The following is a 72,089-nucleotide window of genomic DNA, read 5'->3' as shown; positions in this document are numbered from 1 at the left end:
CTGTAAGGGGAGATAGACACTAAACAAATTTCAAATGGCAATAATGTGCTATAAAGAAAACAAATGTGCCAGAGGTAAGAAGGAAAGATACTCACAGGTGGCATCATTTGAACAAAACCCAGAAATATAAACAGAAACCAGCTATGTGGAGAAAAAAGGATCAAAAAACAAGTCAGATCACAAGGTTCTGGGAAAATAACAGGCAGAGCAGATATTATATTCTTCTGAGCTAGAAAGTCAATGAGTCTAGACAAGGAGAAGGGAGAGATCAGAAAGGTGTATGGGGATCAAATCACAAAGAGAACAATAGTAGGAAGTTTGTCTACTATTCTAAGTATGATGGGAAGCTCTTTGAGCATTCTAAGCAGAGAAGTAACATGCATTTACATTCTTAAAACTTCATGCTGATTGCTGTGTGGACAGTAGATTGTGGGATGAAGCAAGAAGGAAGAGGGGAGACTAGTTGCAATAGAATAGCTGAGATGATGGTGGCATGGACTAGGTCGGTAGCAATAAAAATGAGAAAATTTTGAAGAGAAAACTGGTAGGACTTGCTGATGGATTATACATAGAAGAGCAGAGAAAGAGGAATGAAGAATGACACCTAATATTTTAGTCTGACCAAGTGGATAGATGATGATACTTCTTATAGTTACTTGGGTGAAGAAAAATGGGTACAGTATAGTTTGATGAAAGAGAATTCAGGAGTTCTGTTTTGGTCATGTTAAGTTTTAAATAGCTATAAACATCTTGAAATGCCAAAGAGACAGCTAGATTATATCCATATTTCCAAATTCAGTGGTCATTTCAATTGCTTGATACCTTGGCAGCATTTAGCATTTAGTTAACCTTTTCCCTCCTCTTGGCTTCTATGACACCATATTTTCCTGGATTTCCTCTTACCTCACTGGCCACTACTTCTGGGTCTGCTTGGCTGGCTCTGTCTCCTCTCCTGGAATTCTAAAGGTTGAAATGACTCCACAGTTCTACCCATTGTGTCTTTCCTTTTGTATCTAAGCATTCTTCCCTAGAGAGTTTCAGTCTAGTCCTTTGATATGCCATCTGTATGCCAGTAGGTCTGGCTATAGTAAATCCAGTGACAGTGAGTGACAATCAGGAGATTCAGAAGAATAGATAATATGGATCTAACACAAGAGGAAAACAAAACCCTAGTCATTATCAAATAGGAAGTAGGTCTAGATAGTCAGGATCTCAGCATGGCCAGATAACCAGTCATTGACAGTTTGCATGCATCCAATCATAGACAGATGCATCCAATCATAGAAAGTGAGGAAAGAGTGCCAGACATTCAGAATCAACTCATAGCCAGTCATTACCTACAGAATCTGGAGTCAGTAAAGTGGACAAAGGTGACCAGGTATAGTCAATCTAATGATAGTGAATGACAATCCTAAAATTCACATAGACAGCATCAACCATGAACAGCCTCGGTGTGGTCATAAACAACAGAAATCTGATAAAAAAAAAAAAAAAAAAAAAAAAAAAACAAGGCTGTACCCAAAGACAATCACAAGATAGTGATAAATACTGGGGACAGACATCTACCTATGGACAGTCTAGGTCCTCACATGGAGAATCTAGGCCCAATATAATAAGACATAGATCCAGCCATAGTCGGTCAGGAGAGAGCTCTGGACATTCATCATCTTCTCACAGACAATCATTACCTGTGCAGTCTAGATCTAGTATAAACAGATAGCAGAGATCTAATTTTACTCAGTCCAGTGATGAAGCACAATGAAGAGATTGAGATAGACAGTCACCCTTCTCCTGTGGTCAAGTTCTGTGTGGGCACAAGAACTTGCCCACACAGTTCTTGTGCTTCCCTGTGTAGGAAGCACAAGAAAAAGAGATGGCTCTAGTCTTAGATAGTCAAAAGCTAGGCCAGGAACTCATCAAGGATAAGCATCTACTCACAGGCAATCTGAGTCTTCCAATGGAGAATCTGTATTCAACACAAAGAAAAGAAATGGGTTCACTTATAGATAATCAAAAGACTTTCAGGATCAATTCACAGACAAGTATTATTAACATATTCTGGACCTGCTGTAAGCAGACATCAAAGATGATGTAAAAATCAGGCAAGTGATAATAAAATACAATCTGGAGACACAGAGAAGGAGTCAGAATCAACCCATGGACAGTCTGAATGGAAAAAGACAGTAGGATCTAGCACAAGAGAAAAAAAAATATCCAGTTGTAGAAACTTAAGAGATAGTTCTATAAATTCTAAACTCCAGGTTTTGTCACAGACATCTAGTAATGGTTAGTCTGACTCTAAACATAGACCATTGGGATCCAACAATAAAAACAGGCAGCCAGCCATGAACAGATAGGAGACACCTCTAGACAATCTGTGTCTTATAAATTACATAAATTCACAGACAGTTGGGTCTAGTCATGAAGAAGCTGAGTAAAACAGGAAGAAATACATCTACCATGAACACTTGGAAGATAACCCTGAATGCTTGGAGTCTACTCATAAACAATCATGACCAACACAGTTATAGTCAGGCTGATGAAGGATAATCAGAAGACTCAGATAGAGAATCAGCATTAATCCATGAAAAGCCTGAGTCCAGCAGAAAAGAGAGACAAGAATGTAGCTATAGATAGTCCGGACACAGCACTGGACATTCAGGTAACATCCACACAGTATGTTATCAGTATAAGCAGAAAACAAGCATCCAGTTATAGTCAATCTACTAATATTAAAGGATAATCAGGAGCTTGAGATATACAGTCAGCTTTCACCCATGGTCAGTCTTAGTATGGTCATAAGCAATCATGGTTTAGCATAGGAGAAAGACAGGGTTCCAGCCATAGGGAGTCAGAAGACCGCTCTAGATATTCAGGATGTCAACATGGCCAGATAGCAATTTATGGACACTCTGGGTCCATTAAAGGGGAATCTGGATCCAGTATAACAAGAAGACACGTATCTGGCTATGGATAACCAGGAAATCACTCTAGGTGTTCCAGATCTGGTCACAGACAATCTGCATCTACAAAGCCTGGTTCAAGTATAATCAGACATTGAGGTTCCAATTATAGTAGTGATAGTGACAAACATCAAGAGGCTTGTGTAGAAAGCCATTATCAATCCATGGACAGTCTGAGTATGATTATGGACATCTGAGACATCAGAAGAAAGGTCTAGATATTCGGAGTACTATCAAGAACAGACACATACAATCTGGACCTACCCATGGACAGCCAAGATCCAGCACCAATTATACAATTTACAATTTAACCACAGACAAACAAAAGACAGCTGTGGACACTCAGGATTTATTCACACACAATCATCATTTACTCAGTCTGGTTCCAGTATAAGGAAATAAGGGGGATTCAGTTACAGTCAGTCCAGTGACAGTGAAGGACAATCAGGAGACAGGAAAAGAGGTCTTTTCCTTCCCATGATGATAAGGATTCTGGCCTAGCACAAGAAGAAAAGATGACTCCAGCCATGGGAAATTGGGATACAGTCCAGAGTTCTATCGAGCATGGATATCTACTCATAGGCAAGCTGGGTCTACCCATGAAGAATATAGGTCCAACATAAAAGAAAGGCATGAGTCTATTTATAAACAATCTGGGTCATGTCACGGGCAATCATCTTCTATATATATTGGAGCCACAGCAAGAAAACATCAGAGATCCCCTATAGATCAAGCCAATGATTGTGAAGGACAATCAGAAGGCTTAAAGAGACAGTCAGAATCAACCCATGGATAGTCTGAATCCAATTCAGAAACCAATATGAATCTATTTATGGCTAGTCAGTAGGTCAGTCCCAGACATTCAGGGTCTCATCAAGGCCAGAGAGCCACTAATAGACAACTGGAGTTCACCTATGGGCACTGAGGTTCCAGCACAGGAGAAAATCAAGGGTTCTGCCATGGGGAGTCAAGACACAGCTCTGACACTCAGGAGCTTATGGAGGTCAGATGACCATTATGGTCTAGCACCAGAAGAATACAAAAACATCATACCACATACCCAGAATCTCACTTGGGACAGACAGCCACTCATAGACAGTCAGGATTCAGCACAACAGACAGACAAGCCTATAACTCAGGCTGACAGGAGACTGTACTAGATATTCAGGGTTTTATCACAGCCAGACATCCACTAATGGACATTCTGGGTTTACTTATGGGGAATCTGGGACTAGCACATGGGAAGATAAATATTGAGCCACTAGCAATCAGAAAATAGCTCCATACACCTATAGTCATCTTACAGACAAACTTCATCCACACAATCTGATTCTAGTAAAAGCAAACAATGCAGATCCATTTATGGTCAGTTTAGAGGTGGTTAAGGAGATTCAAATAGAATCAGCATCAGCTCACAGATAGTCTGAGTGTGGCCATGGACAATGAAAAACAAATAAAATAAGCCAAAAAATATGTATCATGAACATTCTGAAGACAATGTTAGAAATTCAGAGTCTATTCATAAACAGATGATACCTACCCATGAACAGTCAGGATCCAAAACCAAAAGAATAATGGATAGAGCTAGTTCCCTCCAGGAACAAGCAAGTTATAGTCATAAGCAGGCAGGAGATAGATAATACATTCAGAAGCTAGACAAGTAAAACACACGTCAATTTGGGTCTAACCATACAGACTGATAGTATGGGAGACAAAGGCAAGTAACAGGTTATGGTTGTAAATATGGCAGCTATGGAAGTGCTGGATATGATTATATGTGGTCTAAAAATAAAAGAGTGGTCAGATTTGATTTCAGTCCACTAAAATCTGGGGATAGAAGCACAAATAAGCCCAGCCTCGAGTAGTCAGGATCTCCTTCGGATCATTCAGGACCCAGATCAATACACATAAGACAGAAAGGCAAGGATTTAATCTTTGATACTCAGGAATAAGCCATAAACGATCACTTGATACTACTGTGTTTCCCCGAAAATAAGACATGGTCTTATATTTATTTTTCCTCAAGAAGGTACCCTAGGGCTTATTTTCAGGGGATGTGTATTTTCCCCTCAAAGCCTCAGCTTGCAGCACGCACAGGATGGCTGGGACCTGACAGGGGGAGCTGACCTTGTTGGTGGGACTGCCCGCACATTTCCAGTCACCTCTGGGATAGTAGCTGTCACGATGGGGCAAATGAGAAGGGCTGCTCATCTTCTTTACTGCTCTGGGACAAAATGCATGGGTTATGCAGATACGCTGCATGGCCACGCCCATCACTAGGTCTTATTTTCAGGGTAGGGCTTATATTGCGCAAATGCTTAGAAATCCTACGAGGGCTTATTTTATGGATAGGTTTTATTTTGGGGGAAACATGATATTAAAGCAAAAAATTATAGTAACACTTGTTAAAATGGTAAGGCAGACTTCATGCAGGACTACTCTGACGGGTATAGAGACTACAATGGGATTTTGCAGTAGGGAGAGAGATGGGGCTCAACTCTAAATATTTTTTTTATTTTTTTAATTTTTTTTATTTTTAAAAGAAATTCATACTTCCCAATAGTAGTGTTCATCAACTCTAAATTTAACAAAGAAAATTGAGGATTTATTTATAGCCAAGGAGCAGAGTAGGGAAGGTCAGTAGATGGGATATTACTGAGAAGGTAGAGTAATTCTTGCTAAGCTGATCCAACAGGATTCTTTCTTAGTGAAGGCCGGCCAGGCTGATCAGATGTTACCCAGAAGATAGTGAAAAATGACGAATTTGGTCAGATATTGAAAGTGATCAGGTATCAAGGGTGAGAGATTCCAGCTAAACTGATTTAGCAGGATTCTTGCTAAAACTGGGCTCTTGTGGACACCCTCAAGGATGGGCTCTATTTGGGTTCAGAAGAGCTTGCCTAGAATTAGGTTAAGGAGAGAGTCTTTGTCAGTATACACAGTCAGTCTGGATCTAGCAGACATGGAAGACTGTCAACTACTTAAAGCCAGTCCCGAAACTTACTTCACCTATAAAGACACAAATAGACTAAAAATGAAGGAACAGGAAAAGATACTTCATGCAAGTGGAAACCAAAAAAGAGCAGGAGTAGCTACACTTTTACCATATAAAATAAATTTTAAGTCAAGAAGGATTTTTTAAAAGACAAAGGCCATTATTTAATGATAAAGGGGTTAATACAGGAAGAGGATATAACAATTATAAATATATGTGTACCTAACACCAGAGCACCCAAAAACATAAACCTAATGTTAATAAGCCTATAGGGAGAGATTAGCTGCAATACAATAATAGTACTCTAAACTAAATTGACCTAACAGACAGGTACAGAATATGCCATCCAACAAGTGAAAATACCCATTTTTCTCAATCGTACATGGAACAGTCTCCAGAATAGATCATATGATAGGTCACAAAACAAGTCTTAATAACTTTTAAAATATCAAAATCATATCATGTATCTTTTCTGACCACAATGGAATAAACCTAGAAATCAATAAAAGAAGGAACATTAGAAATTATACAAATTCATGGAAATTAAACAACATGCTCTGTTCTCAACAATGAATGGATCAATGAAGAAAGTAAAAAGGAAATAAATTAAAAGATTCCTTAAACAAAAAAAAACCCCACAATGTACTAAAACCAATAAGATACAGTAAAAGCAGTTCTAAGAGGAAAGTGCATAGCAATAAACATCTACATCAAAAAAGTAGAAAGACTTTAAACAAACAACCTGATGATGCATCTCAAGGAACTAAAAATGCAAAAACAAACCAAACCCTAAATTAGTAGAAGAAAAAAAAATAATAAAGATCAGAGCACAAATACATGAAATTGAGACTAAAAGCAATATGAAAGATTAATGAAATTAAAAAGTTGGTTTTTGGAAAATAAAATGAAAATCAACAAATCTTTAGCTAGATTAACTAATAAAAAAAGAGAAAAGACCCAAATAAATAAAATTAGGGATGAAAAAACAGACATTACAACTGATAGCACAGAAATACAAAGTATCTTTAGAGATTACTGTGAACAACTATACAGCAACAAATTGGAAAACCTAGAAGAAATGGATATATTCCTGGACACATACTACCTACAAAGATTAAACCAGAAAGAAATAGAAAAGCTGAACAAATAATGAGTAATGAAATTGAAGCAATAATAAAAACTCTACCATCAAAGAAAAGCCCAGGATCTGACAGCTTTACTGCTGAATTCTACCAGAATTTAAAGAACTAATACCAATTCTAGTGAAACTATTCAAAAAATAAAAAATAAAGAAAAGGGAATATTTCCAAACTCATTGTATGAGGCCAACATTAACCTGATAGCAAAACCAGACAAGAGCACAACAAACAAAACCAGGACAATATTCCTGATGAACACAAATCCAAAAATCTTCAACAAAATACTAGTGGATCAAATTTAACAACACATTAAAAAGATCATTCATCACCATGATCAAGTAGGATTCATCCCAGGGACGGAAGGATGCTTCAACATATGCAAATCCAAAAACATGATACATCACATTAACAAAATCTAGAACAAAAGCCACAAGATCATTTCAATAGATGCTAAAAAAAAAAAAAAAGCACTCAATGAAATTCAATATCCCTTCATGATGAATACTCTCAATGACTGGGTATAGAAGAAACACTTCAAAACAGTAAAGGCCATATGTGACAAATCCTCAGCTAACATCATTCTGAACAGGGAAAAACTAAAAATCTTTCCTCTAAGATCTAGAAAAAAGAAGGATGGCTACTTTCACCACTCCTATTCAACATAGTACTGGAAGTCCTACTCAAAGCAATTAGGTAAAAGAAAGAGAAAGAAAGAGAAAGGAAGGAAGGAAGGAAGGAAGGAAGGAAGGAAGGAAGGAAGGAAGGAAGGAAGGAAGGAAGGAAGGAAGGAAGGAAGGGAGAGAGGGAGTGTAGGGAGGAAGGAGGGCATCCAAATTGGAAAGGAAGAAGTTAAATGATCCTTGTTTGCAGATGCCATAATCTCATATTTAGAAAAACACAAAAGAGCCCACCAAAAAACTCTTAGAACTAATAAACAAATTTAGTTCTAAGTTGCAGGATACAAAATCTACATAAAAATTCAATATCATTTATATACACCAATAGCAAAAATTTGAAAAAGAAATCAAAAATGCAATCCCATCTACAATAGCTATAAAAAATTAAATACCTAGGAATAAATGTAATCAAGGAAATGAAAGATCTCTACAAAGAAAACTAGGAAACATTGGTGAGAGAAATTGAAGAGAACACAAAAAAATGGAAAGATATACCATGGTCATGGATTGCAAGAATTAATATTGTTAAAATGCCCATACTACTCAAAGCAATCTACACATTCAATGCAATCCCTTTCAAAATACCTATGACATTCTCCACAGAAATAGAAAAAACAATCCTAAAATCCATTTGGAACCACAAAAGGCCCAGAATAGACAAAGCAATCCTGAGCAAAAAGAACAAAGCTGGAGGCATCACACTATCTGATTTCATATATACCACAAACCTATAGTGACCAATAAACACACCATGGTACTGGCATAAAAATAGACACACAGACCAATGTAACAGGATAGAGAACCCATAGATATATCCATGTATTTATAACCAACTCATTTTCAACAAAGGCACCAAGAACATACATTAGAGAAGGGACACTTTCTTTAATAAATGGTACTGGGAAGACTGAATATTTGTATGCAGAAGAATGAAACTAGACCCTTCTCTATATATATAAAAATCAACTCAAAATGGATTAAATACTTAAATGTAATACCTGAAACTAGAAGAAAACTTTGGAGAAAGACTTCAGGACATTGATCTGAGCAAAGAATTTTTGGATAAGACCTCAAAAGTACAGGCAACAAAAACAAAAATATACAAACAGGATTACATCAAGCTAAGAAGCTTCTGCACAGCTAAGGAAACAATCAATAAACTAGAGACAACTACAGAATGGGAGAAAATATTTGCAAACTACTCATCTGACATTGGATTCATAACAATTACATATAAAGAAAAATTCATTAAAGAGCAAGCAAAAACAAAAATCCCAATAAAAATGGGCAAATGAGCTGAATAGACATTTCACAAAAGAAGTACAAATGGCCAAGAGGTATATGAAAAAATGCTCACATCACTAATTATTGGGAAAATGCAAATCAAAACTATAATAAGATATCATCTCACCCCAGTTAAAGTGGATATTATCAAAAAGATGAAAAATAACAAATGCTGGCAAGGATGTGGAGAAAGGGTAATTAATGTGAGTATACTATTGATAGGAATATAAGTTATTACAGCCACTATGTAAAACAGTATGGAGGTTCCTCAAAAAACTAAACATAGAACTGCCATATGATCCAGCAATTCTACTACTGAGTATACACTCAAAAGGAAGGAAATCAAAATATCAAAGAGACATCTTCATTCCCATGTTTACTGCAGCACTATTCACAATAGCCAAAATATGCAATCAACATGAATACCCATCGATGGATGAATGGATAAAGAAAATGTGGTATATATATATATATATATATATATATATATATATATATATATATACATACAATGGGATATTATTCAGCCATTAAAAAAGAATGAATTTCTATCATTTGCAGCAACATGAATGGAACTGGAGGACATTATGTTAAGTGAAACAAGCCAAGCACAGAAAGGCAACTACTGAATTTTGTCATTCATATGTGGGAGCTAAAAAAGTTATCTCATGGATAGAGAGTAGAATGATGTTTACCAGAGACTGGGAAGGATAGACAGGAGTGGGAATGAAGAGAGATTGGTTAATGGATACAAAAAGACACCTAGATAGAAGCAATAAGTTCTAGTGTTTGATAACATAGTAGAGTGACTATTGTTAATAATTTATTGTTTATTTTAAAGTAGCTAGAAGAGAACATTTGGAATGTCCCCAGCCCAAAGAAATGATAAAAATTTGAGATGATGAATATAATAATTACCTTGATTTTATTATTACACATTGTGTGCATATGTGAAAATATCACATGTACCCCATAAAAAAGGAAAAGCTAAATGGACCTAGAACAGAGCCTTGCAGAACTCCGAACTGTGAGAAGTGAGCAAAGACAATTGGAGTGAACATTTTTACTAACTGAATATTAACTCGATAGTTGTATTATATAACTTAGTAAATTATAACTATACAGCACATTATCATTAATTATCATAGTTTTATAAGATGTCATTACACATAATTATATAATTGCATATAATATAATACTGTTGATTCAGACTAATATGCTGCATGTGTTAAATATTCTTGCCATGTAATTGTTCCTTTAGGAGTTAATAGCCTTTTCATTATGTTAAGTGAAATAAGCCAAGCACGGAAAGGCAAATGCCAAATGTTGTCACTCATATGTGAGGGCTAAAAAAAGTGGATCTCATAAAAATAGAAAATAGATTGGTGGATACCAGAGGCTGGGAAGGAGAGGAAGAAAGGGGAGAGTAAAAGCAAAAAGAATATAAATGTATTTACTATCACTGATCTGTAAACCTAAAAATGGCAAAGATGGTAAATTATATATGTATATTTTACCTCATTTTAAAAATGTTTTAAAAAAGAGTTAAAAGCCTTTTAAGAGTTAAGTAAGAGTTCTGATTTAGAATCAGAAACTTGAGTTCAAATTCCACCTGTCACTTAGTATCTATGTGATGTCACAAGTTAATTTCTTTTTTTTTTTTTTTTTTTTTTTTTTTTTTGAGACAGAGTCTCGCTTTCTTGCCTAGGCTAGAGTGAGTGCCGTGGCGTCAGCCTAGCTCACAGCAACCTCAAACTCCTGGGCTCAAGCGATCCTCCTGCCTCAGCCTCCCGAGTAGCTGGGACTACAGGCACAAGCCACCATGCCCGGCTGATTTTTATATATATATATTAGTTGGCCAATTAATTTCTTTCTATTTTTATGGTAGAGACGGGGTCTCGCTCAGGCTGGTTTTGAACTCCTGACCTTGAGCAATCCGCCCGCCTCGGCCTCCCAGAGTGCTAGGATTACAGGCGTGAGCCACCGCGCCCGGCCACAAGTTAATTTCTTTAAACCTTTTTCACTGTATGTAAAATAGACATACTAACACTTTATCTAAGGATTCAAGGACCTAACGCCAAATATCTATAAATCACATTGACGGGTACAGAGAAAGTACTTAATAAATGGTTTAACTATTTCTTTAAATGGCAGCTCTGTAACAAGGAACAATGGAAGCAAGCAAAAACATGTTTTTACTATTTTTTTGCAACACTCCACTGTATAAATATATCCACAAGCAATGGAATCATTACCATTAATTACACCAATACGAGAGGAACTAACTCAAAAACTAATTAAAGACATGGGAAGAAAAACATAAAGTACAGGAATTTATTATAACAAGTTTTTTTTTCTTTTGAGGACAGTTATCTGTCTCTATCCTTTTCTTCAAAAACATAATTCTACTTTAATCCTTCTACCTAAATGTTGATCTTCTTTTAAAAGATAGTATGTACTAGCCCCCCTCAGCATACATAAGTGATATAAGTTTAAACTTTAATGTTATAGAAAAATTTTGTTATTGGTTGCAATTAGAGTGTTGAAAATGAAAGCTCAAGTTTTGAAGTCTCTGCCAAATTTTATATTATACATGATTCTTATGGAGATGTATTAAGTCTTACAGAATCATCAGATCACTGTGACTGACTGCAATACCCTTGAGTTTATAGACAGAGCTTCTAATGCTCTGGTTTCAGACACTCTAATTGCAAAAAATATTGCCTATAAAATTTTTGAATAAAAAAATGTGTCTTGTCTCTTTTCTGCTCCATTACTCTATTTTTTAAATGGTAAGACTGGAAACTGACCCAAACAGGTGGAGAATCAAGGATGGAGCTTTGGAAAACAAAAACATTTCAGCACAAGCAATGGAAGAGGAGCCTTCACAAAAGCCTGAAAAGGGGTGTGAAAATCAGATTGTAAAGGGTTGACGAGTAAGTGGAAAATAAGGAACTCAGAGATAAGGAGTACTGACTGCTCTTTTAAGAAGTTAGGTTATAAAGGGATGGGAGTAGATGATAAGAATAAATTAGATGACAATAATTCATCATTATTCTCCCCATCTCAAGCCTTCTCTCTCTCATTTATTGCTTTTCTTAATGAATGATACCACCATGCATGCTGTCATCCAAGCCAGAAGCCTTGATTTTTTCCATTCCATCTGTCATCTGACTGATCTTTCTTACTCTACCTCATCCCCTCAGTCTATTATCAACATAGCATTATCAACATGTCACTATTCTGCTCATAACCTTACTGAATAAATAAGCCAACTATATAGTATGTTAGAAGTATGTATCAAATAGAGCAGTCAGGGTGGACTTTATTAAGGCTTTATTTGAGCAAAGACTTGAAGGAGATAAGGAATATAACCAAATGGCTATCTTGAAGAAGGACATTCCTGGCAAAAATTTTTAAAGGAGTATTCTGGGAGGTTTTAGAAAATAATAAGGAAGCCAGTACGGCTTCAGTAGAGTGTATGAGAAGAAGAGTAGTAGGAGAGGAGTCAGAGAGGAAACAGAGGCCTGATCAGTATGATCGTCATTATATTCATACTAAACAGCATCTCTCTCTCTCTCTCTCTCTCTCTCTCTCTCTCTCTCTCACACACACACACACACACACACACACACACACACACACACATACACACACACACACACACAGAGAGAGACAAATGTTGTTCTGTATTTGATTTCCAACAACTAAGGTCCTTATATCTTGGTTTTTCCCTTCCCATAACTGCAGTTCTGAAGTCCCCTCTGATGTCTCCCTTGCTATCAGAGTTTTTTGGTACCACCCCAAAACACATAAAAGAATCCACCAGCATCACTTCCAGTCACTCTCCTTCATCTTCCCACTTTGATGGACCAGGCCTACAAGCTGAAAGCCTCAGGTAGTAGAAACTAAGGGATACAGGATAGTAATGGCCATACCAGTAAGAGCATCAAACATCAAGATAAGACAGAGATATACTAGAGAAAGATATTGACAGAATAAATAAAAGGATACAAGTAAGAATGAGCTCTGGATTCCCAGCATCTATGGTATTTTGGGGGGTCTTGGAGGAGAAAAGAGAGAATATTAAGAGAAGTGAAGAAACAACTTAATAGGAAGATCAGCCCTGAAGGGGAGTATATTCCAGAGCCCAGGTCTGAAGCTGAAAGATATGTCACCATGCCTGTCTCATGCCCAAGAGAATAATTTTACACACTAAGCTGTAAAATTATATCAGATCCATTTTTTATTTTTTTGAGATAAGAGAAAAAAGGACTCACGTACCTAGGAAGGAGGATAGTGAGGAAAGCATTTGTTGACCAGCTTCATATTATAGCTAACTTCTTTTGATTCCATTTACCCCGAAATCATGACCATCAACATTTGCTGATAAATATCCCTAATTTGTACATAGTCTCCTCATTCGTAGAAACTAAGCTACACAGAACTGTCAGAAATTACATGGGAGAAGTAAGGGGAAAGGACCAAAAGGCAAGGAGGAAAGGATTTTCTCAGAATTCCCTTATGATCCAACAGGTGGTGCTATAGGCACATTACTCTGCCTTCCAGACAGGCAGGAAAAGGTGAGTATGAGATGGTATGAGAACTTCACTGTTTATCCTCCCCGGTTAGTTTGTTTGGTTTGCATTTATTGTTGTTGTTGTTGCTGCTGCTGCTGTTTTCCCCTCGGTGAAACACTCCATTCCTCAAGAATTATCTCAAAAATTCTACCTTTTCCAAGATATGAATAGTCCCTTTATTCCCTGGCTAAGTAGATTTGAGTTTAAATCTTGTCTTCTCCACTTAATAGCTAAGTGACTTGAAACAAGTTACATATTTTCTCTGAGCCTCAGTTTTCCTATCTACAAAATGGAGGCTTGATACCTACGTTGTACGGTTGCTGTAAGGATTAATGAAATAATCCTCACAGAATACTGTACTTGGCATAAAAGAAAATGTAATTTCCTTTCTTCTGCCAACACAAAGAGAGAGACACTCAGAAACCTAGAACATGTCACATATCACATAAGAAAGATTTGTTCCTGAAGGCTATCGTCTCCAAGGGGGAAAACCACTAAGTAAAAACCTATGATGGAGGAATCTTGATGCCCAACCCTGTTACTGTGGCACACACACTCTGGAAAAATCAAGAATCTCAGTTTTGGAAAGGACTTTTGTGATAATCTAGTCCAACTCTTACATAATTAATTCTCATGGGAAATGAAGAGGCCAAAATGCATATTCAATATAACTCTTATTTTCATGATACAAACCAGGAAATAAAGCTCAACAAAATCATAGTTGGTGAGCATATTCAGAAAATAGAGCACTGAAAAGATTGTTTTTAAAAAATAGCAAAAAACTGTTTACACAATACATGGAAATCCCCATACATCACTTGACAATAAATTCAATTACTTCAAAAAGTCCTCATTGTATTTGCAGTCAATGCAGATGTTAAAAATTTCCTCCTTACATCAAATCAAAATTTATCTCCCTTTTACGAGCACCCAAGTTCCCTTGTTTTTTTTCCTTTCCCTACCACCCTACATATGTCAACATTCACAAACACATGTACTTTTCCCTCTTACAAGATTTAGTGGTTCTGATGTCCCACACTTTTCAGCTCTTCTTCTCTCTCTCAGATTCTCTTCTTCTGGAAAATCTTCCTGACAACGAAATGCAGAAGAGGAGCAGGGAGTGATAAACTACAGCCCACAGGCCTAACTCATCACCAATTTTTATATGGCTTACAAACTAAGAAAGTTTTCTATATTTGTAAGTGTTCGAAAAACATTATGAGATGTGAAGTTACATGAAATTCAAAGACCAAGATAGATAAGTAAGTTTTACTGAAACATAATCATGCTCTTTATATATCATCTATAACTGTTTTCCTGCTATGACAGCAGAGTTGAGTAGTTGCAACAAAGACCATCTGGCCTGCAAAGCCTATAATGATTACTGTCTGGGCCTTTACATATAAAGTTTGCTGACCCCTAGTTTAGGAAAACACTGGCCTCAAGAGCATATTCACTAGAATACTCTTCACCTCCCTTTACTCCCTTTGTGACAACAGGCTCCTGCAGGAAATTGGTCTTCACTCAGCAAATTCCACCTCCCCTTTACTCCCACATCTGTCACACTTTTAAAAGGGTCATTGCTTTGATGAAGCATGAAAACCTGGCCCAATCAAGCATCCACCATGAATGAATACTGACTCTGCAGCCCTCTGGGCAGTTCTTAGAAGAAAACACATAGCCCAACAATAGTTGAATTTGGAATCATGCAATTTATCATTTGCCAATAGTTGCTACCACACCTTCTGAAATCCTGATGACCATATTGCACAAGTTTTAAGTCTATGTCACTTCACACACCTTCAATGAATCTTGTGTTAGACATTCAAAATGGATGAAATGCAGAGCAAGGTCCTCAGGAATAAGCAGAAAGCTACTCATTGACTCCTAATACTAAGATTCAGTTTATATTTGTATAAAATCATGTCTTCTGAGGTGAAGATGGCAAGAGAGAAGGCAGACCTTAATCCTACTATAAAAAAGTAGAAGTTGGACAATGCAGAGGACTACAATCTTGACCTTTGCTCCTCTTTCAATTCAGTTCAAACTGACAAACATTTACTGGAGACCTTTATGCAATATACTGGGTCTCCAAATGACATAGGGATAAATAATACCCATTCTGTATTCTCAAGCAGTTCATAGTCTAGAAATGATATAAGCACACAAACATATATGTGTGTGCATGTGTATATGTGTGAAAGGAAATGATATATACCAAATAAATAACAGTAGCTATTTCTAGCTAGTGAGTTTACAGGTATTTGATTTTCTTTTCTTAGATTATCAATATTTTCTAATTTTTATGTTACAGTAAACATTAATTGCATAGTAAAACAATTTTTAAAGATTACAATAAATTGTGGTTGATAATAAATATGAACAAGGTACACAATTACAACTCTCTTGAGTAATTCAGGAAAGATTTCCTATGGGAAGGCTAAAGTGGATTTTGAAGAATAAATAGGAGTTCACTAGACAGATAATGAGGAAAGATATTTGAAGAAAATTTGAAATAGCATGGTATATTTAAGAAGCCTCAAGCAGTCAATTACTGGTAGAGCACAAAGGGGAATACAGAGAGAAGAAATGGAGCTGGAGAAAAGCCACAGCCCAGATCACAAGGAACCCTGGATACTACGCTAAAGAGTATATATTTCTTCCTAAGGTTATAAGATGGTTGAAATGAAAGCTTCATTGATGAATGGCCACTAACATCTGGTAAATTGAGTTAGGTAAAGAGATAAAAAGAGGGCCTTTAAAGCCACTATCCATTCCAAAAGGTAATGATAATATCACAGATGACACCTTGACTGGAATCCCATTTAATAAAATTTAGCTTAGAATGGAAAAGTTTGACTAGATGACTTTTAAGGTACCTTTTAAACATCAATTTCCATGATTCTTTGACATTTGGGCCCTGATGTCCCCACACACACTATTCAGCTTCTATTAAAGTCCACACAATTTGTTGTCGATGCACTGTACTAGAGAGGTTGGTGAATCCACAAAGAGAGTTTTCTGCAGTGTCCTGAGGTTTTTCAGGTGGGGCTGATACTAGCCCAGATTTGAGAACTGCTAATGCAATCTCAGGGGAACATGTAAGGAAGTGAGAAAGAAGGTAAACACCTGGGAGGTGGCGATGAAGGTGGAGATAGGCTTGTTCAGGAGTGATTTAGGAAATCGTAAAGAGAGCAGCTCCTCCCTAAGATGGACTATTATTCCCTCTATAAAAAGGCCACTAGTCCCAACTACCAGCACCCTGTAAGCTGCTTCAGTCTCCATCCTACTTGTTCCTCTGGTGAACTAGGTAAGTGAGCAGTTCAGCTCCGCTCATGAGTTAAACTTAGCGCCATAAATTATGAAAGTCCAGGATGTGCTCTACAGCAAAGAGGCACTGGATACCAGGCTTCTTTTTAGTCTACTCTGGAGAATTCTGGTATAAGTTTAATTGTATTGAAAAATAAAATGAAGCAATGACTGGGACTATATATATAGTTATTATACATATATTAATAATAATATATAAAATAATATAATAATAATATTAATAATAATTAATAATAATAAAATATAATGATATATAATATATAATATAATATATATAATATATATATTATCTCCTTTATTTGGGGTCATTTCCTTAAGATCATGGGGAATCTAATTATCCATAGGCAGGTTGCCTTCTTTACTGCTGAGCTTTTTCTCTGTTATATAACTAGCAAGGCCTGAGGGTCAGTTCCTGCTTGGATAATGAAACCAGAAGCTAAATCTGATAGCAGTTGTCCCCAGCTTCATACCACCTAGGCCTATTATTGGTGTTGTTCCCTGTGTCTAATTTCTCTGACCTAGAAGTCTTGAGGTTCCAGTTTAGCCATTGATGCTCCTTATGTGGAGTCAGGCATGCCATTTAGGTAATGAGCTTGGTCCCCACAGTGTAATGGTTGGGACCTAGAGAGAAACAGGAAACAAATGGATTGGCACACTTAGGACTTCTATAGGTCCAGAACAAAGCTCGTAAGATTATCCCCAGGAGAAGCAGAGAGCCCTAAACAGAAAGTCATTGGTCCTACATTCATTGAGGAATAGAAATGACATATATGGATTCTGTTCCTAATTTCATCACTCTCTTACTACATGGCTTGAACAAGTCATTCAACTCTGGATTGGTTCTTGATTACAAGAGAATGAATTTAATCATGCCTGACTAATTCTGAACAATTATTATAAATAATTGGACCTGGTTATGTGTTTAAGCAAGCAAAAGGAATAATAAGAGGTGGGTCTCTCTCTTTTCCCCCTGTAGGTTAACTTAAACTTACAAAAAAGATGCCTCAACTCCTACAAAGCATCATAACTGTCAACGATGTTTTCTACCAATATGCCATCCAGCATAGGGAGTGTGATATGTTGAACAACGCAGAGCTAAAAGAACTTTTGGACAATGAGTTTCATCAACTTCTAAAGGTAAGAACTCCATGCCAGAACTTAATTTGGTAGCAATTCTCTTCTTCACCTTCCTACCTCTTTGTTTACATATGTCAAACATCCTAGGGGAATCTCCCTACTTGGTGATAGAGAATGGGGTTTGGGAAAGGTTTGAGATAAGGTCCAAAAGTTGAGCCATAATGCTTTCCATAACATAACCAAGGGAGGTGATCCTACTAAACAACAGACAAAACCCATAGATTAAATAATGTCCTATCTATGTGAGTAATTCTTATGGAACAGAAAATGAGATGGTCCTCACAAAAACTGCAAAGTAGATGAAATTAATTTTCTTTCCTTTCTTTCTCTTTCTTCAGTCTAAAATGTCTTGACCATTGCCCATTTCTAAGATTCTATAAAGGCCTCTGAGTTCAGGAAATTAGCACTTACCCTAAATCACCTTAACATTGTCAGTTCTAGAAATAAATTGGGACGTTAGATTAGATGCTTCAGCTTCAATTCCCAAAATTCAACTGCCTACTAAATATTGTTATTTGGATTTCTAAGGATGTCTTAAATTTGGTGTGTCAGATATGAATCTCATCATTTTCCCCTCTAAATTCATTCTTTCTTCATTTTGCCCAAGGCAGAAACCTTGTACCATTCTTGATTTTCTCCCTCTCAGCAGGCGCCACCATTTCCAATCTCTGTCTAACTCATCAATAGTTTCTCATAATAGCCCGTTTTTCTTCATCACTATTGTTAGTCCTCTGGTTCAGGCTATCTCCTACTTCTAATGTCAGCATTAGATGAAAATCTAATTACTTCACTCCTCATCTCAAAATCCTTCAACAGCTCCCAAATGCTCTTAAAATACAAAGTTCCTTTACATGACTTAAAAGTCATAATCGAGTTCCTATATATCTCTCTAGCTACACTTCTTGATTCCTCAAACACTAAATCTAGCAATCCTGACTTTCTTTCAGTTCCCTGAATGTTCTATGCTTTCTCTCACCTCTAGCCCTTGATTCATATCATTCCCTCTGCCTGGAATAATCTTTTGCTCCTTCTCCTTCGCTTCTCACCCCTTCATTTGGCTAATTCTAACCCACCCTTCAAAAGGCATCACCTCCTCTCATTAACAATTCTTGGACCCCACAAGAGTTCCTCTCTGATGTACTCTCACAGAAACCTTATCAAAATAAATCATAATTTTAAGTTTATATATATGATCCACTAAACTTTAAATTTTCATTTTTTCAAGAACTAATCTTATTCACTGTTTATACTCTCATATAACAGAGTAGGCAGACAGTAACATAATAAATCTTTGTGGAATGAGTAAATTAATTACCTTATTTACAAAACTGGACAAATAAAGTCATATAAAATTAATGTAGATATCCAAAATTAGTATTTATAAATTAGCTAATAATTCATATTTGACCCATTTTTTACCAGAAACAATCACTCCTCTTGTTCCCTTTCATCTTCCAGTTGCATCCCCTTCCTGCTATTTCTTACATTATTCATCACATATTCCTTTCTCTTTTTATGTTCAGTATAGTGCAATCCAGTCTAAACAACTATGTAGTTGAGCTCCACATAAATAAGCCGAACATTCACATTTCCACAGCTTTCCTTCAATTGGTTAGCTGGGTATATGGTCCATACTAACAGAGCTACTCTTTGTACCTTTTTCCTATACAGAATTCAGATGATCGAGACACTGTGGATATCATCATGCAAAGTCTGGATAGAGACCACAACAAGAAAGTGGATTTTACTGAGTATCTTCTGATGATATTCAAGCTGGCTCAGACTTGTAATAAAATCATTGGCAAAGATTACTGCCAAGCTTCAGGGTCAAAGCAGAAAGATCACAGTCACCAGCACCAAGAGGAACAAAGTGAAACAGAAGAGGAGGAAAAAGGGCAAGGATCCTCTTCCAGTCATTCAAGTTGGAGTACAGGAGAGAATGAAGCCTACTCTGGGGACTCCAGAGGAAGCATTAAACACAGGCCTAAAAGACTGCATCATCAAGGAGAATTATCGAGTTCTGGGCACAGGCAAAGCTCAGGGGAAAGAACAAAGTCAACTTTAACCCATCTCAAGGGTAGTAAGAAAAACAAACATGATTCTCACCAGCAAGAAAGGTCTGGCAAAGAAGAACATGGTTATGATCATTCAAATAATTACAGAGAAAGATCATACTCAGAAAATTGGTCAGATGGTTGTGGAGAACAAGTGGACATAAGCCACTCAGAGGATCAGTCTTTCCGTTCTGACCAATACTGGCCTGACACAAATGAATCCTTAGCTAATAGACGACATAAGAAGAAATCATACCAGTACCCTACTAAGCAGCATCATATATTCAACTCTAGGAGTTATGGAGGAGAAGAACACTGCTCAAATTCCAAGGAACTCAGTGGCTCTGCTCATAAGTCTGACTCAGGTCAGCCCTCTCAAAAGAGAGGGTATGAACCAAATGTTAGAACTCAATCAGAAAACTATGAAGAAGTATATTATTCTAGTTCAAGTGACTCCTCCAATTACGGAAAACATAGGGCAAATACAGACCACTCCTATCATCAAAAGCCACATAGATCCAGCTCAAGGGGTCAGACAGGGAGTTGGGAAAAAGAACAACATGTCTCTGGCTCAAGCAGATCCTCACATTTACAACAATATGGGTCGTGTTTGCCTAAGTCATCACAACAGAGAAAACAAGAACCCAGCACTACTCATTCTTACAGACACAGGCAACAAAGATCCAGCCCAAGGAGACAACCAAGATATAATCGAGGACAAAAACATGATTATGAACAAAAATGGTACTCAAGTGATGAAGACTATGGGTCTGAATCAGGCCAGGACACAAGAAATGTCAAAAAACAATCAAATTCCTATCCATCATCTACCAACAGAAAAAATACCAGGAGTTCTACTCATCATTCAGAAAGTCAGGAAGAAACTGAATTACAGCAATTCTCAAACTATGGACGGGATGAACCTGATACAAATATAAATACTAATGAAGACGAGCATTATTCAAAAACAGGACAGTCATCAAACTGTGGTAAATATACATTAGGCTCAAGACACTCCTCCACAACTAAAAACCACAATGCCTCTTCTGAAAAACCCTCTCGCCATGAAACACAAAAATCTGGGTCAAGCAAATCTAAAACACGCAAGAGGTCTGGATCTTCTTCCACTCAGTCTTCTACATACGATCACAGTGAGTCTGCCTCACATAACCATTCCAGCCACACACAAAATAACTCTGGTTCAAGCAAAACCACTGCCCATGGCCAACATGAGTCTGCCTCAGAAGAGTCTTCTGGCTCAAGTCACCATGAATCTACCCAACAACGATCCTCCAGCCATGGTCAGTGTGGGTCTACTTCACGACAGTCCTCAAGCAGTGCCCAGCATGCATCTAGCTCAGGTCATTCTTCCAGCTCTGGTGAGCATGGCTCCGGCTCAAGCAAGTCTTCTGGCTATGACCAACACGGGTTTAGGTCAGGCCAGTCTACTGGACACTGCCGACACGAGTCTGGTTCAGGTCAGTCCTCCAGCTATGGCCAGCATGGGTCCACCTCAGGTCATTCTTCTGGCTTTGGCCAGCATGAGTCTGGCTCCGAGGAGTCTTCCGGCTCCAGTCACCATCAGTCTGGCAGAGGCCAATCCTCTAGCTCCGGTCAACATGGTTCTACATCAGGACAGTCATCCAGAGGTGGCCAACACGGATCCAGCTCTAGTCAGTCTTCCGGCTCCGGGCAGCACGGTGCTGCTGGTTGCAGTCAGTCTTCCGGCTCCGGCAGACACGGCTCTGGGACAGGACAGTCCACTGGCCGCGGCCGACATGGCTCTGGCTCAGGTCAGTCTTCCGGCTATGGTCAGCATGAGTCCGGCTCAGGGCAGTCTTCTTCGGGCTATGGCCAACATGGGTCCGGGTCAGGCCAGTCTTCTAGCCGCGGCCGACATGGGTCCGGTTCAGGTCAGTCTTCCAGCTACGGGCAGGGTCAGTCCGGCTCAGGCTCAGGTCACTCTTCCGGCCACGGGCAACAGGGCTCTGGCTCAGGCCAGTCTTCCGGTTTTGGCCAACATGAGTCTGGCTCACAGGAGTCCTCCGGCTTAGGTCACCGTGGATCTGGCCAACACCGATCCTCCAGCCATGGTCGACATGGGTCTACGTCAGGCCAGTCCTCAAGCCGCGGCCAGCATGCCTCTAGCTCAGGTCATTCCTCCAGCTCTGGTCAGCATGGCTCCGGCTCAAGTCAGTCCTCTAGCTATGGCCAACACGGGTCTACGTCAGGCCAGTCTACTAGCCGCGGCCGACATGGCTCTGGCTCAGGTCAGTCTTCCAGCTATGGTCAGCATGAGTCCGGCTCAGGGCAGTCTTCTTCGGGCTATGGCCAACATGGGTCCGGGTCAGGCCAGTCTTCTAGCCGCGGCCGACATGGGTCCGGTTCAGGTCAGTCTTCCAGCTACGGGCAGGGTCAGTCCGGCTCAGGCTCAGGTCACTCTTCCGGCCACGGGCAACAGGGCTCTGGCTCAGGCCAGTCTTCCGGCTTTGGCCAACATGAGTCTGGCTCAGAAGAGTCCTCTGGCTCCAGTCACCATGAATCTAGCCAACACCGATCCTCCAGCCATGGTCAGCGTGGGTCTACCTCACGACAGTCCTCAAGCAGTGGCCAGCACGCATCTAGCTCAGGTCATTCTTCCAGCTCTGGTCAGCATGGCTCCGGCTCAAGCAAGTCTTCTGGCCGCGGCCGACACGGGTCTGGGTCAGGTCAGTCCTCCAGCTGTGGTCAGCATGAGTCGGGCTCAAGTCAGTCTTCGGGCCATGGCCGACACGGTTCTGGGTCAGGCCAGTCCACTAGCCGCGGCCGACATGGGTCAGGGTCAGGTCAGTCTTCCAGCTATGGCCAGCATGGGTCGGCCTCAGGCCAGTCTTCTGGCTTTGGCCAGCATGAGTCTGGCTCCGAGGAGTCTTCCGGCTCCAGTCACCATCAGTCTGGCAGAGGCCAATCCGCTAGCTCCGGTCAACATGGTTCTACATCAGGGCAGTCATCCAGAGGTGGCCAACACGGATCCAGCTCTAGTCAGTCTTCCGGCTCCGGGCAGCACGGTGCTGCTGGTTGCAGTCAGTCTTCCGGCTCCGGCAGACACGGCTCTGGGACAGGACAGTCCACTGGCCGCGGCCGACATGGCTCTGGCTCAGGTCAGTCTTCCGGCTATGGTCAGCATGAGTCCGGCTCAGGGCAGTCTTCTTCGGGCTATGGCCAACATGGGTCCGGGTCAGGCCAGTCTTCTAGCCGCGGCCGACATGGGTCCGGTTCAGGTCAGTCTTCCAGCTACGGGCAGGGTCAGTCCGGCTCAGGCTCAGGTCACTCTTCCGGCCACGGGCAACAGGGCTCTGGCTCAGGCCAGTCTTCCGGCTTTGGCCAACATGAGTCTGGCTCACAGGAGTCCTCCGGCTTAGGTCACCGTGGATCTGGCCAACACCGATCCTCCAGCCATGGTCGACATGGGTCTACGTCAGGCCAGTCCTCAAGCCGCGGCCAGCATGCCTCTAGCTCAGGTCATTCCTCCAGCTCTGGTCAGCATGGCTCCGGCTCAAGTCAGTCCTCTAGCTATGGCCAACACGGGTCTACGTCAGGCCAGTCTACTAGCCGCGGCCGACATGGCTCTGGCTCAGGTCAGTCTTCCAGCTATGGTCAGCATGAGTCCGGCTCAGGGCAGTCTTCTTCGGGCTATGGCCAACATGGGTCCGGGTCAGGCCAGTCTTCTAGCCGCGGCCGACATGGGTCCGGTTCAGGTCAGTCTTCCAGCTACGGGCAGGGTCAGTCCGGCTCAGGCTCAGGTCACTCTTCCGGCCACGGGCAACAGGGCTCTGGCTCAGGCCAGTCTTCCGGCTTTGGCCAACATGAGTCTGGCTCAGAAGAGTCCTCTGGCTCCAGTCACCATGAATCTAGCCAACACCGATCCTCCAGCCATGGTCAGCGTGGGTCTACCTCACGACAGTCCTCAAGCAGTGGCCAGCACGCATCTAGCTCAGGTCATTCTTCCAGCTCTGGTCAGCATGGCTCCGGCTCAAGCAAGTCTTCTGGCCGCGGCCGACACGGGTCTGGGTCAGGTCAGTCCTCCAGCTATGGTCAGCATGAGTCGGGCTCAAGTCAGTCTTCGGGCCATGGCCGACACGGTTCTGGGTCAGGCCAGTCCACTAGCCGCGGCCGACATGGGTCAGGGTCAGGTCAGTCTTCCAGCTATGGCCAGCATGGGTCGGCCTCAGGCCAGTCTTCTGGCTTTGGCCAGCATGAGTCTGGCTCCGAGGAGTCTTCCGGCTCCAGTCACCATCAGTCTGGCAGAGGCCAATCCGCTAGCTCCGGTCAACATGGTTCTACATCAGGGCAGTCATCCAGAGGTGGCCAACACGGATCCAGCTCTAGTCAGTCTTCCGGCTCCGGGCAGCACGGTGCTGCTGGTTGCAGTCAGTCTTCCGGCTCCGGCAGACACGGCTCTGGGACAGGACAGTCCACTGGCCGCGGCCGACATGGCTCTGGCTCAGGTCAGTCTTCCGGCTATGGTCAGCATGAGTCCGGCTCAGGGCAGTCTTCTTCGGGCTATGGCCAACATGGGTCCGGGTCAGGCCAGTCTTCTAGCCGCGGCCGACATGGGTCCGGTTCAGGTCAGTCTTCCAGCTACGGGCAGGGTCAGTCCGGCTCAGGCTCAGGTCACTCTTCCGGCCACGGGCAACAGGGCTCTGGCTCAGGCCAGTCTTCCGGCTTTGGCCAACATGAGTCTGGCTCACAGGAGTCCTCCGGCTTAGGTCACCGTGGATCTGGCCAACACCGATCCTCCAGCCATGGTCGACATGGGTCTACGTCAGGCCAGTCCTCAAGCCGCGGCCAGCATGCCTCTAGCTCAGGTCATTCCTCCAGCTCTGGTCAGCATGGCTCCGGCTCAAGTCAGTCCTCTAGCTATGGCCAACACGGGTCTACGTCAGGCCAGTCTACTAGCCGCGGCCGACATGGCTCTGGCTCAGGTCAGTCTTCCAGCTATGGTCAGCATGAGTCCGGCTCAGGGCAGTCTTCTTCGGGCTATGGCCAACATGGGTCCGGGTCAGGCCAGTCTTCTAGCCGCGGCCGACATGGGTCCGGTTCAGGTCAGTCTTCCAGCTACGGGCAGGGTCAGTCCGGCTCAGGCTCAGGTCACTCTTCCGGCCACGGGCAACAGGGCTCTGGCTCAGGCCAGTCTTCCGGCTTTGGCCAACATGAGTCTGGCTCAGAAGAGTCCTCTGGCTCCAGTCACCATGAATCTAGCCAACACCGATCCTCCAGCCATGGTCAGCGTGGGTCTACCTCACGACAGTCCTCAAGCAGTGGCCAGCACGCATCTAGCTCAGGTCATTCTTCCAGCTCTGGTCAGCATGGCTCCGGCTCAAGCAAGTCTTCTGGCCGCGGCCGACACGGGTCTGGGTCAGGTCAGTCCTCCAGCTATGGTCAGCATGAGTCGGGCTCAAGTCAGTCTTCGGGCCATGGCCGACACGGTTCTGGGTCAGGCCAGTCCACTAGCCGCGGCCGACATGGGTCAGGGTCAGGTCAGTCTTCCAGCTATGGCCAGCATGGGTCGGCCTCAGGCCAGTCTTCTGGCTTTGGCCAGCATGAGTCTGGCTCCGAGGAGTCTTCCGGCTCCAGTCACCATCAGTCTGGCAGAGGCCAATCCGCTAGCTCCGGTCAACATGGTTCTACATCAGGGCAGTCATCCAGAGGTGGCCAACACGGATCCAGCTCTAGTCAGTCTTCCGGCTCCGGGCAGCACGGTGCTGCTGGTTGCAGTCAGTCTTCCGGCTCCGGCAGACACGGCTCTGGGACAGGACAGTCCACTGGCCGCGGCCGACATGGCTCTGGCTCAGGTCAGTCTTCCGGCTATGGTCAGCATGAGTCCGGCTCAGGGCAGTCTTCTTCGGGCTATGGCCAACATGGGTCCGGGTCAGGCCAGTCTTCTAGCCGCGGCCGACATGGGTCCGGTTCAGGTCAGTCTTCCAGCTACGGGCAGGGTCAGTCCGGCTCAGGCTCAGGTCACTCTTCCGGCCACGGGCAACAGGGCTCTGGCTCAGGCCAGTCTTCCGGCTTTGGCCAACATGAGTCTGGCTCACAGGAGTCCTCCGGCTTAGGTCACCGTGGATCTGGCCAACACCGATCCTCCAGCCATGGTCGACATGGGTCTACGTCAGGCCAGTCCTCAAGCCGCGGCCAGCATGCCTCTAGCTCAGGTCATTCCTCCAGCTCTGGTCAGCATGGCTCCGGCTCAAGTCAGTCCTCTAGCTATGGCCAACACGGGTCTACGTCAGGCCAGTCTACTAGCCGCGGCCGACATGGCTCTGGCTCAGGTCAGTCTTCCAGCTATGGTCAGCATGAGTCCGGCTCAGGGCAGTCTTCTTCGGGCTATGGCCAACATGGGTCCGGGTCAGGCCAGTCTTCTAGCCGCGGCCGACATGGGTCCGGTTCAGGTCAGTCTTCCAGCTACGGGCAGGGTCAGTCCGGCTCAGGCTCAGGTCACTCTTCCGGCCACGGGCAACAGGGCTCTGGCTCAGGCCAGTCTTCCGGCTTTGGCCAACATGAGTCTGGCTCAGAAGAGTCCTCTGGCTCCAGTCACCATGAATCTAGCCAACACCGATCCTCCAGCCATGGTCAGCGTGGGTCTACCTCACGACAGTCCTCAAGCAGTGGCCAGCACGCATCTAGCTCAGGTCATTCTTCCAGCTCTGGTCAGCATGGCTCCGGCTCAAGCAAGTCTTCTGGCCGCGGCCGACACGGGTCTGGGTCAGGTCAGTCCTCCAGCTATGGTCAGCATGAGTCGGGCTCAAGTCAGTCTTCGGGCCATGGCCGACACGGTTCTGGGTCAGGCCAGTCCACTAGCCGCGGCCGACATGGGTCAGGGTCAGGTCAGTCTTCCAGCTATGGCCAGCATGGGTCGGCCTCAGGCCAGTCTTCTGGCTTTGGCCAGCATGAGTCTGGCTCCGAGGAGTCTTCCGGCTCCAGTCACCATCAGTCTGGCAGAGGCCAATCCGCTAGCTCCGGTCAACATGGTTCTACATCAGGGCAGTCATCCAGAGGTGGCCAACACGGATCCAGCTCTAGTCAGTCTTCCGGCTCCGGGCAGCACGGTGCTGCTGGTTGCAGTCAGTCTTCCGGCTCCGGCAGACACGGCTCTGGGACAGGACAGTCCACTGGCCGCGGCCGACATGGCTCTGGCTCAGGTCAGTCTTCCGGCTATGGTCAGCATGAGTCCGGCTCAGGGCAGTCTTCTTCGGGCTATGGCCAACATGGGTCCGGGTCAGGCCAGTCTTCTAGCCGCGGCCGACATGGGTCCGGTTCAGGTCAGTCTTCCAGCTACGGGCAGGGTCAGTCCGGCTCAGGCTCAGGTCACTCTTCCGGCCACGGGCAACAGGGCTCTGGCTCAGGCCAGTCTTCCGGCTTTGGCCAACATGAGTCTGGCTCACAGGAGTCCTCCGGCTTAGGTCACCGTGGATCTGGCCAACACCGATCCTCCAGCCATGGTCGACATGGGTCTACGTCAGGCCAGTCCTCAAGCCGCGGCCAGCATGCCTCTAGCTCAGGTCATTCCTCCAGCTCTGGTCAGCATGGCTCCGGCTCAAGTCAGTCCTCTAGCTATGGCCAACACGGGTCTACGTCAGGCCAGTCTACTAGCCGCGGCCGACATGGCTCTGGCTCAGGTCAGTCTTCCAGCTATGGTCAGCATGAGTCCGGCTCAGGGCAGTCTTCTTCGGGCTATGGCCAACATGGGTCCGGGTCAGGCCAGTCTTCTAGCCGCGGCCGACATGGGTCCGGTTCAGGTCAGTCTTCCAGCTACGGGCAGGGTCAGTCCGGCTCAGGCTCAGGTCACTCTTCCGGCCACGGGCAACAGGGCTCTGGCTCAGGCCAGTCTTCCGGCTTTGGCCAACATGAGTCTGGCTCAGAAGAGTCCTCTGGCTCCAGTCACCATGAATCTAGCCAACACCGATCCTCCAGCCATGGTCAGCGTGGGTCTACCTCACGACAGTCCTCAAGCAGTGGCCAGCACGCATCTAGCTCAGGTCATTCTTCCAGCTCTGGTCAGCATGGCTCCGGCTCAAGCAAGTCTTCTGGCCGCGGCCGACACGGGTCTGGGTCAGGTCAGTCCTCCAGCTATGGTCAGCATGAGTCGGGCTCAAGTCAGTCTTCGGGCCATGGCCGACACGGTTCTGGGTCAGGCCAGTCCACTAGCCGCGGCCGACATGGGTCAGGGTCAGGTCAGTCTTCCAGCTATGGCCAGCATGGGTCGGCCTCAGGCCAGTCTTCTGGCTTTGGCCAGCATGAGTCTGGCTCCGAGGAGTCTTCCGGCTCCAGTCACCATCAGTCTGGCAGAGGCCAATCCGCTAGCTCCGGTCAACATGGTTCTACATCAGGGCAGTCATCCAGAGGTGGCCAACACGGATCCAGCTCTAGTCAGTCTTCCGGCTCCGGGCAGCACGGTGCTGCTGGTTGCAGTCAGTCTTCCGGCTCCGGCAGACACGGCTCTGGGACAGGACAGTCCACTGGCCGCGGCCGACATGGCTCTGGCTCAGGTCAGTCTTCCGGCTATGGTCAGCATGAGTCCGGCTCAGGGCAGTCTTCTTCGGGCTATGGCCAACATGGGTCCGGGTCAGGCCAGTCTTCTAGCCGCGGCCGACATGGGTCCGGTTCAGGTCAGTCTTCCAGCTACGGGCAGGGTCAGTCCGGCTCAGGCTCAGGTCACTCTTCCGGCCACGGGCAACAGGGCTCTGGCTCAGGCCAGTCTTCCGGCTTTGGCCAACATGAGTCTGGCTCACAGGAGTCCTCCGGCTTAGGTCACCGTGGATCTGGCCAACACCGATCCTCCAGCCATGGTCGACATGGGTCTACGTCAGGCCAGTCCTCAAGCCGCGGCCAGCATGCCTCTAGCTCAGGTCATTCCTCCAGCTCTGGTCAGCATGGCTCCGGCTCAAGTCAGTCCTCTAGCTATGGCCAACACGGGTCTACGTCAGGCCAGTCTACTAGCCGCGGCCGACATGGCTCTGGCTCAGGTCAGTCTTCCAGCTATGGTCAGCATGAGTCCGGCTCAGGGCAGTCTTCTTCGGGCTATGGCCAACATGGGTCCGGGTCAGGCCAGTCTTCTAGCCGCGGCCGACATGGGTCCGGTTCAGGTCAGTCTTCCAGCTACGGGCAGGGTCAGTCCGGCTCAGGCTCAGGTCACTCTTCCGGCCACGGGCAACAGGGCTCTGGCTCAGGCCAGTCTTCCGGCTTTGGCCAACATGAGTCTGGCTCAGAAGAGTCCTCTGGCTCCAGTCACCATGAATCTAGCCAACACCGATCCTCCAGCCATGGTCAGCGTGGGTCTACCTCACGACAGTCCTCAAGCAGTGGCCAGCACGCATCTAGCTCAGGTCATTCTTCCAGCTCTGGTCAGCATGGCTCCGGCTCAAGCAAGTCTTCTGGCCGCGGCCGACACGGGTCTGGGTCAGGTCAGTCCTCCAGCTATGGTCAGCATGAGTCGGGCTCAAGTCAGTCTTCGGGCCATGGCCGACACGGTTCTGGGTCAGGCCAGTCCACTAGCCGCGGCCGACATGGGTCAGGGTCAGGTCAGTCTTCCAGCTATGGCCAGCATGGGTCGGCCTCAGGCCAGTCTTCTGGCTTTGGCCAGCATGAGTCTGGCTCCGAGGAGTCTTCCGGCTCCAGTCACCATCAGTCTGGCAGAGGCCAATCCGCTAGCTCCGGTCAACATGGTTCTACATCAGGGCAGTCATCCAGAGGTGGCCAACACGGATCCAGCTCTAGTCAGTCTTCCGGCTCCGGGCAGCACGGTGCTGCTGGTTGCAGTCAGTCTTCCGGCTCCGGCAGACACGGCTCTGGGACAGGACAGTCCACTGGCCGCGGCCGACATGGCTCTGGCTCAGGTCAGTCTTCCGGCTATGGTCAGCATGAGTCCGGCTCAGGGCAGTCTTCTTCGGGCTATGGCCAACATGGGTCCGGGTCAGGCCAGTCTTCTAGCCGCGGCCGACATGGGTCCGGTTCAGGTCAGTCTTCCAGCTACGGGCAGGGTCAGTCCGGCTCAGGCTCAGGTCACTCTTCCGGCCACGGGCAACAGGGCTCTGGCTCAGGCCAGTCTTCCGGCTTTGGCCAACATGAGTCTGGCTCACAGGAGTCCTCCGGCTTAGGTCACCGTGGATCTGGCCAACACCGATCCTCCAGCCATGGTCGACATGGGTCTACGTCAGGCCAGTCCTCAAGCCGCGGCCAGCATGCCTCTAGCTCAGGTCATTCCTCCAGCTCTGGTCAGCATGGCTCCGGCTCAAGTCAGTCCTCTAGCTATGGCCAACACGGGTCTACGTCAGGCCAGTCTACTAGCCGCGGCCGACATGGCTCTGGCTCAGGTCAGTCTTCCAGCTATGGTCAGCATGAGTCCGGCTCAGGGCAGTCTTCTTCGGGCTATGGCCAACATGGGTCCGGGTCAGGCCAGTCTTCTAGCCGCGGCCGACATGGGTCCGGTTCAGGTCAGTCTTCCAGCTACGGGCAGGGTCAGTCCGGCTCAGGCTCAGGTCACTCTTCCGGCCACGGGCAACAGGGCTCTGGCTCAGGCCAGTCTTCCGGCTTTGGCCAACATGAGTCTGGCTCAGAAGAGTCCTCTGGCTCCAGTCACCATGAATCTAGCCAACACCGATCCTCCAGCCATGGTCAGCGTGGGTCTACCTCACGACAGTCCTCAAGCAGTGGCCAGCACGCATCTAGCTCAGGTCATTCTTCCAGCTCTGGTCAGCATGGCTCCGGCTCAAGCAAGTCTTCTGGCCGCGGCCGACACGGGTCTGGGTCAGGTCAGTCCTCCAGCTATGGTCAGCATGAGTCGGGCTCAAGTCAGTCTTCGGGCCATGGCCGACACGGTTCTGGGTCAGGCCAGTCCACTAGCCGCGGCCGACATGGGTCAGGGTCAGGTCAGTCTTCCAGCTATGGCCAGCATGGGTCGGCCTCAGGCCAGTCTTCTGGCTTTGGCCAGCATGAGTCTGGCTCCGAGGAGTCTTCCGGCTCCAGTCACCATCAGTCTGGCAGAGGCCAATCCGCTAGCTCCGGTCAACATGGTTCTACATCAGGGCAGTCATCCAGAGGTGGCCAACACGGATCCAGCTCTAGTCAGTCTTCCGGCTCCGGGCAGCACGGTGCTGCTGGTTGCAGTCAGTCTTCCGGCTCCGGCAGACACGGCTCTGGGACAGGACAGTCCACTGGCCGCGGCCGACATGGCTCTGGCTCAGGTCAGTCTTCCGGCTATGGTCAGCATGAGTCCGGCTCAGGGCAGTCTTCTTCGGGCTATGGCCAACATGGGTCCGGGTCAGGCCAGTCTTCTAGCCGCGGCCGACATGGGTCCGGTTCAGGTCAGTCTTCCAGCTACGGGCAGGGTCAGTCCGGCTCAGGCTCAGGTCACTCTTCCGGCCACGGGCAACAGGGCTCTGGCTCAGGCCAGTCTTCCGGCTTTGGCCAACATGAGTCTGGCTCACAGGAGTCCTCCGGCTTAGGTCACCGTGGATCTGGCCAACACCGATCCTCCAGCCATGGTCGACATGGGTCTACGTCAGGCCAGTCCTCAAGCCGCGGCCAGCATGCCTCTAGCTCAGGTCATTCCTCCAGCTCTGGTCAGCATGGCTCCGGCTCAAGTCAGTCCTCTAGCTATGGCCAACACGGGTCTACGTCAGGCCAGTCTACTAGCCGCGGCCGACATGGCTCTGGCTCAGGTCAGTCTTCCAGCTATGGTCAGCATGAGTCCGGCTCAGGGCAGTCTTCTTCGGGCTATGGCCAACATGGGTCCGGGTCAGGCCAGTCTTCTAGCCGCGGCCGACATGGGTCCGGTTCAGGTCAGTCTTCCAGCTACGGGCAGGGTCAGTCCGGCTCAGGCTCAGGTCACTCTTCCGGCCACGGGCAACAGGGCTCTGGCTCAGGCCAGTCTTCCGGCTTTGGCCAACATGAGTCTGGCTCAGAAGAGTCCTCTGGCTCCAGTCACCATGAATCTAGCCAACACCGATCCTCCAGCCATGGTCAGCGTGGGTCTACCTCACGACAGTCCTCAAGCAGTGGCCAGCACGCATCTAGCTCAGGTCATTCTTCCAGCTCTGGTCAGCATGGCTCCGGCTCAAGCAAGTCTTCTGGCCGCGGCCGACACGGGTCTGGGTCAGGTCAGTCCTCCAGCTATGGTCAGCATGAGTCGGGCTCAAGTCAGTCTTCGGGCCATGGCCGACACGGTTCTGGGTCAGGCCAGTCCACTAGCCGCGGCCGACATGGCTCTGGCTCAGGTCAGTCTTCCGGCTATGGTCAGCATGAGTCCGGCTCAGGGCAGTCTTCTTCGGGCTATGGCCAACATGGGTCCGGGTCAGGCCAGTCTTCTAGCCGCGGCCGACATGGGTCCGGTTCAGGTCAGTCTTCCAGCTACGGGCAGGGTCAGTCCGGCTCAGGCTCAGGTCACTCTTCCGGCCACGGGCAACAGGGCTCTGGCTCAGGCCAGTCTTCCGGCTTTGGCCAACATGAGTCTGGCTCAGAAGAGTCCTCTGGCTCCAGTCACCATGAATCTAGCCAACACCGATCCTCCAGCCATGGTCAGCGTGGGTCTACCTCACGACAGTCCTCAAGCAGTGGCCAGCACGCATCTAGCTCAGGTCATTCTTCCAGCTCTGGTCAGCATGGCTCCGGCTCAAGCAAGTCTTCTGGCCGCGGCCGACACGGGTCTGGGTCAGGTCAGTCCTCCAGCTATGGTCAGCATGAGTCGGGCTCAAGTCAGTCTTCGGGCCATGGCCGACACGGTTCTGGGTCAGGCCAGTCCACTAGCCGCGGCCGACATGGGTCAGGGTCAGGTCAGTCTTCCAGCTATGGCCAGCATGGGTCGGCCTCAGGCCAGTCTTCTGGCTTTGGCCAGCATGAGTCTGGCTCCGAGGAGTCTTCCGGCTCCAGTCACCATCAGTCTGGCAGAGGCCAATCCGCTAGCTCCGGTCAACATGGTTCTACATCAGGGCAGTCATCCAGAGGTGGCCAACACGGATCCAGCTCTAGTCAGTCTTCCGGCTCCGGGCAGCACGGTGCTGCTGGTTGCAGTCAGTCTTCCGGCTCCGGCAGACACGGCTCTGGGACAGGACAGTCCACTGGCCGCGGCCGACATGGCTCTGGCTCAGGTCAGTCTTCCGGCTATGGTCAGCATGAGTCCGGCTCAGGGCAGTCTTCTTCGGGCTATGGCCAACATGGGTCCGGGTCAGGCCAGTCTTCTAGCCACGGCCGACATGGGTCCGGTTCAGGTCAGTCTTCCAGCTACGGGCAGGGTCAGTCCGGCTCAGGCTCAGGTCACTCTTCCGGCCACGGGCAACAGGGCTCTGGCTCAGGCCAGTCTTCCGGCTTTGGCCAACATGAGTCTGGCTCACAGGAGTCCTCCGGCTTAGGTCACCGTGGATCTGGCCAACACCGATCCTCCAGCCATGGTCGACATGGGTCTACGTCAGGCCAGTCCTCAAGCCGCGGCCAGCATGCCTCTAGCTCAGGTCATTCCTCCAGCTCTGGTCAGCATGGCTCCGGCTCAAGTCAGTCCTCTAGCTATGGCCAACACGGGTCTACGTCAGGCCAGTCTACTAGCCGCGGCCGACATGGCTCTGGCTCAGGTCAGTCTTCCAGCTATGGTCAGCATGAGTCCGGCTCAGGGCAGTCTTCTTCGGGCTATGGCCAACATGGGTCCGGGTCAGGCCAGTCTTCTAGCCGCGGCCGACATGGGTCCGGTTCAGGTCAGTCTTCCAGCTACGGGCAGGGTCAGTCCGGCTCAGGCTCAGGTCACTCTTCCGGCCACGGGCAACAGGGCTCTGGCTCAGGCCAGTCTTCCGGCTTTGGCCAACATGAGTCTGGCTCAGAAGAGTCCTCTGGCTCCAGTCACCATGAATCTAGCCAACACCGATCCTCCAGCCATGGTCAGCGTGGGTCTACCTCACGACAGTCCTCAAGCAGTGGCCAGCACGCATCTAGCTCAGGTCATTCTTCCAGCTCTGGTCAGCATGGCTCCGGCTCAAGCAAGTCTTCTGGCCGCGGCCGACACGGGTCTGGGTCAGGTCAGTCCTCCAGCTATGGTCAGCATGAGTCGGGCTCAAGTCAGTCTTCGGGCCATGGCCGACACGGTTCTGGGTCAGGCCAGTCCACTAGCCGCGGCCGACATGGGTCAGGGTCAGGTCAGTCTTCCAGCTATGGCCAGCATGGGTCGGCCTCAGGCCAGTCTTCTGGCTTTGGCCAGCATGAGTCTGGCTCCGAGGAGTCTTCCGGCTCCAGTCACCATCAGTCTGGCAGAGGCCAATCCGCTAGCTCCGGTCAACATGGTTCTACATCAGGGCAGTCATCCAGAGGTGGCCAACACGGATCCAGCTCTAGTCAGTCTTCCGGCTCCGGGCAGCACGGTGCTGCTGGTTGCAGTCAGTCTTCCGGCTCCGGCAGACACGGCTCTGGGACAGGACAGTCCACTGGCCGCGGCCGACATGGCTCTGGCTCAGGTCAGTCTTCCGGCTATGGTCAGCATGAGTCCGGCTCAGGGCAGTCTTCTTCGGGCTATGGCCAACATGGGTCCGGGTCAGGCCAGTCTTCTAGCCGCGGCCGACATGGGTCCGGTTCAGGTCAGTCTTCCAGCTACGGGCAGGGTCAGTCCGGCTCAGGCTCAGGTCACTCTTCCGGCCACGGGCAACAGGGCTCTGGCTCAGGCCAGTCTTCCGGCTTTGGCCAACATGAGTCTGGCTCACAGGAGTCCTCCGGCTTAGGTCACCGTGGATCTGGCCAACACCGATCCTCCAGCCATGGTCGACATGGGTCTACGTCAGGCCAGTCCTCAAGCCGCGGCCAGCATGCCTCTAGCTCAGGTCATTCCTCCAGCTCTGGTCAGCATGGCTCCGGCTCAAGTCAGTCCTCTAGCTATGGCCAACACGGGTCTACGTCAGGCCAGTCTACTAGCCGCGGCCGACATGGCTCTGGCTCAGGTCAGTCTTCCAGCTATGGTCAGCATGAGTCCGGCTCAGGGCAGTCTTCTTCGGGCTATGGCCAACATGGGTCCGGGTCAGGCCAGTCTTCTAGCCGCGGCCGACATGGGTCCGGTTCAGGTCAGTCTTCCAGCTACGGGCAGGGTCAGTCCGGCTCAGGCTCAGGTCACTCTTCCGGCCACGGGCAACAGGGCTCTGGCTCAGGCCAGTCTTCCGGCTTTGGCCAACATGAGTCTGGCTCAGAAGAGTCCTCTGGCTCCAGTCACCATGAATCTAGCCAACACCGATCCTCCAGCCATGGTCAGCGTGGGTCTACCTCACGACAGTCCTCAAGCAGTGGCCAGCACGCATCTAGCTCAGGTCATTCTTCCAGCTCTGGTCAGCATGGCTCCGGCTCAAGCAAGTCTTCTGGCCGCGGCCGACACGGGTCTGGGTCAGGTCAGTCCTCCAGCTATGGTCAGCATGAGTCGGGCTCAAGTCAGTCTTCGGGCCATGGCCGACACGGTTCTGGGTCAGGCCAGTCCACTAGCCGCGGCCGACATGGGTCAGGGTCAGGTCAGTCTTCCAGCTATGGCCAGCATGGGTCGGCCTCAGGCCAGTCTTCTGGCTTTGGCCAGCATGAGTCTGGCTCCGAGGAGTCTTCCGGCTCCAGTCACCATCAGTCTGGCAGAGGCCAATCCGCTAGCTCCGGTCAACATGGTTCTACATCAGGGCAGTCATCCAGAGGTGGCCAACACGGATCCAGCTCTAGTCAGTCTTCCGGCTCCGGGCAGCACGGTGCTGCTGGTTGCAGTCAGTCTTCCGGCTCCGGCAGACACGGCTCTGGGACAGGACAGTCCACTGGCCGCGGCCGACATGGCTCTGGCTCAGGTCAGTCTTCCGGCTATGGTCAGCATGAGTCCGGCTCAGGGCAGTCTTCTTCGGGCTATGGCCAACATGGGTCCGGGTCAGGCCAGTCTTCTAGCCGCGGCCGACATGGGTCCGGTTCAGGTCAGTCTTCCAGCTACGGGCAGGGTCAGTCCGGCTCAGGCTCAGGTCACTCTTCCGGCCACGGGCAACAGGGCTCTGGCTCAGGCCAGTCTTCCGGCTTTGGCCAACATGAGTCTGGCTCACAGGAGTCCTCCGGCTTAGGTCACCGTGGATCTGGCCAACACCGATCCTCCAGCCATGGTCGACATGGGTCTACGTCAGGCCAGTCCTCAAGCCGCGGCCAGCATGCCTCTAGCTCAGGTCATTCCTCCAGCTCTGGTCAGCATGGCTCCGGCTCAAGTCAGTCCTCTAGCTATGGCCAACACGGGTCTACGTCAGGCCAGTCTACTAGCCGCGGCCGACATGGCTCTGGCTCAGGTCAGTCTTCCAGCTATGGTCAGCATGAGTCCGGCTCAGGGCAGTCTTCTTCGGGCTATGGCCAACATGGGTCCGGGTCAGGCCAGTCTTCTAGCCGCGGCCGACATGGGTCCGGTTCAGGTCAGTCTTCCAGCTACGGGCAGGGTCAGTCCGGCTCAGGCTCAGGTCACTCTTCCGGCCACGGGCAACAGGGCTCTGGCTCAGGCCAGTCTTCCGGCTTTGGCCAACATGAGTCTGGCTCAGAAGAGTCCTCTGGCTCCAGTCACCATGAATCTAGCCAACACCGATCCTCCAGCCATGGTCAGCGTGGGTCTACCTCACGACAGTCCTCAAGCAGTGGCCAGCACGCATCTAGCTCAGGTCATTCTTCCAGCTCTGGTCAGCATGGCTCCGGCTCAAGCAAGTCTTCTGGCCGCGGCCGACACGGGTCTGGGTCAGGTCAGTCCTCCAGCTATGGTCAGCATGAGTCGGGCTCAAGTCAGTCTTCGGGCCATGGCCGACACGGTTCTGGGTCAGGCCAGTCCACTAGCCGCGGCCGACATGGCTCTGGCTCAGGTCAGTCTTCCGGCTATGGTCAGCATGAGTCCGGCTCAGGGCAGTCTTCTTCGGGCTATGGCCAACATGGGTCCGGGTCAGGCCAGTCTTCTAGCCGCGGCCGACATGGGTCCGGTTCAGGTCAGTCTTCCAGCTACGGGCAGGGTCAGTCCGGCTCAGGCTCAGGTCACTCTTCCGGCCACGGGCAACAGGGCTCTGGCTCAGGCCAGTCTTCCGGCTTTGGCCAACATGAGTCTGGCTCAGAAGAGTCCTCTGGCTCCAGTCACCATGAATCTAGCCAACACCGATCCTCCAGCCATGGTCAGCGTGGGTCTACCTCACGACAGTCCTCAAGCAGTGGCCAGCACGCATCTAGCTCAGGTCATTCTTCCAGCTCTGGTCAGCATGGCTCCGGCTCAAGCAAGTCTTCTGGCCGCGGCCGACACGGGTCTGGGTCAGGTCAGTCCTCCAGCTATGGTCAGCATGAGTCGGGCTCAAGTCAGTCTTCGGGCCATGGCCGACACGGTTCTGGGTCAGGCCAGTCCACTAGCCGCGGCCGACATGGGTCAGGGTCAGGTCAGTCTTCCAGCTATGGCCAGCATGGGTCGGCCTCAGGCCAGTCTTCTGGCTTTGGCCAGCATGAGTCTGGCTCCGAGGAGTCTTCCGGCTCCAGTCACCATCAGTCTGGCAGAGGCCAATCCGCTAGCTCCGGTCAACATGGTTCTACATCAGGGCAGTCATCCAGAGGTGGCCAACACGGATCCAGCTCTAGTCAGTCTTCCGGCTCCGGGCAGCACGGTGCTGCTGGTTGCAGTCAGTCTTCCGGCTCCGGCAGACACGGCTCTGGGACAGGACAGTCCACTGGCCGCGGCCGACATGGCTCTGGCTCAGGTCAGTCTTCCGGCTATGGTCAGCATGAGTCCGGCTCAGGGCAGTCTTCTTCGGGCTATGGCCAACATGGGTCCGGGTCAGGCCAGTCTTCTAGCCGCGGCCGACATGGGTCCGGTTCAGGTCAGTCTTCCAGCTACGGGCAGGGTCAGTCCGGCTCAGGCTCAGGTCACTCTTCCGGCCACGGGCAACAGGGCTCTGGCTCAGGCCAGTCTTCCGGCTTTGGCCAACATGAGTCTGGCTCACAGGAGTCCTCCGGCTTAGGTCACCGTGGATCTGGCCAACACCGATCCTCCAGCCATGGTCAGCGTGGGTCTGCCTCACGACAGTCCTCAAGCAGTGGCCAGCACGCATCTAGCTCAGGTCATTCCTCCAGCTCTGGTCAGCATGGCTCCGGCTCAAGCAAGTCTTCTGGCCGCGGCCGACATGGGTCTGGGTCAGGCCAGTCTACTGGCTGTAGCACCTATCAGTCTAATTCAGATCAGTCACCCGGGTATGGTCCATATGGGTCTTACTCTAGTCATTCTTATGGCCTTTACCATCCCCAGTCTGTATACGACCAGTCTACTGGATGCACCCGTTATAGTTCTGGCTCAGGCGATTATTCTAATTTTCATGAATTTGTGTCCCACTCTCGTCCTTTTCCTGGACATCATTGTTCCGTGTCTCATCCGTGTCTGACTCATGGGCAACGTGAATCAAAACGGAGCCGTAGAATTCAGTTTGAATCTGACTCTAGCCATTTACATTTTAGTCATGGGCAAAGAGGAAATAATAATAGACAAGTAGAATCCTCCTTTGATTCTGGTTTGGGACAGTTTAGACCCTCCCGTGACCTATCTGGATCCAGTACATCCAACAAATTAACAATTTGCACTACCGATAATAAACATGCTGGCAATTTTTATAAGACAGATGGAAGAGGTAACTATCAGAGTGGAAGTACAAGCTCCAGTTCCCATAGTCTCCATAGCAGTACTCCACTTTATGACTATATCCAAGAGCGGAAGTGCTATTTCTAGTTATCAATAATACATAGAAATGAATTTTTCTGAAGTAGCCATTTAGGAAGAAATTGTTGCTTACTGGAAATTCATAAGCAAATTGTTTTCTTATAGTATATCTACCTATTTCTTATCTTTTTCTTTTAATCCTGTAACTGTACTCTATTGCTTGTTATTGGGTTCTCTACACAAATGTATGGTATTCGGGCTACTTTGTCTGCAAATACTCAGTTCAATAAATGATTAGTGTGAGTTGTAAACTTGGAATCATAATGTAAAGCATTTAAATAGCTTGGGCTTTAGTTGAGTTGTGTTTTGGAGAGCTCATTATTCAATTATAAATGATATCAAAGCTGAACTTGCATTTCTAAAGAGCAAAATATTACAAATGCACTACCAGTCATTGAGCCACAGCTTTCTTTTACAGCACTGTGTCCCCTAAGTTTCTGTGTGTTTTATTTTAAATGGTGGCAGAAGGGAGAAGGCCCCAAGAGCAAAGAAGAAGTATTGGTGGATTCTTTGCTTGTCAAAACCACCCACCCCCTTTTCCTGGGTATATCTTTAATCAGTAAGCCGCCTAGTGGCATTAAAAGGTAATATCAGGTGCATGTCCCTAGCCGGTGAACAAAAGCATTAGTTGTTAAAGAGCAGATATAGATAGATCCCTTCAAGATTAACGCATTCAAATGTGGACTTTAACTTGGCTCTCAGCATGAAAAACCTTGCCCCTCACTTCCAAAAAAACTGCTCAATATTGGAAAATTTAAGAGGAGTTATAATAGAAATACAATAACTCCAATTTACTACTGTGGTTCATTGGCCTTTCTACCAAGAAAAATATCATCCATACCCAGATGGAAAGGAAGATTGTCTGTCACTGGTATATAGTTCCTTTGTTTGACTGTAACATCTTTGTTTCAAGACTTTGGATTCAAATGACTGGATTGCATTAAAATTGACAATAAATAAATGTTGATCAAATACTGAGGTTTGTCTCATCTCTGCTTCATTTCACTTCTCACATACAGGTGGTCAAACTAGAAACCAACCCAAATAGCTATTTCCCAAGGTCTTGTTCTTCACAAACAATGTATAATATAAAAGAGTTTTTAAAACTCAATAAGAAAAACAACTTGATTTTAAAATGGGTAAAATTCTTTAACATTGGTTTTGGCAATGATTTTGGATATGACACAAAAATCAGACAATAAAAGCAAAAATAAGTGTGACTATATCAAACTGAAAAGCTTTGCACAAAAAAGGAAACAATCAATAAAATGAACAGGCAACCTACAGAATGGGGGAAATATTTGCAAACCATATATTCAATAAGGGCTTAACATCGGAAATAAATAAGGAACTCAACTCAATAGGTAAAAATATTACCTGATTAAAAACAGGCAAAGCACCTGAATAGACATCTTCCCAAAGAAGATACACAAATAACCAACAGGTATATGAAAAGATGCTCAACATCGGTAGTCATCAAAGAAATGCAAATGAAAACCACAATAACCTCACACCTGTTAGGATGATTATTATCAAAATGTCAAGAGATAACAAGTGTTGGTGAGTATATGGAGAAAAAGGAACACTATCATGTTGGTGGGAATGTAAATTGGTATAGCCATTAGGGAAAACAGTTTAAAGACTCTCAAAAAAACTTAAAAATAAAACTACCATATATGTGATCTAGGAATCCCACTTCTGGGTATATATCCAAAATAAATAAAATCACTATCTCGAAAAGATATTTGTACTCCCATGTTGGCTGCAGCATTATTCACAACAGCCAAGATATGGAAACAACCTAAGGGTCCATCAACAGCTGAATGAATAGAGAAAATGTGGTGTATATATACACAAAGGAATATCACTTAGCCTTAAAAAAGAAATTAATCTTGTCATTTGCAAAAACATGGATGAACCTGGAAGACATTAAGCCAGACACAGAAAGACAAATGCTACATGATCTCACTTACAAGTAGAATCTAAAAAAGTTGAACTCACAGAAACAGAGAGCAGAAAGATGGTTACCAGGGGTCAGGGAGTGGAGGAAATGAGTTGTTAGTCAAAGGGTACAAATTTCAGTTATAAGTTCTGGAGACCTAATGTACAGCATGGGGACCAAAGTGAATAATAATGTATTGTACACTTGAAATTTACTAAGAGAATAGATCCTAAATGTTCTCACCACACTAAAAAAAAAAAAAAAAAAAAGATAACTGTGAGGTGATACGTATGTTAAATTAGCTAGATTGTGGTCATTTCACAATGTATGTATATATCAAAACTTTACATTGCATACCTTAAATACATACCATTTGTCAATTGTGCCTCAATAAATCTAGAACAAAATTAAAATTAAAATTAAATGAGCAAAAGATTTGAACACTTTACCAAAGATGTACAAATAGCCAATAGGCACATGAAGAAACACTTGATGTCATTAGACATCAGGGAAATGCAAATTAAAATATAATGAGATAATATGCCACATCCATTAGAATGGCTAAAATTAAACATGGCATTACCAAGTATTAGTACTGTTAGTGGGAAAGTAAAATGATACAGTCCCTTTGGAAAATAGTGTGGCAGGTTTTTATAAAGTTACATATAGTCACGCCCTACATAACAACATTTATATCAATGACAGACTGCATATACAATGGTGGTCCCATAAGATTATAATGGAGCTGGAAAATTTCTACCACCTAGTGATGTCATGGCCATCATAATGTTGTAGTGTAAAACATTACTCACATGTTTCTGGTGATGCTGGTATAAACAAACCTACTTCTCTGTCAGTTTTATAAAAATATAGTACATACAATTATGTATAGTATACAATACTTGATAATAAACTATGTTACTGGTTTATGTATGTAGTACACTATACTTTCATTGTTATTTTATAGTATATTCCTTCTATTTATTAAATAATTAACTGTAAAATAGCCTCAGACAGGTCCATCAGGAGGTATTCCACAAGTATTAATAATTGTTATCATTGAAGATGACAGTTCCACCCATGTGATTGCCCCTGAAAACTTTCCAGTGGGACAAGATGTGGAGCTAGAAAACAGTGATATTGATGATCCTGACCCTGTGTAGGCCAATATGTATGTTTGTGTCTTAGTTTTTTACAAAAATGTTTAAGAAGTAAAAAAATTGAAAAAGCTTATAGAATAAGGATATAGAGAAAAAATATTTTTATTCAGCTATACAATGTACAGTTTTCAGCCAAGTGTTATTACAACAAAGTCAAAATGTTTTTAAAAATTAAAAGGTTTATAAATTTAAAAAGCTATAGTAAGCTAAGATTAATTTATTTCTGAAGAAAGAAATGTTTTTTGTAAAGTTAGTGTAGCCTAAGTGTACGGTATTCATAAAGTCTACAGTAAAATAGGCCTTCACATCTTCACAATCACTCACCACTCACTGACTCACACAGAGCAACTTCCAGTCCTTCAGGCTCTATTTATGGTAAGTGTCCTATGCAAGTATACCATATTTTTATCTTTTATACCTGCGGTCCCCAATCCCTGGACTGCCAACTGGTACTAGTCCATGGTCTGTTAGGAACCGGGCTGCACAGCAAGAGATGAGCAGCAGGCAAGCTAGCAAAGTTTCATCTGTATTCACAACCACCCCCCATCACTGGCATCACCACCTGAACTCCACCTCCTGTCAGATCAGCAGCGGCATTAGAGTCTCAGAGGAGCACAAACCCTACTGTAAACTGCACATGTGAGCAATCTAGGTTGTGGGCTTCTTATGAGAATCTAATGCCTGATGATATGAGGTGAAGCTGAGGTAGTGATGCTAGCACTGGGGAGCAGCTCCAAATTCAGATTATCATTAGCAGAGAGATTAACAATGTAATAATAATAGAAATAAAGTACAAAATAAATCTAATATGCTTGAATCATCCTGAAACTATCCCTCACACCCCGGTCTGTGGAAAAACTGTGTTTCATGAAACCAGTCCCTAGTGTCAAAAAGGTTGGGGACTGCTGTTTCATACCATATTTTTATTTGTACTTTCTTTATGTTTAGATATACAAACATTTACCACTGTGTTACAGTTGCCTACAGTACTCAGTATGGTAATATCCTGTACAGGTTTGTAGCCAGGAGCAATAGGCTATAACATATAGCCTAGGTGTGTAGTAGGCTAGACCATCTAGGTTTGTGTAAGCACTCTCTATGTTTGCCTAAGGATACATTTCTCAGAATGTATCCCCATCATTAAGCAACACATGACCATATACTTTATTATATGATCTAACAATTCCATACCCAGGCGAAATAACATAAGCCTCCATGAAGATTTTTACATGAATGTTTATAGCAGCTTGAATAATGATAGCCCCAAACTTGAAACAGTCCAAATGTCTACCAATACGTGAATGGATAAACAAATCATGGTATAGCTATACAATAGAATACTATTTAGCAAGGAAAAAAGAATAAACTACTGATATACATGACATGAATGAATCTCAAAAACATTATGTCAATTAAAAGAAGCCAGCCATAAAAAGGTACATAATTTGATTCCATTTATATGAAACCACTAAAGACAAATCTTATATAAAATTGCAAGTAGATCTGTGGTTGAGTAGAACTTGTGAATTGGCTAGAAGAGTGACCAAGGAACAATCTAGGGTGATACAATTATTCTATATCTATCAATATATTTTGATGATGGTTACATGTATATATACTTTTTTTAGCATATTATGGGGGTACAAATGTTTAGGTTATGTATATTACCCTTGCCCCATCCCCGAGTCAGGGATATATACTTTTGTCAGAATTCATACTTAATACTTAAAATCAGTGCATTTTATCATATATAAATTATACCTCAATAAAGTTGATTGTTTAAAGATTTTTTGTGAAACTTGACATATTAATTCTAAAATTTACATAGAAGAACAAAGTGTCAAAAATAGCCAGGATAATATTCAAGATAAATAAGGGGAAGGATGTCATTTAATCAGATATCAAAATGTATTAACAAATTACATTATTTAAGACAGTATGAGGACAGTCTTTGTTGTAGGGACAGACACATAGAGCAATGGAACTCCAGAAACACACCCATGCATACTTGATATGCAAGACCAATGATTCTGCATATCCGTGGGAAAAGGCAAATCTTTCAATGAATGGTGCCAAGTTAATCAATTTTCCATATGAAGAAAATTATCTCTATTTTATACCATATACAAAAATCAATTCCAAGTATATTAAAGATCTAACTGTGATAAGCCAAATTTTTTTAAAAATTTTAAAGAAAACATAGGAGACTATGAACTCGAAGTAAGAACAGATTCCTTAAACAGGAAGTAAACAAACCATAAAGGAAGGACTCATAACTTTTACTACAATTAAATTCTAAATGTCTATAAATCAAAAGACACTCTCAAAATGTAAAAAACACCAGGCCACATACTAGGATAAAATGTTTATAATTCCTATAAGCAACAGATGATCAATAGCCAGATTGTACAAAGAACTTATAAAAATCAAACTAGAAAAAAACAGCAAAACTTATAGGAAGAAAATTCACCAAAGTAGAAATGTGAATGACCAAGTGGCATTTTTAGAACAATGTTCAGGAAAACAGATAATTAAAATGCAATGAAATTCTTTTTCTATCTTTCCGATTAGAAAAAAACTAAAAAGTCTACCAATATTCACTGTTGGAGGATATGAAGCAGCAAAAGTCTAAATTGGTAACAACTTAAGAAGCCATTTGGCAACCCCACAGGAGTGTGGAACAGCAAAATGTTGCAAACAACTTAAAAGTTCAACAGAAGAATGGATGAATAGTGATATAACCATATACAAAAAAGCTATACATAAGCTAAAAGTAATGAGCTACAGGTGTGTGTGTGTGTGTGTGTGTGTGTGTGTGTGTGTGTGTGTGTATATAGAAAGAGAGAGAGAGAGAGATCAACATGGACAAATTTCAAAAGTATAAAATTGAGTGAAAAAGTTATAAAACATGTATATATGGTGTGATACCATTTATACAGACTTACAATATACATAACAATACCATATATTAACCATATGGTTAATACATACTTGGTAAATATAAAATCTTTATGGGAATGATAAACACCAAATTCAGGATAGTAGGTACCTGTGGAGGGAAGGAAGAAAATGGGACTGAGACAAAGTAAACAAAACTAAGAGTTTTCTTAAGCAAGATGGTGTTCACTATATTATTCCCAACATTTATTTGTAACCTTAAATTATTTCACAAGAAAAAGGAGGACACAAAGATCAGTGTTAGAATGCCCATCAAGGACTGCTCAAGGGAGAAAGCGCTCTGACAAGTAGTCCATTGGCATATCTGGTCCAGCCAGTTTCAGTTTTTTAAATAGATGCATCAGCACATTAGTGCCTGATGATATTCATCAGCTGAATCACACAACAAATCCTCTGGCTCAAACTTCAGACTCACTAAAGAGCCTTCTAAAAAATTTGGCTTCCTATAATTTTCCCAAAAGGAGAAAGCATTCACTAGCCATAATATAGACACCCAGTGTTTCTGACAGTACATTTCTAACTGTAAGTTAATAAACTGGCACTCTAGTTTTCATACTTCAGTCCCTGCTAAGTTTAGTTAAGATAAAACAGCTTTCCTGAGTCTGATCAATTCTGGAGCAGTGACATGAGTGTGCTTCTGGGTCTACAAGCATGAGAACCAAACCCAGACCCTTTTTCCAGGCAACATACCAACCTTATTCTTTGCTTTCCAAACTTCAAGCAGTCAGGAGCAAGAAATTTTTCAAGTAAGAGATAAAAACAAAATTCCTTATAAATGCCTAGTTGTTTTCTCTTCTCTTTGTTATGACTCCAGAATCTAAGAACCATAATGTTGCAGCTAAAAGAAGAGAAGAGAAAGAGGTAGGCTGTTTCAGACAGGATCTTACAGAATCTCAATACCTCAACCAGAGTCTGGATCTCACTTTTGAAGATCAAGCAAGTTTGGTTTTTTTTCTGTACACTCTGATGTGATCAAACTCTGGGAGACAGATTCATACTAAGCAAAGTCTTAAGAGTCCAATTTATTTATTTATTAACTACAAGATATATATGCATTGAGAATAGGAATCAGTTGTTTACCATGAGATGTTCCCTTCCATTGGATAGATTCATCCAAGAGATATCAGAGGTTATTTTTAATAGATGAGCTTTAAAGCAAGGGAGTTTTATTCTCCAATTGTTACTGTATCATGCTATGGTAACCTGATGATTTTAACAGTTTTTCCTAAAAGGGAAAGAAAAGTACAAAAATAACCTTTTTATTGAGTACATTATGAACTGGAAACATTACATTATGTGCTATATGTTTGACACATATTGATATATTAGTTATTACTTAATTTCATTCTCATAGCAACCTCATGATTAGGAGTGTTATACTCATTTTATCAAAGAGGAAACTGAGATCCTGAAAAGTCAAGTGACTTTCTTATATTAGCAAAGCCAGGTTTTATACCCAAATCTCATTCCATAACATATGTGTTTGCTACCATAACACTGCCTTATGTTCCAGTAATATTTCTCTCTAAACAACTACAGTCAAACAACTAGGACCAGAGCAGTCCCATCTTTTGGACATTGCTAGAGACACACCAATTAATACTCATCCTCTGACTCTCCTTTTCCTACTTCAATGCAACCATACTTAATGTCTTTGAAGGAAACTTGAGAAACACCATTGCTAATTAGCAGCACTTAATAATTTCCCAGGGTGGATTGCTGCTGCAAATAACTCATCTCCTCCCATTTAACTTATCTCATCATATTTAATGGTTCTCAATAGCTTCAATTCCAGAGCAGGCATTTTCTGACCTGACCTCCTTAGTGCATGACTTATTTGAAGTTCACTATGGGCTAATAATAATCAACCAAACACACTCCTGTACCCTTTAAAAGATAAAAGATCCTGTATCCAATTCCTCAGATGGCCAAAATTTCCTATCTTGGCCCTGTTCCCCCTACCTATTCCTGTGATCTCAGATTACCCCTTTCTGCATGCTCTACCCTAGAAGGATCTCTGAGCAGCACCCCTCACCTTGGCTTGGTCCTTATCTATAAATTCTAGCCAGAGCATTCCAGATGTTGAAGATCTTAAATCAGCACATTCTCTGACATACATAGAGCTGTGATAAATCAACCATGCAATACTACTAGATTTTACAAGCAGAGAAGAGAATTCCATGTATAAAGACATTAAGGAAATAGTGTGCTCAGGAACCAAAGAGTATTTGTCTTTGGCTGAAGCATGTAGAGAAAAAGAGTATTAGGAACTGTGGCTGGAAAAGCAAGTGGGGAGTAGGCTGTGAAGGGCTTTACATAGAATCATGTGAGGTAGGCAGAGAAGAAACTTCAGTGAAGGACACTGATAACAATGAATCAAAGTTGGAGGATAAGCAGGGAAAGTGGTGCCAGAAGCCAAAGGAAGTGATTTCTATTAAGTAAAAGATAAGATAATAAAATGTATTTTATAAAGTTACAATAAATAAAACTGTAGCATATCGGCAGAAGAGCAGATAATATAGATCAATATAACTAGATAAATAGCCCACAAACAGATTATTATATTATATATATATTTAGTTGATACGTGGTCTGTATGCTACATAGTTAATATAGGTAAAGTACTTAGAAAAGTGTTTGGTCCACAGTAATCACCCAATAAATGTTAGTGGCTGTCTTTGTTACTACTTATTGTTGTTATAATTACAGAAGGGTGGATTACTACTTATGGTTGTTATAATTACAGAAATGCAATCAAGGGAACACACAGAGAAATCAGCCTTGGAAAGGAATGGAATACCTCGTATTCTTGAGACAAAAAGGATATTAAAAATTAGTGAAGATACAATTACCTTCAAGTTTCTAAAAGAGGTTCCTAGGGTGAGCTGCATCAGAATCACCTAATGTAATTATTTAAAAATCAAATTCTTATACTCCATTTCAGACCCACTAAATCAGAATTTCTAGTGATGGGGCCCAAGATGCTGCATTTTAGTGATCTGTGACCCAGTGGATTCTTTTAAGAAGAATGGAAGTTAGAAGAATTCATATATGTTGGCCCCTACAAAAAAAGCAAAACTGACTCCTTGCCCAGCAACCATTATGAACTGAGCATACCAAATCCCACCACTGGAGAGGAGAGAAAAAAATGATTATGCCCTGAGATAAGCTAAAAATAAGGAAGAAGATTCTACCTAGCATTAGTCTTCCAATTCAATGAAGCCTTAAGCTCTTTCCTATAATATGCTAACTCTCTAATGTAAACAACTTTATCCCTAACTTTTGCAATCCTGACACCTACAAGTTTTATAATCACATGGGGAATTACTGTCTTATCCACCTTAACAGACTAACTGTAATCTTGGTAACCTAGTGATTTTTCTATCCTTTAAATGTCTACTATATTATTTATTCAAGGAAACATTCTTCTCAAGACTGAACTCCTAATGCTTTTTGAATCACTCCCCCATCTTAACAAAGAAAGAGGTAAAGTGATCTGTTAAAAGGAAGATGGGGAGGTAGTGAGGTAGGAAGCTTGAAAAGATTGGGAAAAGTTTGAAAACTCTGCCAAGGAGTCTGGGAAAGGGAATCCACTAGGAATGAGGAAGGATTGCCTGGCAATACTCAGAGCTCAGACAGATTGAATATCATAAATGTGTAGAGAGAAGCTAAGGCACAACCATATGTGATATTTGCCACCTAAGAGCCTGATAGAAGAAGCAAAGAAAATGGAGTTAGGTTAATTCCAGGTTTGGTATTGGCAGGGCAGGTGCAAAGAAAAATAAAGGGTCCAGGGACACGCAATGGTCCTTGGAGAGCATTACAGGTATGAGAAGAAGAAATAGAAATCCTTACAGGACCTCTCCTGGCCCACCAGATATTAATAACTAATAATAGCTAACATTTATTGAGCATTTACTATGTGCTAGCACTGCTCTAAGAACTTCACATGTAGTCATCCTCACAATAACTCTGTGAAGTATTATTCTTACCCACATATTACAAATGAGAAAACCGAGTAACAGAAAAGTTAAGCAGTTTTCCCACTTGCAAACAGCTGTAAGTGGGAGAGCCAGAATTTGAGCCCAGGCAGTCTAACTTCAGGGCCCATCTTCTTAACCATTAAGTGATTCTTTCCCTTGGAAAAAGACAGAATAGCTAATCCCATGGTTATATTAGGTTGATAGTGAAGGATTCCAGGTATCCTATGGACAAAAGTGGGTGCCTTCCCTTGGTGCAATTGCCTCACCTGGGAAGAAGGACAAGAATGGGGCCCAGGCCCTGTCTTAGTCCTGACCCACCTTAATCCTGTTCCAAGCAACTGCCATACTTGGGGGAGGAGGAAACACCCTATGAATCTGCCAATCAGAACTTAGTATGCCAACTGCAAAAGATACAGAGGACTCTCTAGCCCACAAGTCAAGCAGCATAGGTACAATAGAGTCTGGAAAGTGACCTAGAACAGCCAGCTTTCAGAGAGGGTCATAGGAAATCCACGTGCATAGTAGGACTCACTACTCATTTTTATACACTCAGGCTTACTAAGCACCAGGTCATATAACTCCCAACTGTTCAAAATGGTTCCACAGTGACGTCTGAACGACTGAAGGTCCCTATCCAGACACCCTAAAACAAGACCAAGACCATAACCAAGGCTCTCTTTTTGCCCTTTCTTGCTACAGCAACGGGTCCAGTCATTGTCTGTGGTGTATGTATCTGCCTCTGTAAACCTGTATCTTGCTCTTGTTCTATAATCCTATCTTTCTATCCTCTATAAACCCCATTTTCGTGCTTGCCTTACTTTGGTGCATCTGGTCATTCTTCAGCTGTGAGCATGCCAAGAATCAACATTTCAGACTGAAACCTGACAGTTACATTTAGAAACATGTAATTTACAACTAGCCAGTAGCCCTGCCTCCCAATGTTTAGCCTCACTGTTCACATTTGATGTTTTCAGTCTTCATATCTCAAATGCAACAGTTACAGTGTGTTACCTTGACATAATGGAGTATAAAACAAAGCTTAAAGGGAAATACAATAATCATGTAAAGTTCAGGAACAGCTAGGTCCTGTGCTCTTGTCTTCATCAAGATTAACTCCAAGATTCCAACTTAGCAGACCAGATAGATAGTGTTAGCACTAACAGAATTCAAGTACTAATAATACAGAATAGAGCAGGTTTAGAAACATAGATAAACTTAGTTTAGGGCATTCATTCATTCAACAAATATTTTTAGAGCATTTAATATGTAGATGATACTGTGCTGGATTCTGGGCATCCAATGGGGAACAATACCAAGTCCTAGTCATCTGGCAGCATTCATTCTAGGGTGTGCTAGAGGAGACTGAACAAGTAAACAATAAGTAAAAAACAGGAGGCTGTGACAAATAATTAAGGGAACCTCTTTTATATGGGGCATTCAGGGACATAACACATTTGAGATCCTCAAAGATACGCAGGTAGATATACAGGTCCTAATGACATGTTGTCATTATGGCTTCATGCCAGCTTCCCAGGAACCTCTGTATTTAAGAATATTTTATGATGCTGTAATGCAGACTTCTCAACCTGGTGCTCTAGGTGCTATGGCCAGTCCAACCCTGCCTATCTATCCTCTTCATACCACCACTCCCAAATATATCCTCTGCATTGTATTCAGGCCAATCTCCTTATTGGCCCACAATACATCAAGGTCACCCCCACCCTGTTATCTCCCTGACACCTATTAATTCTACCCATCCTTCAAGACCAGGTTCAAGTTCTACCTTCCTCATTTTTATCCACTCAGGCTTACTGAGCACCTTCTACTCTAAACTACTAGTTCCCAGGCAATTAATTACCTAAAAATATAGTCTTCTGTCTTTCACTACTGTTTCACATGTGTCAAAACTAAGGACTTTAACACAGGGCACCACAATCTCCTCCCAGCAAGTGTGGGCAGAAAAGGAAAGGGATTTGGCACATGTCCAGAGTTCTCAGGGCTAGAGACAAAGAGAACTGACTCAGACTCCGAGAGGCAACTCAAGAGGCAAGCACAGTGTCCAAGGGGCAAAATTCCCAAACTGAGGGGCACAGAGTCTGCTCAAGCAGAAAGGTCTCAACAACTGAGAATACAGAAAACAAGGAGGCAGTTCTACAAGGATCCAGGTGAGATATCTAATTGAGGAGTAGAGAACAAAGCATAAACCCAGTATCATGATGGGTCCAACACAGGATAGAGGAAGTAGAGAATTGTGACCTGGGGATAACCAGGGGTACCACATATTAACTGACAGCAAAAGGAATCTGGGGAATAATTCAGAACCTATAAACCAAAAATGGGTGACCAAGTTTAAGGATTTGACCTAATTCTAAGCTGTAGGTAGAGACCATCAATAGGCTTGTTTTGGGGGAAGTGGGGAAAAAAGATGAAAGAGAGGAGATCATGGCCAAAAATATTTAAGTATAGCTTATTAGTCGCTTAGGCACAGGGCCTATGTCTTATGCCTCATTTCTATCCTCTACAGCACTTAGCAAGATAAATATTTACTGATTATGTAAAAAAGAAAGGTCACAGATAGTTTTGGTATTACCCAATGGAAGAAGTGTGCCAAGATGACCTGAGTAATCACTTAAGCAGGCTAAGTATTGCACAGGTTTACAAGAAGGCTCCATCACCTTGCCAAACACAGAGCGGTAATGTAATTTGATGAATGAACACAAGACTAGAAATGAGGAGGTGAAACCAGACCAGCTTTGCCAGCAACCTCTTATAAGACCTTAAACAAGTCACTTCACTTCTCTGAACCACAATTACCTCATCTATAAAGGGGTAAATGTAACTGCTTTATTTCTTCACAGTATCTGGAACACTTTTCTACCAGATCTCTGCTTGGCTAACTTCCTCACTTCTTTTGAATCTTACCTCAAATCTTGCCTTCCTAACAAAGTCTACTTAATACTAATCACCCTACTCAATACTACAACTTGAACATCCCACCAACCTTACCCCTCCATCCTGTACACTGATCTATTATTTTTTCCTTTTTCAGAACACTTCCAACATACTATATAATTTATTATCTTTAAATAATTTATTATCTTTAATAGTTTATTATCTTGTTGCATGCTAGAATGCAAGCTCTGTAAAAGCTAGGATATTTGTTCTATTAATTGATATGCTTCAAGTTTCTGAACAGAGTCTGGAACAGAGTCACATCCAATAAAAAAAAATATTTTTTTTGAGACAGAGTCTTGCTTTGTTGCCCAGGCTAGAGTGAGAGCCGTGGCGTCAGCCTAGCTCACAGCAACCTTAAACTCCGGGGCTCAAGCGATCCTCCTGCCTCAGCCTCCCAAGTAGCTGGGACTACAGGCATGCACCACCATGCCCCCGGCTAATTTTTTCTATATATATTAGCTAGCCAATTAATTTCTTTCTATTTATAGTAGAGACGGGTCTCGCTCTTGCTCAGGCTGGTTTCGAACTCCTGGCCTCGAGCAATCTGCCCACCTCAGCCTCCCAGGGTGCTAGGATTACAGGCGTAAGCCACCCCGCGCCTGGCCCCAATAAATAATTGCTGAATGAATATATGAATTAATCTTTTAAAAGGCCAAAATCTTGTGAAAGAAAAAGACTAGAAAAATAAATATTTCTATTCTCCCCAAAGCCAGGCTTCACTCCCATGTCCTGAAGCATCCCTATACACCCTGGTATCCTCTACCATTGTGTGGGGTTGGTTGCTCAATAAGCTCTTACTGATTACAGAACGCAAAAGGGCAAATACGTCCACGATGTTCTGGAGCCACCTGCTGGCAACTCTCCTTAGTAGCTACCTAAACGATTAAGCTAACAGGAATTTCCAGTGGTGCATGTAGTTACAGGGAACATCTCCCTTCAGCCAGCGAGGACAATCAGGCTATAGATAAAGACAGGAGGAAGGCCAGGAGCGGCGGATGCCACCGCACTCTAGCCAGGGCAACAGAGTGAGACTCTATCTCAAAAAAAAAAAAAAAAAAAAAAAGAGGAAGGAGGCTGGGGTGAAAACAGACCTTTCCAAAAGGTCCTGAAGAGACAGTTAAAACCCCAGTGTTACCCAGAACTCACTTTATGTAACACTTAACAACAATAACAGTACCATGTACTGAGCTCTTCTGTGTCACGTACTATTTTAAGCACTTTCGTGTATTATTCCATTTCATCCTCACATTAATCCATTGATGTATCATTGTCACCACTATTTTATAGATGAAGGAAATTTCCTTTTGAAATAAGTGTTTTTAAGTGCAGTGAAACAATGTAAACTAAAATATGAATAAGAAAAGCCAAGGCATGATGTGCACATGACGTCTAGGGAGTACTAAGGCGCACGTGCTGGCCAGTGTGCCACGACAGAAGAGGCCCAACAATGCTCCAGGGCACTGACCTACCATCCCTCCCCTCACGCCAAATACAACCTCAGTCCGGGATTCTGGATCCTCAAGTCCACTCCGTTTCATTCGGGTCACACCAGAATAAGGAGGATACAGCCTGCTCCTCTGGAAGGCCACCAGGGAGCTCTCCGCACTGAGACAGGAGCTGGGGCCCTCAAGCCCCCAGTGGCCCTTCCTGGCTACATCCGCCAGGAACGCGGGCCCGGAAGTGCAGCCCCTCTGCCGGAAGTAGCTTTCTCTACTTCCCTCAGCGGGAACGCCAGGCTGTGCGAGCGAGTCCTGCAGCTGAAGACCAGTGCCTGAGGGAGGCACTTTTGCTGTTAACAAAATCACTGTCCCAGAGTGGCCGGAGGGACTGCGAAAGAGACCAGCCGACGGACCCTTCCACCCTGCCATTCCACGGCTCCCACCACCTCTTCCGGGGGAGGCCGCCGCTCTGAGCATCCTCCGTGATCTGGGAGGGTGTTCACACCGCACCTCTGCGATGGGTCCCGGCAGCCCTGTCCCCGTGTGGGGCAGCCCCTGTGCCCCTAACGGAGAATGGGGCCTTGGCGCGCAGAGCCCTGTCCTGAGCTCCCAAGGTTCCCCGGATGTCGGAGCTCTCGGCAGTCCCTCCAGGGGGCGCAGCGTCGTGGAGCGCACCCTGTTGGTGGGATAACTCCCAGGGTTCCTCCCTCTGTCCTGTGCCTGGGTTGGACCTGGAGAAGACTTCCCTCAGCCTCCACCCCTATCCCATAAATAAGGGTTTCAGGCGATGGATAAATCCGCCCCCTGGTGGCCTGCAGAAGCCTCGGGCACCTTGGTCCCCCGGGGACAGCCTTGGTTACGTTGTTGACCAAATGGGGTAGCAAGATGGTTTTAGGTACTACGTGCACCTTTTAAAAATGTCTAAGAGTATTTATTCTTGCGTGTATTAGAAAAAAAATTAAAACCAGTACAGCAAGCCCTTTATCTCGAATATTGTTTTAGTACAGGCTAAATTTTTGAGTAGTTAACATTGGTTTAAAGGAAATATTAAATACACAACACACAGATATTGCAAAAATCATGAAGGTGGCACTCAAAAGACTAAGAGAAAGCTGTCAGCTCTACCAGGTCATTGGAGGGAATAGGTATGAGTGATAGTTAATTTTATATGCGAACTAGAGGGTGTTTTGGAAAGGATTAACATTTAAATCAGTAAACTTTGGGTAAAGCAGATTGCCCTCCCTAATGTGGATGGGCCTCATCCATCAGTTCAAGGCCTGACTGGAACAAAGACTGGCCTTCATGAGCAAGAGGGAATTTTCCAGCGAACTGCCTTCAGACTTCGTCCATATCATCAGCTCTCCTGAGTCTCTAGCCTGCTGACCACACTGCAGATTTTGAACTTGCCAGCTTCCATAAGCGCATCAGCCAATTCCTTATAATAAATCTCTTTCTATAAATACACATCCTGTTGGTTCTGTTTCTCTGGGAAATCCTGACAAACACAGTGAGTGATCTCAAATAGCCCTTTCCTCTTTGACTTTGAGCAGAGCTGCAAGGAGGACAGCAGGGGAGAGAGGACTTGGCTCTAAAACCTCTTACTCTCAAATGCTAAGGGCATCCCTCTAGGCCCTATTCACGGGGCACACTGCCCTAGCTTCACTGCTTCCTCTCCTCCTTACTCTTCGTACAAGGTCCCTTGGATGGCAGTTCCTAAAGCACTTCCACTGCTCACTCAAGAGAACAATGTAGTAGAAGGTACATGGAGCTCTGAATCCAAATAAGGATATCTGGTGTCCTGGCTCAGCTCCCTCACAGCTTGCAACATTAGCTTACCAAAGTCCCTTCCTTCATCTCGAATTCTATTGCATCTGATAAGAAGTCTTGATTAAATGATGTCTAAGGTCTCTACTGGAAGTGAACATCTTTTCCCCACTCCTGGCCTCTTTCCACCTCTTTCTTCTCTTTTCTCCTGAGATGGTACAGGACTTAACTGATTGGTAAATTTTGTAAGAATAATTGGCTTAGCTCTGCCCTGCTTCTACTTGGAAACTGCAGAGCTCCTTCATGCCATATAGAAACATACTTCTGTACAGGCAGGCCTGCCCCAGCCCAGGCCTGTCATGATTGGGTAGGTAAATCTGCCTGCTTATTCTAAAATAAGCAAGCCCCAGCTAACAGACCTATGGCTACTGCCTGTTACTTAACCATTATCAACCAAAAAAAATCATATTTTGACCACTATATTTTCTTTCCACTTTTCGACCCTGTTCAGAACAAGGGCAGGGAAATAAAACAATGCTATTTATTAAGATCCCTTTGCAGAACCCAAAATTTTCTTCTAGCCCCTTCTAGTACTTATACTAAATAAGAAATAAAGCATATAATGAATTCACACTAAGGGATTAATATAATCCCTCATAGGATAGCTATACCTAAAAAGCACTATTAAGAAACTGAAGAAGGCCAATGTTTTATGGTAAACATTATACAACTATCTTCCCTCAGTGGACAGTATATTTTAGAATGAGACCTTTTCCGGGGTCTCTCAAATAACATATATGTCTGTCAATCAGTCAACAGTGGTTAAGAAAGTTAAAAGTAGAGATTATAGAGTTAAACTGGTTGAGTTCAAATCCTGCCTATGTTCCTTACTAGCCGTGTGGCCTTGGGTAGGCTATTTAACCTCTCTGTGCCCCAGTTTTTTTCATCTACAAAATGAGGATAATAGTAAGACCTTGAAAGACACTTGGTAAGCACCATAAAACTTCTCTAATGTGTCGGATACTATGTTAGTCCTACATGCCCAAGTACTTTACCTCTAGAATAAAATCCATGGAACCAGGAAAGGAAATGGATTGTAGAGTTTGTAGGAATCATAAAATTAAATCAAATGTGAACATTAGGGCTAGTGACAAGGATAAATTTCTGGACAAACATTACTTAGAAAACAAGACCATCTTCCCAGGACAAACCCCTCAGACTGATATTCAATTGCCTAACTCAACTTCCAAATCCAGAAAGCTCTTTGGGGCACATGAGGCACACCTGAACAATGTGCACAGGGCTTTGCTTCCTAATAGTACTGAGCATAATTCCCCTAAACTGCCACCAGGTGTCTACAGACATTCACACTTGCCCTCTGGCTCCCTAGTCCACAAAAGTGGGAGCTGGAACTGAGAGAGAAGCAGCTAGCCCATGGATACCCAATATTAGTGATGAACTCTGCACTGGAACCCAGGTTTGTGTGGCTGGTTACTATTCGGCCCTGGCTCCAAAGTGCTCCGGAAATAGAAGAAACAGATTTCAAAGAAAGAATCTAAGACCCAGGAGGAGCTTGACATGCCATCATACCACCCATCCCTCTACCTCCTTGATAGATAACACTTAGGCCATAGCAACCAAAGAATAATCCTCTAGCCCACTAGAAAAGGATTTAAATTGTTCCTCAGTCTCTTTGACCCTTCACCCCAGGTTCCAACACTTTTCACTGCTAAGAAGTTTTTCTTGGCTCTGCCTTCAGATGTCAGCACTGAAATTCTCAGCTTATACCAGCTGACCCAGATACATTTCCTCCTTTTTGTCTTTAATGTCCTTCTCCCTGTAAGCACAGAAGCACCTTGGGTACTATTCAGTGCAGAGCAGGAGTCCCAAATGTAAATATCCTCTTCTCTTCCCCCTCTTAGTTCTAGCTGTTGACAAACCTAGAAATGACTATATGCATCTCCTTTCTTTTTTTTTTTGTTTTTTTTTTGTTGTTGTTTTTTTGTTTGTTTGTTTGTTTGTTTGTTTGTTTGTTTGTTTTTGAGACAGAGTCTCGCTTTGTTGCCCAGGCTAGAGTGAGTGCCGTGGCGTTAGCCTAGCTCACAGCAGTCTCAAACTCCTGGGCTCAAGCGATCCTCCTGCCTCAGCCTCCCGAGTAGCTGGGACTACAGGCATGCGCCACCATGCCTGGCTAATTTTTTCTCTATATATTAGTTGGCCAATTAATTTCTTTATATTTATAGTAGAGACGAGGTCTCGCTCTTGCTCAGGCTGGTTTTGAACTCCTGACCTTGAGCAATCCGCCCGTCTCGGCCTCCCAGAGAGCTAGGATTACAGGCGTGAGCCACCGCGCCCGGCCTGCATCTCCTTTCTTGATAAACAGTACTTGTAGCTCAGAGTCCATCATTAGCCACCAAGCATATTCAGGCTTCCACTACAGCTATTTATGTGTTTGTCTTGCTTACACAAGTATATGCCACCACCACTACTAGATCATAAGTTCCTTGAGGGCAGGAACTCTGGCTTTCTATTCCTTCCAGCACTACACATGGTGACTTGCATAATGAATGCTTGTTGAATTGGCCCCAGTGGTGACAAACTTGAAAGGCCTGTGTGGATTCCAAATGTGGGATTTTATGTCCATGTCAGATTGTTGCCTTTCTGGAAAGTGCTATTTGTCTACCTATTGGCAACACTGGCTCTGGTTGTAGAGACACATGGGTGGTATAATGCATGGCCCTGGATGTTGGGACAAGGCTCAGGCTGAACAAATCTGAGAAAGCAAAAGGAGAGATGGGCACAGAAACCTCCATGGCCTGGCCCTCCCCTGACTCTGCAGCTACCCAAGGGAGTCATCTTCTACCCTTCTCAACTTTTCTCTTCCCCCTTTTTTCCCTCCCACCTTTCTGTATCCCCTCATCTCTCTGTTCTTCCCTTCTTTGTCCCTTTCGCTCTCTCCTCTTAGTCCCCTTTTCCCTCTCCTCTCCACCCTTCTGCTCATGTTTCCTCTTCTCCTTTTCCATCTCCCAGCATTGAATGTACAAAAGCATAGCTCTGTTCCTAAGACTCAAGGTCCTGCTAGAGGGGCTCCAGAGACCACTCAAAGGCAACCCATAGGCAGCTCAATGGTGGTAACATTTGCAATCATCTGTGCTAAAGGACTCTATACCAGTGAGGACTCCTATAAAAGATTATTTACTTCCTGTACCTCTGATCTTATTTGCATATGTTGTTCAATAGATCTCTTGCTCTCCAGATGCTGGCTTCTATTGTCCTTTGCACTAAGCCTTCCAGAATAGGGTAAATCCCACCCTGCTCCATGGGAGTCCATGTTGCTACTTGCAGATAAGTCTATTCAAAAATCCTCGGAGCCCATGTTTCCTACAGAGGGCAGTCAGAATACCACAGGGCTGCAGGCTCACTTCAGGAGCCAACAAGCACCTACTTCATACACAGGGAGTTCATTGGCAGTACAGCAACTTTATCACCAGTCAGAGAGAAGCAAAGATCCAACCCTGAGTTTGGCTCATGCTCAGGGAGCACACAGCCTTGCCAATTCTATTGCCCCAGTCTCAACAAATAGTCACTGAGCATCTGCTCTGAACAAGGTGCTGAACTGCATTCTATGCTGAATCAGAATTGAAAAGCAACCAAACACATACCCTGTTTGGTGGGGTCCAATTAGTCTTGTAATAGCTTTGCCAGCTGCTGTACCACCTTGCCACTAACTTAGGGGCTCTTCCCACTCACCTCCCTCATAGTTCAGGCCCTGATCTGAGAAATAGAAATCTTATGCACCTCTGCAAAGGGATCTCTTTAGCATAGGGTGAGCAACTACAAGTTTTCATTTATACTTTTGGTCATAATAGTAGGAGATGAAAACTGGCAGTAAAGGAAGACCACAGGGAAGAGCTCCAGAGCAAAACACATTGGAAATGCCAAATGCCACAGCAACTCTATAAGCTGGTGCCAGTGATTGGTATCAAGGAATGGGTAGTTGCCCTGGGCTCCCGATGCCCTGCCAAGACCACACCCAGGGCATCTTAGAGCCAAGATTATTAGCATTGAAAGGGACCAATATCCTCTTTTCTCCTTCCCACCTTTAGCCATTTTGTACAGAGAAAACTAGGAGACATCGAGGTAAGGTGATTTGCCCAACATCAAATGACTGATCAGTGAAAGCACTGGGATTTGAGCCCAGTTTTTCTGATTCTTATTACAAGGCTCTGGTTGCAAGTACCCAATTGTGCCTAATCGCTTAGCAAGAGGCTACAATGCCAAATGTAACAGTGAACTTGTGGCAACTTGTAGCTGGGGCTGGTTCCGCCAGAAAGCTGCAAAACTAGCATACAAAGTAGCTGCTATTTCTGGGGAATAATCTGAAGTAAGTTTATTTCACTGGTAGGCTGACTACTAAGGAGTGAGCTCATGGGTTCGCCAGGGGTCTTGAGGCTCCAGGAGGTTGATTCACACAAGCCACACTCAGCATCTCCCAGCTGATATGCCAGACACCAGTATTTATATATATAATAGACACTGGGCCTCATCATTAGGCCAGAGCACTGGGACCTGCCTGTCATGATGCACACGATCACTAAGATGTCCGCATGATGTATCAGAAGTTTGCAAGGGGACAGATAATGTTTCACCTTGAGAGATATTTTAAATTAAAGAACCAGATTGTCCTTGAATATTGAATACTGCTAAAGGAAATAAAAATTCAAACTTGTCCACTCTCCTTTTTTTAATATATCATGGTGACCTCTTCGCTGGCCCTTGTCACTCCAACATCCCCCAGCACCACACTAGCAAGCTCTTGTAACATACTACACCACTTTCCAAGCCTACAGATGAGTCTGCATTGATTTCACTTCATGGTGGTTATTTCCAGGTGCTTCATTAAGGAAGCACTATAAACTCACTCAACCATCCATAGCTGGATAAAGTACTTCTGGGAAGGCTTTTGCTGAAACAAGCAGGTAAAACATGTCTTCTCCATAATATGTGACTTTGGGCAGCCTCAAAGAGGACTGATGTGGGTCTTGTGTTCTCTTCCAAACTTTTTGCCTCTATTATTAAATATTTTTGACCTAGATCTTTGAGCTCTTTGGGTCTTATATTGCCCTCTCCCTTCTAAGAACTAGGTCACTCTCCAAATCCTGGTCTTCAGTGCCTAGGGTAAGACAGAACCTTGGTGGTTGGCCGTTGCCCCCTGGCCTACCACATGGGTTGAGATTAAACCCTATTCAACTCTATCACTGAGGCCATTCAGCTTCCCCATCCCAAGGTCCCATAGCCAAAGAGTAAGCTCACATAAATATTTGTTGAAAAAATGAACATATGAATGAATGAGTACCGATCGCTTCTGAGTGCCATGTTTTATGAGAGGAGTTGACAAACTATAGCATATCCAGAGATGGCAGCCAGGATTATGAATGTTCTCCAAATCTTATCATGTGAGAAAGGGCTGAAATAACAGAGGCCATAGAGCCCAGATGAGGAGATGTAAGAAAGAGACTAGACAATTGTTTCCTGATGTCACATGGAGGAAGGATTCATAAACCTTGATTTACATTGTTCCAGAAGGCAGAATGGAAACCAAGGATCACAGGTCCCAGGTAGATTGTACCTCCAAGCAGATGAATATAACCCATGGCTAGAGGTGCCCAGGGGTGGGAAAAGCTGCCTCCTAGGAAAGGCCTTTTCTATCTGAATGGCCATTCTATCTTGAATGGCCAAGCAGAGACAGGATGCCACCCTGGGTGAGGAGAGCTGGGTGGGCCTACACCTTGTGAGAGGTTCAGCCAGCAGAATAACCACTGAGATTACCTGGAAGATTCCAAGTTTGTTTCTCCCATGCCCTAGAACAAAAGGACATGGGTCCTATGAGACCCCAAGCAAAGCTATGAAAGAAGGAAAATCTAACTTTAGCCTCCTTCATTTACCTTCTTTCAGAAGGCTTATTCTTTCTACTCTCAAAAATTGTAACACTAACATTCTTGTCTTGGATGCAAGCAAACTAAGGAAGTAACTCACTTTAAGAGTGTTAATGCTGGCCGGGCCTGGTGGCTCACACCTGTAATGCTAGCACTCTGGGTGGCTGAGGCGGGAGGATCGCTCAAGGTCAGGAGTTCAAAACAAGCCCGAGCAAGAGTAAGACCCCGTCTCTACTATAAATAGAAAGAAAAATTAATTGGCCAACTAATATATATAGAAAAAATTAGCCGGGCATGGTGGCACATGCCTGTAGTCCCAGCTACTCAAGAGGCCGAGGCAGCAGTATTGCTTGAGCCCAGGAGTTTGAGGTTGCCAAGAGCTAGGCTGACGCCACAGCACTCACTCCAGCCTGGGCAACAAAGCGAGAATCTGTCTCAAAATAAATAAATAAAATAAAAATAAGAGTGTTAATGCCTCAATATGTCAATCCATATTTTGAAAGAGAACGCCTCAAGAAAGCAATGAACAGATGTAGTGGTGGAGCTTTCTGCATAATAGCATTTGCACGGAAAAGTCTTAGATGTCCTCCAATCTTAACCAATCAACAGGGGCTCAGAACCTACCCTGTGTCCTACATAGTGATAGGCAGGGGGGATGGAAATGGGATTGAGAGGTGGAAATTCTAGGTTCAAGTCCTAGCTCTGCCTTATACTGACTATGTGATCTTGATTAGTTATTTAGCTTCTCTGAACCTCATCTGTAAAGCTCACAATATATACCTCCCAGAGTCAAATGAGACACTAAATATGAGAGTGCTTTGTAAAATGTAAAGTGCTATGTATGTAGCAATACTGTGATTATTATCATTAGACACAAGTGGGAATACAAAACAGTATAAGATAAAGTTTCTATCTTCAGATAGCTCACCATCTAGCCATATCACATGGCAGGCCTAAAGTGAGCTACTCTTCTTTATTGCTCCCCTTCTTGAACACAAACATGTTAAAGAACATAAAAAGAGTAGGGAGCAGGATGCAAAGAGGTAGACATAGGCATCTATAACCCAGGAGAGTCCAGAGCTAAGCCTGGTCTTCCCTCCTGGCACTGGAATGCTTCCCTATTGTTCTCTTGACTCCATCACCCCTGGTAGCCCAAGGGCCTTTGAACTCACTACCCTCTACAACTACTCCAGGCTCAGAGGGACGTCTCAACCTCTGCCCTTCCCATCTCTACTTCAGAAGCAGATGGTTCCCATAAATGAAAAACCAGCTTGACCAATTCAGGCAGCTAAACCCTTAAGTTTTTTTTATTGCGAATAAAAGGCTTCATTATTATATTGCATGGAACTGACTCAGAGCAAATTAAAACTAATTTCCACAATGACTTGATGACCTTACTCTTCACTGATGATGTGGCAGTACAAAAATAAAGCAGCTAAACTGAAGGACTAAGGATTTAGCTGAAATTCAAGAATATATTTGCTGACAAGAAATGAAGTATAAAAAAAAATGAGATTTTTTGGTTATTTTCTGCCTGTTTGTTTGTTATCCTGGCATAGATTAAATCAGGGTAGGCAAACTTTTTCTGTAAAGAGCCAGATAATAAATGTTTAGGTATTTGTGAGCCAAGGATATTACATAGGTACTTATACATAACAAGAGAAAAAAAACAAACTTTCACAATTTTGTATAGGCAAAATCAAAATATAATAATAATTGGGTATAATTTTTTGTAACATAGGTCTACCAATGAGAAAAATGGAATTCTTTTTTGGGAGGGGTAACATTTCATTTAATTGGGATTCAAAGTTATTGCTCCCTAATATCAAAATCTATTGCAAGTGTTCATCTGCTAATGGTGATGCATAATGAGATTTTGCATATTTCATTTTTTAAAATGTCTTTTCACACGGATAGATACTGCCAAAAACTGACTGATATTTACAAACACATGGTTTTAATTGAGCATATTTATCACTTGGAATGTATTTATAAACTTTTACTAGATTTATCTCTTTTTTTTTTTTTTTTTTTTTTTTGAGACAGAGTCTCACTTTGTTGCCCAGGCTAGAGTGAGTGTTGTGGCTCAGCCTGGCTCACAGCAACCTCAATCTCCGGGGCTCAGCGATCCTACTACCTCAGCCTCCCGAGTAGCTGGGACTACAGGCATGCGCCACCATGCCCAGCTAATTTTTTGTATATATATTTTTAGTTGGTCAATTAATTTATTTCTATTTTTGGTAGAGACGGGGTCTCACTCAGGCTGGTTTCGAACTCCTGACCTTGAGCAATCCGCCCACCTCGGCCTCCCAAAGTGCTAAGATTACAGGCGTGAGCCACCACGCCTGGCTAGATTTATTTCTTGATATTTGCCTTCCAACATGTCATTACATTACAGGCTAATCACTTCCAATTGAAGGCTGGGGAAAGTCAAATGGATTTTTAATATGGAAATCACTTTTGCACTTGCATCAATATTCAAAAAGTGCTGCTAGAACTGTGGTTTAAGATTAGAAAATATATCTGCTGCAAATTTGGGTGAGAATAAAGACTCTACTTCTTATTTTGACTTTTAACATCAAAGGAAGTCTATAAAACAGCTTGACATTGCTTGTGATTCAAATAATATTAGTTGTTTTGGGGGGGTTATTGTTTTTTTAATTTATTTTTTATTTTAGTGTATTATGTATTATGTACATGTGTTAAGGTTACATATATTGCCCATGCCCCCTCTCTCCCCTTGAGTAAGAGCTTCAAGGGTGTCCATCCCCCAAACGCACATCTTACTCATTTGATTGTATATACCCATCCCCTCCTCCCCCCTCCCAACACCCGATAAATGTTATTCTTATATGTGCACTTAGGTGTTGATCCGTTAATACCAATTTGCTGGTGAGTACATGTGGTGCTGGTTTTTCCATTCTTGGGATACTTCATTTATTAGAATGGGTTCCAGCTGTATCCAGGAATATACAAGAGGTGCTATATCACCATTGTTTCTTAAAACTGAGTATTACTCCATGGTATACATATATCACATTTTATTAATCCACTCATGAATTGATGGGCACTTGGGTTGTTTCCACAGCTTTGCAATTGTGAATTGTGCTGCTATAAACATTCGAATGCAGGTGTCTTTTTCATAAAGTGACTTTTGATCTTTTGGGTAGATGCCCAGTAGTGGAATTGCTGGATCAAATGGTAGATCAACTTGTATCGCTTTGAGGTATCTCCATATTGCTATCCACAGAGGTTGAACTAGTTTGCAGTCCCACCAGCAGTGTAGGAGTGTTCCTCTCTCTCCTTATCCACGCCAGCATTTATTGTTTGGGGACTTTTTGATAAAGGCCATTCTCATAAAGTTAAGTGATATCTCATTGTGGTTTTGATTTGCATTTCTCTGATGATTAGAGATGTTGAGCATTTTTTCATGTTTGTTGGCCATTATTCTGTCTTCTTTTGAGAAGTTTCTGTTCATGTCCTTTGCCCATTTTTTGATAGGGCTGTGTGATTTTTTCTTGCTGATTTTCCTGAGTTCTAAATAGATTCTAGTTATCAGCCCTTTATCAGATATGTAGCTTGCAAAAGTTTTCTCCCATTCTGTGGGTTGTCTGTTTAATATTAATTGTTTTTAAAATAACTACCACAGTACAAGTTTCACATTTAAGCACAGTTCTGCCTTGTAATTTTAGATTGAATTTATTAAGAAACACTGTTAAGTCTGCCACAAAAGCTAATTTCCAATGTTACTCAGTATTACAGTGAATGAGGTTGATTCTTCTCATTAAAAAAAAAAAAATTCCAATCTCAGTCTTGAGCTCAAAAAATCACAATAAAACTTTATAACTGCTAAGCCACCAAGCTGCTGTGCAGTAGGGCAAGGAGGATATTCACCTTCTATTTCTGACCAAAAAAAAAAAAAAAAAAATCACAAAACGAATTGATCATTAAGTCACAAGAGTAAATGAAGTTCACACCATTGGTTCAATACTATATGAAAGATTCAACTATTTTCTGCAAAGTAGCTGCTGGTGAATAACACGATGAACAATCATAGACTTTAAACACTACATTTTCACAAGCTTTGAAAATTTTTCCAACTAAGCCTTTTCCTTCTTCACGTGTATTTTACCATCATGTGTAACGCATCTTAGCAGATTTCACTTCAGGAAATTAGTGTTTTCTCTACTTTGAAAATATCCCTGCACATACTTGTTCTACATAGACTTTGCGTGGAAGCCAATTCTTTAGTCACTTCAAACTCAGAATTAATTACTCGGAAAAAAAAAAAAAACAACTGAGTAGTATCAGAAACATCTCCCGATTCATCAAGAACCAAGGAAAATCACTCAAAATCATTTGCTCTATTTTTTAATTGACTATTGATGTTGCTCCCAAAGTCCTTCCTCATTCTTTGCCAAAAAGCTAATAGTCTTAAGCAAGTTTATTTTCTCTGGATTCATTTCTTCAGCTGCTAGGATCAAACACAATTTAATTAACTCACCATTGGTAAACAGCTTTCCTTGCTTGAAAATGAGCCATTCAGAAACTTACTTTGGTTGCAGTCTCATTTTCTTTTTTTGTAAAGAAATTCTGTTATAATGAAATACTTTAACTTTCCTAATTTTTCTTAGTGTTGTCTCCTGTGAGTTGGAAACCATTGTGATGAGTATTTAGCCTGATAATGTCAATGTATATCTTATTCTTTTAGCACAGCTGTAGTGTCACTGCATGGTAAACAATAATGCTTTGCCATGTAATCCATAAAAAAAAAAAATCCATACTCCACTGTGCCTTAAAAGTATGACATTTGAAGTCTATTTCTCTCTCTTTTTTTGTTTTGATGTGCTAGGTGTACACTGGTAATAAAAAATAAAATAAAATGTTATGGTAAAACAATAGATGTGGCACTCCAAACAGTGTGAAACTGTAACAGCAGTACTGCAATTTGCAGCACACTCAACAGCAGTATGAAAATATTGTCCCATGAAAGCAGCCATAAACAATACATTATGCAATAAATGAGCATGGCTGTGTTCCAATAAAACTTAATGGGTGCTAAAGTTTGATTTTCACATGATATTTATGTGTCACTGAACAGTATTCTTCTTTTGGTTTTTCAATCAGTTAAAAATTCTTAGCTCGTGGATCTTACAAAAATGTTCAACAGGTTTGATTGGGCCCACTGGCCATAGTTTGCCAATCCCTGAATTAGGTGATTGTTATTTCTTTAAATGGTTTAGTTGTAGTGGTAGTTAAGGCTGCTTGGAGTCAGCGAAATGGACCAGGTGACTTCTAACTTTCCCACCAATCTGAGAATCGGTTGCATGTGTCACAGACTACAGGTGCTATAAAGCAATCAGAATCATCAGTTGGGTGATCATCTGTATCCAGCATGCTGGGACAGGGCAGGAGAGCAGAGGGTGAAAGAGAGAGGAAACAGAGGGTCTGCCCTCAAGGAGCTTACAGCCAAGTTTGGAAGATTACATCTCCACATAGGGACACTAAGAGGGTGGGGCCATTTTAACGGACACTTTTAACATTGTTCAAGGTCTCTTGAATATGGTCCATACACAGTAAACATTTGGTAAAGGAATCAGTGAGTAAATGATATATAATGTGGCTGTCTCTGTACCTAACAGGAATTCTGTCTAGTTACAACCATTAAGCCCATGGGTTCTGGGATCTGGCTGCCTGGATTGAAATTTTGCCACTGCTATTTACTATCTCTAACCTTGGACAAATCATTTGGTATATTTTACTCTTAATTTCCCCATCTATAAAATGAGAGTGATAATATTGCGTATCTCATAAGCTTGTTGTAAGCATCAAATGAGATAATAGACATAAAGCACTTAGCATAGAGTCTAAAGAGCTCAATGAATATTAACTGAAACTACTCTATTATTATTAGAGAAGGGAAGATGAATGGGAGCCTGAGGAAATAAGAGAAGGCTTTGTGGAGGAGGTGGATCTTAAGAGAACATGTATAGAGAAGAGTAGAAAGGAGAGAACAGACAGGAGAAGCTGGACACAGGCTTGGATGCTTTGTTTGCCAGGGAGTATTTGGGAGCCTTCGGGTTTCCTGGTGAGGAAGTTTCAAGACCAATGATGAAAGGATGAGGAATAAGGGCAGAGCTGGTTCATGTTAACCCCACAGATAACCTAAAGCACAGTTTGGACAGCAGTTAGGGTCCCTCTGATGTGCCTTGTCTGAACTGATGGCCCAACCACTGCCACAGCTATGTTAATGGAGGGCATCCCAGGGACCTGCCAGGTATGTGTGCCATCATTAAGATCACCACCAGCAGTGGCAGCAGATGTTTTGAGCATCTATGATCAGGGCATTGTGCCAAGGAACAAGGAGATAAAAGACATTTTATGATTTCAAAGAGATTATAATTTACTCTAGATAGTACAACAGAGCACATCATAACTCCACTAATACTTTCTGTTAATAGGAAGCATAGGTCTTGGGGGACCAAGATTCTGATCCCAGCTCTGTGTGTTGTTGTATACACACTATGGGCCTCCATTCCTACATTACAAAGAAATCAAATTTGCTATTATAGTTTTCAAACCGTTTGATAGCAGAATCCTTTCCTCAAGGCAAAGCCTAAGATGTTTTAAAGAAAAAAGCAGTTAGTTGAATGGGTAGTCCTACCCACCAGGTCCCCAGGAAAACAATTTGAAAACTACTGGATTAGAGCCAGATAGTGATGGTCTGCTCCAACTTGAGGATTCTCTATAGGGGTAGATGTTGCTCTGAACCACAGAAGCGCTATGAAGGATAAGATGTGCCACCACCACCCCGACCCCACCAAGATCTTTTTGGGGAGAGATCAAAGATGGGCTTAAGGAATATTGTAGGGGTGGACAATGAAGGGTGGGTAGGTTTAAGGAGATTGAGAGGAGAATAAGACATATTTCAGAGGATTATACCACCTGAGTAGAGGTGTGGAAATGGGTCTAGGGCTCAGCAAAGAGACCATTTTAACTAGAGCAGAGGAGTTTTGAGGGGAAATGAAGTCAGAAATAGGAGACAGGTCAGATTATGAAGAACCAGGCAGAGAAATCTGTCCTGCTGCCAAGGCCTGGTGCCCACCCAGATCAGTGAGGCCTGTGACACAGAGAACAGGAGAGCTATTGAGGAGCCTACCCCATGTCCCACCATGTCCCACCACGGCTGGCCATAAGCAAACATCCATGACACCTGTCACATCCCTTACAAGTTCATCAGGTGTCACATACCTAAGCTCTGTTGTCACAAGGCCCTATAAGGGAGAAAGGTGGGGTCCCAAGAACAGCGACTTAACACCCAAAACAATTTGCCCAGATTTCCAAAACAGTAGTGTGGGCCCACGGAGAAACAGAACTATTGCCACAGGGAAATCTGAGAAGCTTAGCAGTGCATTGTGTCAGGTAGATCCCCTAATTTAGGAGGAGCTAAAAGCTTTTAAACTACTATGGTGTCCTTAATCCTAAAATGTCGTTAATCCCCTGCAACACTTCTGCGTTCTTGTGAGTGTATGGGTGGCAACAGCTATTATCGTCATTTAACTGGGAAGTAGAGGCCAAGGAAGGATCAGTCATAATGCCTGACTCAATAAGAAATGTGAAATGGGGAAGAACTTGAAATTTGAGGAGACAGTCAACAAAGAAAGGAATGGACAGAAGATAAGGACAGAGGACTGGAAATGAAGAAAAGACAAACTCTATCTCAGGCTCCTCCTGATAGGACAGTGCCCTGCTCCAAGCTGCCATAGCATCCTGGATGTTCTAACAGCATCCCTCACACTGTTGGGTAACCATTTACCTGTTCCCTTTTTCAGACTGAAAGGTCCACAAAGTCACAGTTCCTGTCTGTCTTGTTCATAGTGTGTCCCCAGTGCCTAATGTTTGCTGAGTAAAGTAAACTGGAGAGCCTGGGACAGAGGAGGAAAAGAGACTCAGAAGCACATGGTTAAATGTAAATAATGAGGCTGCTGAGAACCCACAAGGCCTCTGGTTGGGGCCAGACAGAAACTTCACGTCCTTCAGGCCATTATCAAATGTCACCTTCTCAGAGCATTCCCCACCCCCACCCCAGCCACCCACCCAATTACAAGTCACAACCTGCCCCTGCCCCCAAGCCCACCATCCCAACACCCATCCTCTCTACTGTTTATTTCTTACCGTAGCACTTGGCACTAACTGACAAACTACATACGTTATTTGTTTGTTTATTATATGTCTCCCTACCCTAGAGTGCAAAAGCTTTATGAGGATAGGATTTTACTGCTGTAAGCTTCATTTCTAGAACATTACCTGATGCACAGTAGGTTATCAATAAACCTTTGTTAAATGAACCAACCATGGGATAAATGAACTTCTCTAATGCAAGGTCTACAGTAGTCCTCAAACTTCTCAAATGTCAACCCTTCCTCCAGGGTCTCTTCCCTGTGTCTCCTGCTCCTGAAGACCCACAGGAAATGTAGCTTGATCCCTTGTTCTCCACTCCATTTCTTTCCAGTTCTCCATACCTCCCATTTGTTCTTAAACACCCTTATTCCTTGCCCTCTTACTTCTCTCTCACATTACACTGGTACATAGGAACATCTAAAATAGCCAATTGGAAACCAGCCCTGAGTGTATTCTCCCAAGTGCCTGCCTCTAACAGAGGCCCCAAGAATGGAATGGAGGAAAGCTAAGGAAATTCCCAGTGCCAGATGGCTAGGGATGGCACCCAGAGTTTCCAGAAATCTACAAATGGATTCTTATTTTCTAGCAGGTACCACTTCTTGGAGCAAGAGTTCCTCTACAATATGGCCTGGTGTGTAAAATAAAACTTCTTTGACTTAAACTTACCTTTCTCAAGCATTAAAAGGATTGGAACTTCCTTATTCTAATATTTAAGGTAATTATGAGCATAGCTATATTCATATAACATGGACCTTTCTTGATCTTATAGTTTTCCACTTAACCCCTTCTCTGCTGTTATCCCCTCTAAATGAGGAGACTTAATTTTACCACTTAATGACATTAATGAGCATTTACCTACCATGCCAGAGTACCCACCATGTCAGGCACTGTTCTAGGCACTGAGACTGAAAGGTGCTTACTTTCTAGTGGGGAAGAGAGATAATAAATGGGTAAATATGTACTAAACCAGATCATAGTGATAAGTGCTAAGAAGACAAACAAAGCAGAGTAAGGGAATAGAGAGTTAGAAAATGATGACCAGTAGGAGAGTTTGCTATTTCCTATAGGGTGGCCAGGAATGCTTCTCTGATAAGGTGACATTTGAGAAGAGACCTGATTGAAATGAGGAATTAAACCATGTGACTATTTTAAGAAACAGCATTCCAGGCAATAGGAACAGCAAACACAGAGTTTGAGGTACTAGATCCCTTATCTCCACCTGCTAGTTACCTTTTGCTAAAATCTTCAAACTATTTCTTACAGTACACATTGTAGTGGCATCCATCATTTGGTTCTCCTTTTTAAGTTATTCACCCTGAGGCATTTCCCAAGGACATGCTCTGTGCCAGGCACTAAGCTGGGAGATAGGGACACAAAGATGAATGAACCACCAACGGAGCCCTAAGGAAGCCCACAGCTCTGGGGGGAGGAGAGGCAAGCTCACAGACCACCGAGTGCAAGGGTGGGTGCTGCCCAGAAGGTGGCAACACAGTGAGGACAGACACAGCCAGGAGGCTGCAAACAGATGTGCACACCAAGGCATGTTGTCAAGGGGCTGCACTCTCACTCCTGGGCCCCCTTCCTGCGTCATGGAGGACAATCCAGACCCCACTGTTCTATATGGATAATTTGGGTTGGTTTTAGTAATGATAATAATTAAATAGCTACTACATGTTAAGTGACCATGTGTCAAGTATTATGCTAAAACTTCTACATACAGAAAAATAATATCGAAAGCAACTAATACATCTTGGTTGCCTACTATAGCCCAACAGAATTCTAAGCTCTTTGTTGTCATGACAACTCTATACCGTGACAGGGATAAGAGACGCTGTAAAGGCCAACCTACAGATGGATGTTTACTGAGTGATAGGAAAAGAAAAGGTAAATACTGGGTTTGTTGAGATAAGCCTAGAGCAAAAATACTGGCCTGACATTATGGACAAGACTTCGTGCATTCTGGGAAGACTGAGCCAGAGGGGCACTAACATGAGACCAAGATCCTGTAACAAAACCAAAGGCTGGCTTTTCAAAGGAGGGACTGGACTCCACATGAAGCTGAAGCTGCTGATCTGGTATCTGGGACTGGGCCACCCCTTCGAGAACAGGTGAAAATGTAAGAGTGTAACAATTGAATGATTGTGTTACCGCTGAATCAGCCTACACAGATTGCAGAGGAGGTAAACATCTGCTTCAGGGCACTACATCTGCATCAGTTCTCTCCTCTCAGAGTGGGTCTTTCAAGTTTAATGATAGTTGATAGAACTAGGAATGGAAGCCAGTTCTTCTGACTCCAGGTTCAACTTCTCTTCCTTACAGTGCAGTTCATGTGCTTCACACATTGAGTATTTCTTGCTAAATGCATCATTTTGCATTGTTCCATGATTGAAATTCATGTCACTTTCCTGTCCACTCTGGACTAAAGAGAGATGGTCACTCCAAGTCACCACTGCACAAATGATGGAAACAACCTTCCCTTGCTTCCTCTGTCTTCTTCCTACCCCATTCATGATTTTTCCATTGTGGAAATTTCCCACCTCCTCTTCTATAAGATGCATTGCTCTCCTAGAAGCTTTTGACGAAAGCCATACCCATGATGCTAGGAGGCCATGGGACTGTATTATGAAAGGCCAGGTTGTGCCAAAGGTGAGAGTGCAGCTTAAAACAAATTCTACAAATGGATGATGAGGTAGATGAGAAATCACTTAATGAGTACAATGTACATTATTCAAATGATAGCTATACTAAAAGCCCAGACTTCACCACTATGCAATATATTCATGTAATAAAATTGCACTTGTATCCCTTAAATTTACAGAAATAAAAAATAAATAAAATAAAATAAGATGGTCTACTCTCCACAGTTCATGTCCTCAAGACTC

The 72,089-nt window shown here is 44.3% G+C and overlaps 1 protein-coding gene across 1 annotated transcript; it reads left to right on the top strand.

The window, feature by feature from the left end:
- The first annotated feature begins 17,967 nt into the window (after positions 1–17,967).
- Positions 17,968–38,898, top strand: HRNR (hornerin). The gene is made up of 11 exons (XM_076010409.1): positions 17,968–18,105; positions 19,777–20,114; positions 21,375–22,213; positions 22,274–22,789; positions 22,868–24,136; positions 24,215–24,398; positions 24,570–25,483; positions 25,562–26,830; positions 26,909–29,524; positions 29,603–29,914; positions 30,035–38,898. The coding sequence occupies exons 1-11, from the start codon at positions 17,968–17,970 to the stop codon at positions 38,896–38,898; spliced, it is 17,259 nt and encodes a 5,752-aa protein (XP_075866524.1).
- Positions 38,899–72,089: the final 33,191 nt, after the last annotated feature.

Source organism: Microcebus murinus, chromosome 2 (assembly GCF_040939455.1).
Source record: "Microcebus murinus isolate Inina chromosome 2, M.murinus_Inina_mat1.0, whole genome shotgun sequence".
NCBI lineage: Eukaryota > Metazoa > Chordata > Mammalia > Primates > Cheirogaleidae > Microcebus > Microcebus murinus.
The sequence above is the reverse complement of the archived record's forward strand: the minus strand, read 5'-3'. Positions and strand labels throughout refer to the sequence as shown.

Coding starts and splice junctions, on each gene's coding strand:
- HRNR (XM_076010409.1), top strand. CDS start 17,968: ATGCCTCAACTCCTACAAAGCATCATAACTGTCAACGATGTTTTCTAC. Junction 18,106..19,776: donor AGTTTCATCAACTTCTAAAG/GTAAGAACTCCA, acceptor TTTCCTATACAG/AATTCAGATGATCGAGACAC. Junction 22,214..22,273: donor ACAGGAGTCCTCCGGCTTAG/GTCACCGTGGAT, acceptor GGTCTACGTCAG/GCCAGTCCTCAAGCCGCGGC.